This window comes from Peromyscus eremicus, chromosome X (assembly GCF_949786415.1).
Source record: "Peromyscus eremicus chromosome X, PerEre_H2_v1, whole genome shotgun sequence".
Taxonomy (NCBI): Eukaryota; Metazoa; Chordata; class Mammalia; order Rodentia; family Cricetidae; genus Peromyscus; species Peromyscus eremicus.
Genome location: NC_081439.1, coordinates 75,245,949 through 75,318,037, shown reverse-complemented (window position 1 = coordinate 75,318,037; position 72,089 = coordinate 75,245,949). Strand labels below are relative to the sequence as shown.

Sequence of the window (72,089 nt, the reverse complement as noted above, 5' to 3'; positions counted from 1 at the left end):
GCTAAGATCCATACAAATAAGTTTACAGTAGTCAGGATGGCTCTTAAGCCAAAAATCAGCTTATAGCCTCAGACAGGTCTTCCAAAAGGATCAGTTTATTAGTCTGCCTCATGGCAGATCTTCCAAAAGCTGTCCTTAAGCCAACAATCATCAGAGAAAAAAAATTCAGGACACAGAGTAAAATCCATCTCTTGTTCCCCAGACCTCCCAGAGTAAAACTAAAGCATCTGGAGAGCAAGGCTCCTGACCCCACAGGCAAAAGAGTCATCTGTGACATTTAAGGTGTGCCAGGGAAGAGATAAAAACCGGAAAACAAAATTGCCAAGTAATGGCACTTGCTGATTCTCAAAAGCTGTTGGGTCCCTGTTTTAAGTGAGAAAAAAGGCCACGGGCTAGCGAGTGCCCTGCCAGGCCATCAACAGCCTTGTTAAAAGTGCTGCCTAGAAAGACAAAGAGTCAGCTGACTGCCCCCAGGCACCAAGATGCATGGGTACATCAAGCTAAGACCTCCAGGAAACCTAGGCTTTGCTACAGACATGGCAGGGAACCCAGAACGCAGCAGGGAAGCGTTCCGTTTCTTTCCTTCTGGACACCAGAGCCACTGACTCAGTCCTGGGAGTTTTGGGATATGACCTCTCTTTTATTGTTGCGTACCGAGGACAGCCTTACCACCTCACCAGATTTAATTGCACTTTCAGAGTTACTTAATGAAAAAGATTTCCACCTAAAATAAGAGCTCATTGCTTCACTCCGGATCCACTGCCTGTGTTTCTCATGTGCATACAGACAGGGCCCTGATCTTTGCCTTGTCCCTAATTCCAAAAAATAAATTCTCATGCACCACAAGCTTTTCTTTTCCCTGTTCCCTGTTCTAACTCACTGTTCAGCTAATGGTACAGGACCACCACAGAACCGGAGTCCAGAGATCATCAAATAAGACTGTAACAGCTAAAAGGTATTTACACCCCCAGACCCAAAAGCGTCTGGGCGCTACAAAGACTTTAATGTAAACATCTATTACTCTGACATGCTTTTAACAATTGATCACCTGTCTCCTAGATGCTGAACTAGTAAAGGAAACGGGTGCTTTAAAATAATCTGTCTCTGATAAAGCTTAACATGTTTCAAAATCCATAGGGACAAGCCGGATCTACCTCAGATAAATGTCAACATGAAATAATAATGATTCTTTTATCTCTCTAAGTTTTTTTTTCTGTGTTACCAGCATCTTGTCAAACAGAAAGTTCCCAGCCACAGCCAAGAGGGATACATGTCTCCAGAGCAAAGGGATAACAGACAGCATCCCACAATGCCTGTCTACTTCAGAAAACTCCCCTTCTCCATTCCCCCCAGAGCCAACCAACGTCCAAAAGTCAGCTCAAAGCAGTTTTTGAGAGGAATGATGCCCCTGTTCCCATCTACTTGCTTTTTTATAATAAGTGAAAGTCTGGGATGTAAGGATTCTGTCCTTAATTACATCATCAGCCTGCGATGGCATCCCAGCCTAAAAAGCAGGTGGGCCCTCTGTGCATCCCTCTCTTTCCTTTCTGCTCCTTCCTTCTGTCTGTTCTCTCTCTCTCTCTCTCTCTCTCTCTCTCTCTCTCTCTCTCTCTCCCCCCCCCAATAAAGCATAAAGCTCTAAAAAGGTAACCATGGCTGTGATTCTTCCGATCAGCACTCTCCTCCACCAGCATGGCCGCAGTGGGCGGCGGCCAGCCATGAGCAGCACGCCATTTAACCAACACTAATCACAGGTGATTCCCATACTAATATCTTCAGGTGATTCTAATTTTTGTCCTTCTGTGAGAGAAACTTAAAGGCTTTAGTTTTTAAGTTTTTTAAAAGAGTTTTAGTTTGAGAGAGAAAGATTAAGGCTTTTTAGAGATATTTTTCCCCAAATTTTCAGTGTAAGAAAAAATTTTTTCCCAAGAGAGAAAGACCAACTTTTCCTATAACTTCTGAACTTTAAACTTTTTGGCTTTTTACACCCGAATTTTTGCCTCAGGGAGAAATCACTTTCTCCTACCACTTAGACTTAGCATTTTAGCTGTCCCTAAGTCAAAAGCTTCCATAGGAAACTTTATTTCTGCCTGATAAGCTCAAAGAAGAGCTTTTTTACTACCCATAAAGCTCAAAGAAAGATTTTTTTCCTCAGATTGTGTTAATAGCCCCCAAAGTTAGAAATACGAAGAGTATTTCATTTTTCTGTCTAGTTGCCTAACTTAAGTCTTTTCTACACGATCTTATACTTCTAAGTTTTTCTTACACTATATTACTACACTATACCTTATACTTATTTTTCACAGATAGAAATTAAGAAAGAGATAGAAGATAAAAAATTTTGATAGAAAAGACTTTTGCACTGCAGCATTGGACATACTTCCAGTTCATTTTTTCCTTTTCTCTTGAGGATAAAACCCCCTGCCCTTATTAATATTCATATTCCATTACAACACCAGACATGTTCCTTTTTTCCACTGGCAGATCTAGACTCAACACTTTCACCAAAAACTCTGTAATAAAACTATTATTTTCCTTTATCTTTAGTCCCTATTACTTTGTCTTTAGTCCCTGTTTGTCTTTAGTCCCTCCCTTTTTTTCCTTTATTCCTGTTCATGGTGCCATTCTGCAGGGTGTTTACTCACCAACCCCACAGTTCCCCAGAGTTTTCTTGAGTGAAAGAAGCAGGAAATATTAGATAGGATTTAGATTGTGGAGATAAACAGATAGAAAATAAAGGATAGCCTTGAGGGGGCCTGGAACCTATTCCAATGGGCCCTGATTGTCTCTGCCCTGGGGTATTTATAGAGATACCAAGAGGTGGGGCAAAAGATTCCTCCCAGCACAGCCAAGTGCAGACCATCTCAGATACCTGCACTCAGGTCCATGGTCTTAATCATCCTCTCTATGCAGACCTGCTGGGTAAAGCCACTAGGAACCTGAAAACGGTCCTGAATAGCATACCATGTTTGTCTTTCTGGGTCTGGTTTACCTCACAAAGGATGACTTTGTCTAGTTCCATCCATTTCCCTTCAAATTTCCTGATGTCATTATTTTTGACAGCTGAGCAATAGTGTAAATATACTATGTTTTCTTTATCCATTCTTCATTTGAAGGGTATGTAGGTTGTTTCCAGGTTCTGGATATTACAAATGAAATGAGCATGAACATAGTTGAGCAAGTATTCTTGTGGTATGATTAAGCAGCCTTTGGGTATATGCCTAGGAGCGGTATAGCTGGGTCAATTAAGGTAGATTGATTCACAATTTTCTGAGAAACTGCCATATTGATTTCCAAAGTAGATGTACAAGTTTGCACTTCCATTAGCAATTGAGGAGTGTTCCCCTTGCTCCACATCCTCTCCAGCATAAGCTGTCATTTGTGGCTTTGATCTTAGCCATTCTGACAGATATAAGATGAAATCTCAGAGTTGTTTTGATTTGCATTTCTATAATGGCTAAGAACAATGTTCATTTTTTCAAGTCTTTCTCTGCCATTTGAAAATTTTCTGTTGAGAATATGAGAATTCTCTTGATTTAAGTTGAAGTTTAGCATCAATTTGTGTTAAACTTTGAACTTTTAGTATCATATCTATTGTCTTTAAAGATCATCTTTTACATGCCTTAAATATCTTACTCAGATTCTCACAACTTACATATTTTTCTTTTCTATTCTGGAGACATCTGACCATCTTAGCTTTCATACATATTTTTTTTACTAAAAATATTTATATCCTTATATTCTTTTAACTTTTTTCTTTACTTGCAATTATTTCATCTTAATACCACAAGACATGGGTATATGATTCTTGAAAGCTGTCACTGAAAAAGTAAATCTATTTTATTATCAGGCTAAAAAATGTACCAAAAAACAATCCTTGAGTCAGCAACTATAGTATGGTACTTTCCAGTTTCTTTTCCCACTGAAACTTGATGGTGAATTTAGCTATCTCAGCAGGAGTACTTCAAGTACTAGGAAAATACATGAATCAACTTTTTTAATTATCTGAAATGGAGCACTAAGGGCTATTATTTAAATTTGAGCTTTTTATCTTGCTAGTACCCTATTTTGGTGTACTTTTATCTTATCAGCAATATAATAAAAGTTAACTGTAATTATGGGATGAACAGGTTTTCAGTAGTAAGAATTAGTATTTTCATAAGTCAATGTAAGAAATAAGGAAGTAGCAATCTCATCATCATCATTACTATTATTTCCAACTTGTTGTATATGACTTACAAAGTCCATTAAGGGCTTTGTGGGACTTTATGTGACACAGGATAGTTATTTTAAGATCAGGAACCTCTTACAACTTTATTAATTTTTTTGTACAATATATTTTGATCATATTTTCAAAATTCCTCCCAAATAGTACCTATTGCTCTACCCACCTAACTTTATATTTTCTCTCTCATGAAGTAAAAACAAAAATCAAAACAAACAAACCAGTAAGACCAAAAAAAGGAATAAGAGATAGTTTATTTTGGTGTCATTTTGAGTGAGCATGGCTCAGGAACACATATTTAGGTGACCCAAAATTCCATGTTCCAACACAGAAGCCGTTTTTTATAGTTTTATGCTGTGGCTATTGCTCTGTAAAAATAAAATGATGATTGGCAGTAGCCAGGCAAGAAGTATAGGTGGGATGAACAGAGAAGAATTCTGGGAAGTGGAAGGCTGAGTCAGAGAGACCCTGCCAGTTGCTGCCATGACAAGCAAGATAAAAGGTACCAGTAAGCCACGGGCCACATGGCAACTCATAGACTAATAGAAATGGATTAATTTAAGATATAAGAACAGCTAGCAAGAAGCCTGCCACGGCCATACAGTTTATAAGTAATACAAGTCTCTGTGTGTTTACTTGGTTAGGTGTGAGCAGCTGCAGGACTGGTGGGTGTGAGAGATTTGTCCTGAATGTGGGCCAGGCAGGACCAGGAAAACTCCACTTACGAATGGTGCCCAATGGCTCGAGTTTCCACCTTAAGCCTGAAAATATTTAATAAGCAATTCTAAATGGATCCAAAACCAGGTTTCTGCTTCATGGCTCATACAGACAGCTAGAAGCTGCAATATGCGGGTTTGAGCTACTCTATGGTGGATTTGTGGTGTGCAGGCTTGACCTAAGCTATGTTACAGAGGTGTCTCCAAGCTGTGCACTATGCTGTGTGTTGGATATAGTTTTTGCTAGTTTTTTTTTAAAAGAGGTTTCTGGGCTACATGCTGCTTTGATAGAAGCATAGACCCACTGTTTCTAAGAGTTGATAGCTCCCAGAGCTGGCGTAAATGTATCACTGCCATGTTGGGAAGCTGAGGTGGGTGGAGCCAGCAGCCACAGTGCCATTTCAGTCTTAGGATGCTGCAGTTTTAAAGCAATAGGTTCACAATAAGACAGATTCAGATAGAATAGTTTGCAATGTGTGTAAAATATACATAGGCTTGAAAGAGACAAAAAAAGTGATATATACAGTTATATAAAGAAATACATAGTTTTTATAAATAAAATCTTTAAAGAGACAGTAAAGATAGTATAAAAAATAAGCCACATAAAGATGGATATCACACAGAGAACCTGGATTATGTTGTCTTTGATATTCTTAACTGCAGAAAGACATTTGATTGTAAAGGGTGCTAAATTAAGCCAATATGTATATTTTAAAGGTAACTTGACTTTAAGGGCTAACAGTGTGGACTGATCACTCTCTGGACATATCTTGTAGCTGGAGAATTTTTCTCCAGCTCCCTCTAAGTCCTGCCAGTCCCGGAGCCCACTTATAAAATAAACACACAGACTCTTACATTATTTAAATGTAATATAGATAAAATAGGATGAAAGGGTAGATTATTGAACCTACTTTTTTATTATTTATTTATTTATTTATTTATTTATTTATTTATTTATTTTGTTTGTTTGTTTGTTTCTTTTGAGACAGGGTTTCTCTGTGTAGCTTTGCACCTTTTCCTGGATCTTGCTCTGTAGACCAGGCGGGCCTCGGACTCACAAAGATCCACCTGCCTCTGCGTCCCGAGTGCTGGGATTAAAGGTGTGCGCCACCACTGCTCGGCTGTGTTGAACCTACTTTTAAAGAGCAACTTGTTTAGTTAATGTTTTACATTGCTATAGATTTTATTTTATTGATACAAGTTTAAACTTAATTTTGTTATACAGTATATATATATTTCTACTCTTGTTTGAGCTATTACGTTTATGTAACTCATTTATATTGTAATGGATAATTAAGAAATACAAATTAATAGTCTTCTATGATTATTAAACTTGTAACATGTTAGTTAAGTTTTCTAGGTATACATAGATATATTTCAGACAGATAGGTAATCTTCAAACACTTCAAAGACCTACAGAATATGACATTTAAAATGTTTTAAAAATTTAGACTTTCTGGACAATGAGACATGTCTGCTCCTGGTAGCACCGGATTTACTTCAGAGAGGAAGATGGGACTTGAAGACACTCCATATGGAGTTTATCTTCACCATGGCAAAAATAGCCATTTGGATAAGAAACTGTTCTTGCCTGGACTGTTTGAAAAAAATGTATCGACTGGACATGCAATGCTGTGGGCCACAGGAATATATCATAAGAACTCAGCTGGTTATGGCAAAGTCACTACCTGGAAGGATCAAGGATTTTCTCCAGAGGAAGCCAAATTACAAGGAGCTTTTGGTGTTACTTGGCTTGTTATATATCAGCTGTCTTCTGTTATGAAAATCGTGTGTGCCTTCATAGTTTTCCCAGTTTATTTTTCCCTAAGAAGGGCTAACAGTGTGGACTGATCACTCTCTGGATATACGTTGTAGCTGGAGAATTTTTTTCCAGCTCCCTCTAAGTCCCACCAGTCCCAGAGCCCACTTATAAAATAAACACACAGACTCTTACATTATTTAAACTGCTTGGCCATCAGCTCAGGCTTATCATTGTTTAGCTCTTACTCTTATATTTAGCCCATTTCTATTAATCTTTACTTTGCCACGTGGCTCATGGCTTACCAACACTTTACATCTTCCTTGTCCTGGTGGCGGCTCCAGGCGGTCCCTCCTACCTTCCTGTTTCCTCTTTTCTCCTCTCTGTTAGTCCCGCCTATACTTCCTGCCTGGCCACTGGCCAATCAGTGTTAATTTATACAGAGTGATATCCACAGCAATACATATTCCAGGTATTTGGAGAACAGCCTCAGGAAAGACTTTCTCTGGAATCAGATATCTCCCTTGGCCACTTTCAAGGACTAGCAGTAATAACAGTCCACAAGCAAGTCTCCTGATTTAAGATAAATTCCACAAGGAGACACTGCCTAGGTCAAGTGGATGTTAAATAATAGCTTTACAAAATTTAGCTCTGACCCTCCTTTCTTACAGCCTTACTAACTTTATAGACCTCTAACTCCTTACCTAACCACTTCTAGGAATATTTAGATAACTTTCTGTGCTGACAGCTATGCTTAGCCAGAACCCCAGTTCAAGCCTCCCTGTAATTATCATCATTGGCATCATCCAGCCAGGTCCATCCCCAGATGGAGGAAAGTACCTTATCAGAGATACCTCTGTAATCTCTAAGAACAGACTTAAGCATCCAGACTACCTGTTTGAGAAGGCCTGGCGGATGTGCCAATTAAGCTTAACTTCTTCCTTTCCCAAATCTTACCTCTAGTTCCAGATCTCCCCTTAACTATCACCAGAGGCATCTAGCTGTACACAGGTAGCCTAGCAACTGAGCACACTTTCCCCGACCCTGCAGAAAAATGGTAGATAGCTTGGACATACAGGAGCCACAGGAAAAAACAAGACAGTTTTATTTTCTCCCATTGACCTAGCAACTTATATATTCTTAGCATTTTCTACTAATCATGTTTAAGACTATAGTGGAGCACATAAGATCCCTCTTCTTAGATGTTACCTGAATTTAGCCTTTAGTTAATTCATTTCCCCATTGGTCACTTCCCTTTGGGGTTGCAAATGATAATTAATGATTATTGCCTCTCTATGTGATTCTTTTTTTTTTCTTTTCTTTTCTTTTCTTTTTTTTTTTAATTTTTATTTTGCAATACAATTCAGTTCTACACATCAGCCACAGATTCCCTTGTTCTCCCCCCTCCCCCCCTCACCTTCCCCCCAGCCCGCCCCCCATTCCCCAATCTCCTCCAGGGCAAAGCCTTCCCCACAGACTGAGATCAACCTGGTGGACTCAGTCCAGGTAGGTCCAGTCCCCTCCTCCCAGGCCGAGCCAAGGGACCCTGCATAGGCCCCAGGTTTCAAACAGCCGACTCATGCAGTGAGCACAGGACCCGGTGCCACTGCCTGGATGCCTCCCAAACAGATCAGTCCAATCAACTGTCTCACCCACTCAGAGGGCCTGATCCAGTTGGTGACCCCTCAGCCATTGGTTCATATTTCATGTGTTTCCGTGTGTTTGGCTATTTGTCTCTGTGCTTTATCCGACCTTGGTCTCAACAATTCTCACTCATATAAACCCTCCTCATTCTCGTTAATTGGACTCCCAGAGATCCACCTGGGGCCTAGTCATGGATCTCTGCATCCAGATCCCTATCACCCCTCTGTTTGACCCTGGAAGCCTGGCTTTACACTGCCAAGGGATTACTGCTTGTAAGTGTATATATACCAGGACTTCCAGGGCACTGGAGGACGGAGAGGAGAAAAGAGAATGGAAGAACTAGATGGGTAAGAACTTGAGAGGAACAAACTGAGATGGGAAAGAACTAGATTGAAGGGCTAGAAGAAAGTACTAGAGGAATGAGATGGAAGATGAGGAAGAACAAGCTAAGGAAAAACAAGATGAGAGAGAAGGAGATAGGAGAGGAGCTGATACGGGAAAGAACTAGATGGATGAGAACCAAGAAGGGGCAGAATTAAGATGAAGGAATTTAGATAGAACCTAGAGGGGACAACAGATAAATGTATAGAGAAATTGGGCAAGAAAGGAGCTTAAAATGAGAGCAAAGTATAAGCTTGTAGAGAGAGAACTGACAGGATACTAGAGTGTAGGAACTAAGGAATTTTGTGTACATAGATTCATTTCTTCTTATCAAAGATTAATTATCAGCTCATTGTAGATTCTTCCTGGACACTGGGAGGGGACTATTGAGGAGCTGGACCCCCATAGTCCTCGTTAATGCAGAACCAATAGGAAGGTGACCACTGAACTTTGCTTGGCAAAATGGTCTTTCAGGTTCCTAGTTCACAGAGCAAACTGCCAGACATTCTAAAGGACACAGAGGAAAGTGACTGAGAGACTTTAGGCCTGTGGGCTGAAGACAGATGCCCCAACTTTACAAGAGAACTTTGGATGAATGTCCAGGCTGCCAGCTGTCTCTGTCTACTCTCGCAAGACTCCCGAAAGTTGCTTGCATCCTCCTCCCATTTCTCAGGTAATATTATATCCTTCTGAGGTCTTTGATGTAGTTGAAGACTAGATAGTTATAATTTTCCTTAGTTATGATAAAAGATAAGTTAGATATGAAACCTTAGACTCACAAATATAAGTTAGATAGGATATCTCCTTTAATTGTGCCAAATACAAATAGACGAGATATTATAAATAGACTACATATTGTAATTGTAATTGTTTCTTGATAATTGTTTTGTTATATGTAATTTTACTATGTGAAAGTTAAAAGCTTCCTTTTTGAAAACAAAAAAAAAAAAAGAAAAGGGGAAGTGCTGTGAATATCGCTCTGTATAAATAAAATGCTGATTGGCCAGTAGCCAGGCAGGAAATATAGGCAGAACAAACAGAGAAGAATTCTGGGAAGTGGAAGACTGAGTCAGAGAGATGCTGCCAGCCGCCGCCATGACAAGTGAAATGTTAGGTATTTGTAAGCCATGAGCCACATGGCAACTTATAGACTAATAGAAATGGATTAATTTAAGGTATAAGAACAGCTAGCAAGAAGCCTGCCATGGCCTTACAGTTTATAAGTAATGTAAGTCTCTGTGTGTTTACTTGGTTGGGTCTGAGCAGCTGCAGGACTGGCTAGTGAGAGAGATTTGTCCTGACTGTGGGCCAGGCAGGACCAGGAAAACTATAGCTACAGTTTTGTAGAACAGAAAAAGTCAAGAGTCAAGGCAAGTTTAAAATACATTGGTGAGTATATCAGAGAGTCAGGTACAGAGAGATGGCAGAAACTTTTCTATAATCTCAAGATGCTATCTGATGGAATTCTTAGCTTTTGGATTGATAGAAGCTAGTTGTTTTTTTCTTTCTCTGCTTATTTTTTTATCTATTGTCACAAGATGTTATTTTTGAACCAGAGGGAAGCAAGGAATGACTCTTCTAGAGGTCCAGAACTTAGCCTCAATAAGGTAATTAGCCTATGGACCGCACACAACATCCCAATCTCACCACATTACTGAACCCTGATCAGCCAATCATTCTCTTCAGGCACAGATTTCTTTCAGGAGTTTTTATTCACAGTGAGATGTGGCTCCTTTTCAGAAGTTTTTGCTCAAAAAGTACACCAAAAACATGGAATCAATTTTGTATTGACCAACTACTTCTGTACATGGGACCTGACTTGAAGTGTAATTAATATATCCAGTGCCACTCCATTAGAGGAAACTGATTTTCCCTTTCCAAGCAGGTATCAGTTTCAAAGGGTACATGATTAGGAGTGGAACTTTGTGGCCACCTCCTCTTATCAGTATTGGGAATTTGTTTAGTTTGAACTTGTGTTGGTTCTATGTGTGCTGTCAAGTTTTCTATGAGTTCATATATGTATTAGCCCTGTTTTGTCTGCAAGAAGCCATTTTCTTGGGGTCATCCATCACCTCTGGCTCTTACAATCTTTCTACCTCTTCTTCCAAGTAGATTTCTGACTTTTAATTTATTTTCACTTATTTATTTAACTTTACGCCTTTCTGCCAGATTCTGCGAGCTTTTTGGGAGGCTCCACTGGTTTGTTTATTAACCATTTGAGGGCTAGTAGGTAAGCTAAGTACAGTCTAATAATTAAATTTTACAAGCTCTCAAACATGTATCATCAGAGAAACATCGTGCATAACCTTTGTTTCTAAAGTTGTTGCAAATCCAAGATGTTTTAAAGTTGAAGGCAAAGTTTTAGCTATGGATGGAACTGTCAGTCAGCCTTGGGGGAAGAACCAAAGGAGGACTGCTTACTGCCTTAGCAGCAGGTGGCCAGGCTGCTGAATTTGTCTGATGAATAGAGGGGTTGGGACAAGGAATCCCCAAAGGAATTGCACATGAAAGTTTACAAACTCATTTCAAAGATGTCTTAGTTCTAATTTATTTAAGCAGAGTTCATGGGATTTATCAGAGAAGAAGTTCTTCATAGTGAAATCAATTGTTACAAGGAAAGTTGTAATTTTCCCTTGTGATAGAAGTTGAATTAGGCTCAAACATTTGATAAATAATGAGAAATAAAAAAATAATGAGGAAATAAAAGAGCTGGCATTGGGAGGAAGCTTTCAGGGCATAGGATCCCTGTCCCCAACACCAACCTATTAGTTCTGTTAACCTGGGACTTAAATTTCCTTTTTCCCTGGGATTTCTCTAACACCGTAGGCAGGTAAGTTAGGAGCATTGGGGAAATTACCAGACTCCTGTCACATTTGGTAAATGCAATGTCCAAATTTCATGCCCAATTAGAGATCTTAGGGTAGGTACTCCTATAAGTTTTGGCTATCCTCCCATCACATTAGGTGCTCAAAAATATTACTAAGGCATTAAATGTCCCTCATATGGGGCACAAAATGTGCCAGCTTGAATGCATTTATAGGCCAAACGCACCAGTGTCACATTAAGGAAAAGAAATAAAGTCTCCTTTTCTTGAAGCAATTTTACAAATAGCAATACCAGATTTGGTATCTTTATTCTTTCTCCCCGTGTCTTCTCTTGTCTTCTCTCTGCAATCTAGCTATTGTTGGAGTCTGAATCTGTATCTTCCTGAATGCTGTCTTGTGAAATTACATTCCCCTGTGACTGTCACTGTGTTTGCTCCCAACAAAGGGTTTTTGGTTCCATATTTCTTGATAGCACAGAAAGCATCATTTAGGGAATAAATGGGTTAATTTATAGAAATCTTTAGAGTAATTTTTAATGGTGGTAAAACTTTACTGACATCAACTGACCCATGTAACAATTACTATCAAGTAGCATCCATATGTTACTTTCAAAATGTATGCAAATATATTTGTTTTACAAGGTTTCTTTTTAACCTATTTGTTGCTTTCAAGAGATGACTACCATATCATGTACACACACACATACACACACACACACACACACACACACACACACACACACACACACATCAATCTGTGGGCCAGGGCATGAGAAGTACACATGATAAGATTAAAACTACACAATAGCTTATATTGTAAAAGATGATTACCTGGGAATCCAAGGCAAGTACGTTTGACTCGTATATAATGTTACTTTCAATGTAGGCTAAACAAGAGGCTGAGGATTGAGTAGGATATCAGTCTGAGGTATTAAATGGCCTCAAAGTATATTATCTCTGCCTGTGATGGTGAGAAAATGTTCCAGTCTCTCAGCACTGAAGAGATAATTGCATCATACTATATTGCCACAAAGGACAACAACTCAAGTCTAGACATTGATATCTTTTGGTGAACAACATTGTACTTGGATCTATAGATTTTCATAGTGAAATGGATTATAGCTATTCCCCAATTTTGTACATCTCCTGAATATCTTTATGATTACTTCTTCAGAGGATAGAATTTTATAGTAAAAATGGAATATAACTCTGTGTCAACATATGTTATTATATCTGCCCTTGAGAGTTAACCTAGTTGGGTGAGTCTATGACATGCACAATGGACAATCCCTCACCTTTATCACCTTAAGGTGTTATAAAGAGATAGTTGAAATAATTACTTCTTTAATGAGATACCACAGTTTTCTTTCTCAAAATTCTCACCCCTTAGCACAATCCCTATAATCTATTCTGATGTTTGGAAGGATCTGCTCATCCCTCTGTGTCCTGACTCAGAAAAGGACATCTCCCCATTTTCTCTTGTTTATTTCATTGAAATGCTGGTCTGAATTTAAGTATACTTTTCTTGATACTTTCGGGCTTCCTTACCTTTTATTTAAATCTCCATCCCTGACTTGGTTGCCATGTCTAACCTCCATACCAGTTTAACTCCAATACCATATTTTGTTTCCTTCCACATTCTCTTCCTCTCAGCAGCTGCTGAGATTTACACCTTGCCTGCCTTTGGGTAAATCTCCACACATGTACCAGACTGACCTCTCCACGTTCAATGAATTGTACAGATGTCCTCCACAATGGGTCCCCATTGTCAGTTTTAGAAGAGCAACTATCTGTCCTACAATCTGTAGCAGGCTTTCTTTGGTCCACCAACCAGCTCCCAAACCATGACATGGAGACTTAATATTAATTATCAATGCTCAGCCTTAGCTTATTCTTGTCCCACTAACACTTAAAACTTAAATTAACCTGTTTATCTTCATCTACTTGCCTTGGTCTTTTTATCTTTCTTTCATTCTGTATGTCCTACTCCATGTCTGGTTTGCTGGTGGCTGCCTGGTTGGCTGAACTTGGGTGTCTGCCTCTTTCTCCCTTGTTCTCTTCTCTGTCTTCTCTGGAGCCTGTATTCCTCCTACTTATTCTCTCTGCCCACCAGCCCCACCTAATGCTCTACTGCCTAGCTATGGGCTGTTCAGCTTTTTGCTTAGATCAATCAGGTACCTTAGGCAAGCAAGGTAAAATGACAATATATCTTTACATAATAAAACAAATGCAGCATAGACAAAAGCAACACACCTTTACATAATTAAACAAATGCAGCACAAACAAATGTAACCCACCTTTACATAGTTAAATCAATATTACACAACAACCATCAGCTTGGGTTGTTTGGAAATCTCAACTGGACCCCCTTGGCCAACAGCTCAACTGGATGAAACCCAGGCCTGCTACCAGTAAACTTGCCTGGCTATAAGAGACGGCCAGTTGAGACTTCATATTCCCCATTACTAGGAATCATGATTAGGATCACCCTCATAGATATCAGGAAGTTTCTACTGCACCAGGTTTCCATATTGCCTTCCAAATGCCCCTCAATTCTAACCTTCTTTCGCCATACTCTCTCCTCCTATCCCATCTCCCTACTACCACGTACTCCCTCCTGCTCTGATGCCAAGCTACCCCTAGTCCACCTATAAAATATATTCTATTTCCCCTTTCCAGGGAGATCCATGCATACCCTCTAGAGCACTCTTCTTTACCTAACATCTCTGGGTCTGAAGATTGTACCTTGGTTATCATTTACTTAATGGTTAATATCTACTTATAAATGAATATATACCATATTTGTCTTTCTGACTCAGGATAATTTTTTTCTAGTTCCATCCATTTCCCTACGAATTTCCTGATGTCATTTGCTTTAAATATTTGAGTAATACTCCATTGTATAAATGTACCATACTTTCTTTATCCATTCTTCTGTTGAGGGACATCTAGGTTGTTTCTAGTTTCTGGATATTATCAATAAAGCCTCAATGAACATGGCTGAGCAAATGTCCTTGTGGTAGAATGGAGTGCCCCTTGAGTCCCAAGAGTGGTATAGCTGGGTCTTGAGGTAGATCAATTCTTAATTTAGTGAGAAATTGACATACTGATATGAATAGTGGCTGTAGACCTTTGCACTCCCACAAGATTTGGAGGAGAGTTCCTTTTGCTCCACATCCTCCCCAGAATAAGCTTTCACTTGTGTTATTTACTTTAGACACTCTGCCAAGTATAAGATAAAATATTAAATGAGTTTTAATTTGTATTTCCCTGATGGATAAGGATGTTGAACATTTCTTTGTTTCTTACCCATTTAATATTCTTCTATTGAGTATTCTTTGTTTAGATCTGTACCCCATTTTTTAAATTGGATTTTTTGGTAACTAATATCTAGTTTCTTGAGTTATTTTAATATATCTTGGATATTAGTCCTCTATAGAATGTAAATTTGGTAAAAAAAATATTGCTCATTATGTAGACTGTCTCTTTGTCCAATTTGTTCATGTCCTTTGCCTTACAGAAGCTTTTCAGTTTCATGAGGCCCCATTTATTAATTGTTGATTTCAGTACTTGCACCATTAATGTCCTGTTCAGAGAGTTGTCTCTGTGCCAAAGAGTTCAAAGCTGTTCCCTACTTTCTGTTCTATCAGATTCAGTGTATCAGGTTTTATGTTGAGGTCTTTGATCCACGTGGGGTTAGTTTTGTGAAGTGTGACAATTATGGATCTATTTGCATTCATCTACATGCACACATCTGGTTCGACTAGCAATGTTTGTTAAAGACGTTGGGTATTGCTTGTTTATTCCCATTGTGTATTTCTGGCATCTTTATCAAAAATCAGGGGTCCATAGGTATGTAAATTTATGTCTGGGTCATCAATTCCATTGAACAATGTGTCTGTTTTTATGCAAATACAATATGGTCTTTATTACTATAGTTCTGTAATGCAACTTGAAATCAGGAATTATCTCTAGCAGTTCTTTTAGTGTTCAGTATTTTTTTAGCTATCCTGTGTTTCCTGTTTTTCTATCTAAAGTTGAGAATTACCTTTCAAGGTACATGAAGAATTTTGATGGGGATTGCATTGAATCTGTAGATTGCTTTTCATGGGATGGCCAAATTCTACTCTCTTAATGGTACCCATCCATGAGCATGGGGGCCTTTCCATCTGCTGATGTTCACATGCCCAGATCTCATAATAAAAATACAAGCAATATAAAAGGTCAAAGCAGTATTCCCATTCAAAAAAAAAAACTAAAACAAAAATACTACTCCAGTCTTGTAGAAATGTTCACCAATGAGAATTACCCAGATGAATACAAAGAAATAGAATTTATGACAATAATAATAAACTTCTACCACAGAATTCAAGAAATTTAAAGACAGAAGAAACAGCTTAATGAGATTAAAGAGGATAAATGACTGAGTAAGACATAAAAAAATACACAAACATGAGGCTGATGGAAATGGTGAAGACAACTGAGGATTTGAAAACTGAATTCAATAAAGAGATAGAAACATTGAAGAGAACTCAAGATATAATGAAGATAAAATTGAAAACCCAATAATATAACTAGAAAATTTACAGGAAAATTCTAATTAAAGTGAAATTGAATAAAGTATAAGATATAACATACAGACTTGAAGATAAAATAAAGGATATAGAACAAAAAAGAAAAGAATATAAAATACATGGAAAGTACACAAAAATGAAAACACGTGGAAGGCACAGAAAATGTGGGGTGCCATGAAAAGATAAAACCTTAAATAATAGGAATATATGAGTGCAAAGAATCCCAGATCAGTGGCAAAGATCAGTTCTTCAATAAGATCATAGAATAAGAATTATTCAAACAAAAGTTATATGTATCTATATTGATTCAAGAAGTACACAGAATACTAAATAGACAAGATCAGAAAAGAAAATATACTTCTTATCATAGTTAAAACACTGTTTACAGAACAAAGAAAGAGTATTAAAAGATGCAAGAGAAAACATATAACAGACATATAAAGCAAAGCACATCACAGTCACAGTTGGTTTCACAACTGAAACTTTGAACACAAGAAGAGCCTGGAGCAATGTACTCCAAAACCTAAAAGACTATGACTGCTAACCTAGACTAATGTAACCAGCAAAACTATCTGTCATAGTCTAGTAATAAATATAAACTTCCCACGGCACAAACAGTTTAGAAGTTATATGCAGCAGACCAAAACAAAAACAAACAAACAAACAAACAAACAAACAAAAAACAGAATGCAATATTTCTGTCTGAAGAGGGAATAACCACAGCCAAGAGAGTCTAGAAGGAAATCAAAGGAAGTTGTAATTACTGAAACAAAAAAGTGACACTAAGGCACAAATAATAACATCTGAAATCACCAACACAGTGGCAATAATCAACACACATCTTTCAGTAATAATTTTAAATACTAATGGTCTCAATTCTCTAACCAAAAAGTCACAGACTAGGTGAAAATAAAAAGCAACAAAATTCATCTATCTGTTGTTTGCAAGAAACACTTCTTAGCTTTAAAGATAAGCACTATCTTAGAAGGAAAAGATGGACAAAATTATTCCAATCATATGGGACCAGGAAGCAAGCAGGCATGACATTCTGATGAGGAAGTATACTTCATTCTAATCAAGAGGAACAATTAACCAAGAAGATGCTACTTTCCTAAATATATACCCACAAAATTCTGGTGCATTAAATTTCATAAAAAGTACACTACTGAAATTAAAGATACAGATTAACATTAACTCATTGAGAGTAGGTGATTTTAGTACACTACTTTCTACAATAGACAAGTCATCTGAACAAATTAAACAGAGAAAAATCATATTTAAATGGCATAATACATCATAAACTTGCAGATATACAAAGACTATTCAACACAAACACCAAGAATATACTTTCTATTCAGCAGCTCATTGAAGTTTCACAAAATAGACCACATCTTGAGAGACAAAATAAATCTCTACTACATCAGAAAAACTGAAATAACTCTGTGTATCCTATTTGACCATAATGCAATAAAATTTAAATTTAACAGCAAGCAAATCTGTATCAAGTACACAAACTCATAGAGAATCATTATTTTGCTAAATGATGAATGGGTCAAAGAAGTATTCAAGACAGAAAGAAAGAAAAATTCCTGGAATTAAAGTAAAAACAATATAATAAAACCTCTGTGATATATTCATTTTAGTTATGATTTCTATTACTATGATGAGACACCATGACAATTCTTATAAGGAAAACATCTAATTGGAGATAGCCTACAATTCAGAGGTTTAGTCCATTATTGTCATGGTGGGAAGCATAATGACAAGTAGACAGACATGTTGCTGGGGAGGTACCTGAAAGTTCTGCATCTGGATTGGCAGGCAACAGGAAGAAAATGTGACACTAGGCCTGGCTTGAGCATCTGAAACTCCAAACAAAGCCCACTCTCAGTGACACACTTCCTCTGACAAGTCCATACCTGCTCCAACAAGGCCACACTTCCCAATAGTGCATGCCACTCCTAATTAGCCTATGGGGGCCATTTTCATTCAAACCACCACAATAGTAAATAGTCTTCATGGGAAATTTATAGCTTTCAGTGACAATATTAAAGAAATCAGAAAGAGATAAAATAACTTAATGAGACAAGTAAAAATGTAGGAAAGCAAGAACAACCCAAATACAAACGGAGCAGGTATATTATTTAGGGTTACCATTGCTGTGAAGAAATACCATGGTCAAAGCAACTTGAGGATGAAAGGGTTTATTTGTCTTACACTTATATATCACTGTTCATCATTGAAAGAGTCAGGACAGGAACTCAAGCAAGGAAGGAGCTGATGTAGAGGCCATGAAAGAATGCTGCTTACTGGCTTGCTCTCCTTGGCTTGTTCATCCTGCTTTCTTATAGAAACCAGGACAACCATCTCAGTGCTGACCCCACCTACAATAGATTTGGCCTGCCCAATATGATTAAGAAAATGCCTCAAAGGCTTGTCTGTTTGCAGCCTGATTTTCTGCAGGTATTTTATCTATGGAGCATCCTTCCTCTAAGATAACTATAGCTTGTGTCAAGTTAAGTAGCCAGCAGAGTAAGGTTCAAGAAATAACGAAAATGAGACAAGGAATTAATGAAATGGAAATAGTTAAAACAATACAAAGAGTTAATGGATCTAAGAGCTGGGTCTTGGTGAAGATAAATAAAATTGAAAGTTCCTTGATACAACTAACCAAAAGAAAGTGATGACCCTAATTAATATAATAAGAAATGAACAGGGAAAAATTATAACAGAAATCAAAGAAATTCAGAATATTATAAGGGAATACTTTTAAAATCTGTACTTCAGCAGGTTGGAAAGTCTAAAGTAAATGAGTGAATTTCTATTATTACCCAAACCACCAAAATTAAGTAAAAAATTAATATCAACAACTTTAAACAGACATATATTGAAGGAGGAGATTGAAACTATAAAAGGCCATTATCGTAGCTGCTGCTGAGGGCCTTGTCTGGGTCCGTGGTCCAGTTGCAGCTAGGGTCTGTGTTGATGTCTGTCCTGTGTCACCTCAGGGGGCCATATGAAACTTACATTAGGAAGTTAGAGGGTCATACTGAGTCAGCCCTGCCTTCACTGACCCCAGGAAAGTTAAGCTCTGCCCCCTCACTGAATAGTTCAGCAAGAGAGCTATTCCTGACTCTCAGTGGGGAGCTTGCCCCTGTACTCCTGAGAGATGACCCCACCCCTCCCCACAGGTAAGTGTGAACTGACCCTAATGGCATGGTATACAAGAGCTGGCTTCACCCCTTTACCTAAGGCAGGCAGCCCCAATGGTCCAGATTGACAAGCTCAGCTACCACCCAGGCACACAGCCGTGACTTAGGTTGGTCCACCCTAAAGTCTACCCCATCTAGGAACTGTTGGAGCTCCTGAAGGGACTGGTTCTGTGGAAAGATACCAACATGATCTCCATGGCAGCTGTGGGATATCCCAGAGGAGTTTCAGTGAGGATCCCGTGATGATGGTGTACCAGAAACTAGAAGCCTCGAAGGAGACTAATGACTCATTGCAATGAACATTTGCTGGTAAGGCTGATTGGACAAAAGGGTATACTATGTGACACATCAATCCCAATGACACCAGGACAAATGAAGAGGTGTGAGAGAGGCAGGAAAGATGGAGAAGCAAAGAGGTTTTATTTGTTTTGTTCTTTTCTTGTTTTATTTTGTTTTAAATTTTTTGGGGGTTGCTGCAGGGGTGAGGGAAGGATAGGTGGGGACTGGAAGGTGAGTGGAATTGGGGTGCATGATGTGAAATTCACAAAGAATCAGTAAAGAAATTACGTTAAAAATAAATGAATGGATAAATAAAACATTATTGGCTTTGAGAGAGAGAGAGAGAGAGAGAGAGAGAGAGAGAGAGAGAGAGAGAGAGAGAAAGAAAGAAAGAAAGAAAGAAAGAAAGAAAGAAAGAAAGAAAGAAAGGTCATTAGAGTAAAAGAAATCCAGGCCTGAACAGACCCATAGAAGAATTCTACCAGACTTTCAAAGATTTACACCCAATCCTTAAGTTACTTTAAAAAATATAAATAGAAGGAACACTAACATACTCCTTCTATGAAGTCAATAGTAGAAGTCAATAGTACTTTAAAATGAAAACTATGTAAGTACATAACAAAAAAGAAAACTACAAGCCAATATCCCTAATTAACATACATAAGTCATTAATGTGAACTGAATATAGATATACATCAAAATAATTAACCTAAATAACTAAGGTTGCCTTTATCCCTGAGATGCAGAGGTTCAACATATGCAAGTCAATAAATGAAATAAACCATATATATGGATTCAAAGACAAAATTTGGCATGATTATATCACTATATGGAGAAAAATATCTTGATAAAATTGAACATTTCTTTATGATAAAAATCCTAAGAATGTATGACTAGAGGAAACATATCTCAACATAGATCTTATAGGAGAATATACAGCTGCCATTTTACAAGACGAGCATAATTCACAGAGACTAAAGTGGCAATCACAGATCCTGCATAGGTCTGCACTAGATTCTCTGCAAATATGTTATGGTTGTTAGTTTGGTGTTTTTGTGGAACTGCTAATGGTGCAAGTGGAGGTGTCTGTGTCTCTTTTGCCTGCTCTTAGGAACTTTTTTCTTAGGAACTTTTTTCTCCCATTGGGTTGCCTCACCCAGCCCTGATATGAAGATTTGTGCCTAGTCTTATTGTAACTTATTATGCCATGTTCAGTTGATATCTCAGAGAGGCCTTTTCTTTTCTGAAGGGAAACATAGGAGGAGTGGATCTGGGGGAGAGGTAAGGAGGAGAAAGGGACTGGTAGAGTGGAGGGAGGGGAAAATGTGGTTGAGATGTGTCTAGAAGAACTAAAAAAAATGAAAATGAAAAAGAATTACAGGTAACTAAAGAATGCTGGAATTCGGACAAATAATCTTCCCTAGGGAAGGGCCCCTGACTTAGTTATCCAATACTAAAATCATTAGCCCTATAGTCATAGACATACAAGCCACATTATATGGATTGAGCAGGTTATATTTATATATTTATGTGTCATATGTATATATATATATATGCAACAATAAAGAAAAAGATGGCATAAATTGAGAGACTGCATGTATGGGGACATGGGAGGGGTTGGAGTGAGGAAAATGTTGGGGGAAATGTGATTATATTTTATTTTCACAAAAATTATTTACGAAAGGGAAAGAAAATCACTCAGAGGAGTGCCCAGCAGCTTGGCTTTTAGTTAAATCTGGATTTAGTCAACTTGACAGGATGAGCCATCATATTAGTTGGTATTCACAATAGCCAAGAAATGGAAACAGACTAGATATGTATCAATTGATAAATCAATATTGAAAAACATGATAGACTGATACAATAGAATATTTATTCAGCTTTAAAAAACTTTTTATTGATTATTGTGGATTTCACATCATGTATACCGATCCCACTCATTTTCCAGTCCACTTCCCTCTGCCCTCTGCCCTTGTGACATCCCCCAAATAAAACAAAATTTAAAATTATAGCCACAATATAAAAAAAATCTCAGCATGGACACTGTAGTGTGGCCCAGTGAGTCACACATTATACTCCTTGGTACATAAACTGTTACTTGTAAGTGTTCTTTGTAATGGATCACTTATTAGTCTGGCTTGTGGTCTCCAGCTTCTGTTACCCTATTGACAGTGGGCCCTCACTGGGACTCCTTCCTTTTTTCTAAGTTGTTCTATTTACCAATAAAGATTTGGGAGACAGATATTGGGGTGAAAACTTGCTAGAGCAGAGAAACTTATACTGACCCAGTGAGAAGGTGTCTCTCTTACTCTCCCAAACCAAAAAGGCCCATGAATCTCTAACTCCCTCCTTTCTACTTCCTGCCAATCTCTCTATCCATCTTCCCAGGTCCTCTGTACTCTCTATGACTAATTCTTGTCAACTAGTCCCTGGCTCTACCCCTTGATCCAAGGTTAATTTTATTAACACAGTCTCAGAGTATCACAGTGCCTTCAAATATTATGTAACATTTTCCCCTATTTATCTAAATAAAAAAGTAAAGGTTTTAACTCTAACACAGTAAAAGTATATAAAATAAGAACAATTATCTGGTAAGAATTACATTCACAATGTCCAGTCATGAGTATTTGGCAAACTTGAGGAAAATACTCTATTATCTATCCTATCTTGGTGAATTCAAAGTTTTATACCTATGCCACTTTCTCTCATAACTTGTATTATCATCCTAATAATATGTTAATAGAACATAAAACATTTTCTTAGATAAAAACTTAAGCTTTTATGTCTCTTCATCTTATGAAATTCACATCTCTTTTCTAAGTTTCTTTTCTGAATTTGGTAACAAAGAAAATGGTATAACTATCTACTCTTCAACTCCTATCAGAGACCCAAGAAGGATAAAATATTCCCTGAGTAAACAGGAAGCACAGAGCAAGCAACTTTTAAAACTACAGAAATGACAGAGACAGCTGGCTGCCTGGATAGTCACCAAAGGTTCCTCTGAAACTTTGAGGAACTCATCTTCATCCTACAGGCCTAGAATATCTGACAGACTTTTCTGTGAAGCAGGAATTTTGAAGGACTTGCCTACCTTGTCTTGGAAAATTTTGGCAGCCATCTTCCTTTGTGTCCTGCTTGTTTAATTTGGACAGCTTACTGTCAGCAGTTGAGGCAGGTGAAGTTTCTTACCCAATGGCTAGCTTTGCCATGTTGAAAGCAAAACTCCATATGGAAGATTTTTGATAACCATCGTCCTTTCTGAAGTAGATTGGTATAGCCAGGTACAGACGTATCTCACTGTTGTGAAAAGCCTTATGATATTAAAACATTTTAAATACCATATTCTGTAGATCTCTGAAATGTTTGAAGACCACCTATCTATCTAAAATAAATAAAGCTAAATAAATTTCATTTCTGTCTCCATCTAAACACTTACTACAAGTTTGTTATCTTAATTATCTTAAAAGTTTTTTAATAGTAGCTTTCAAGATTAGAACTCTAAATTACAATTTTAAATGAGTTACATAGGTACAATGCCTTACAGTATGTTGTAAGAAAAAATAATCTCAAATTTGTATCAATATACCAATGTCCATACAAATGTAAAATGTTTGAGACTAATAGTTGTCTTTTAGTCTAAATGCAGATTCAATAATCTATGCTTTTATCTAATCTTTCCTATACCCCCACCTTTTGTTTTCAGAAAGAGATCCCTGAATCTAATCTTCTTTGTTTGGTTTACTCCCTGACCATGGCCAATAATAACTTGCAACTAACCTCCTTAAACAATGACAAATATCCATAACCCACCAAACAACAAAAACCCACTCACAACAACTCTTGGAAATGTAGGTGATTTGTTCTTAAAATTGCTTCTTGTTGTCTGGGAATGACATCTTCAAGGTATTCTTAGAAAATTGGGAAATGTCAAGTCCTGGGAGAGCTAGCTCTATCATTTGTTGTCCAGTCTCTTTGTGACAGGAAATTGCAGGGCTTTTTTGAAGTACTGGTTAGAGTAGTCTATGAGGATGGACCATCTTAGCTATGAGGATGGACCATCTTAGCTAACCACTTTAAAGTTGCCCTGAGCAGTTTGAAGTTCAAAGCTGATCTTTGGGAGGTGTTTGTCCCCTTAGTGGCATTACCACAACCAGGCCCCATCATCTTCTTGGAGACCTCAATTGTCACTGCCAGGAATTGTCATGGTACACTGCAGAAAACAAATATTTTCAGTGTCATATGTAGTATATCTCCAAGAGGTTAAAGGACCACAATCTGTTGAATACATTCAGGGTACACAAACTTAATTCCTAGTAACCTGCTTCAAATTCAAACCCAAAATCAATTAGGTGAATCTTATTTCTAAAATTCATACACTGTATGATTATATATATATATATATATATATATATATATAATAGATTTACTATATATTACTAACATATATATTATAGATTTTGAGATAATATTTATACATTAAAAAAAGTTTTGAAGAGAGAAAATAAAACCAAAGGGACAAGTGTTTAATTCTGGAAGGAAAGTTACCCTGTCAGAAGTCAGGCTATACCTGCAAGTGTTCAGCTCTAGAGGGAAAGACACCCTGACTGTCTGAAATCAGACAATACCTACAGCTGTGAAAGGAAAGTATCCTGGATGCCTGCAGCTGTGAGGAGAAAGGTATCCTGACTTGTGGGGAAGTCAGGCTATACCTAAAGCTGTGAAGGGAAGGTATCCTGGATATCTACAGCTATGAGGAGAAAGGTATACTGACTATTGGAAATCAGGCAATTCCTACAGCTGTGAAGGTAAGGTATCCTGGATACCTATAGCTGTGAGAAGAAAGATATTCTGACTTTTTGGGAAGTCAGTCTATACCTGAAGCTGGGTTCTAGTGGGGGATGGTCTCCCCGCAGGATGTGGCAATCCTGCTCTGCTCCCCTAAGAGAGTTTCAGCTGTTCCTTGCTTCTCTGCTCAACTCCATTAGGGAGTTTCCCAGCAGAGATGTCCTTTTCTTCTCATCTCTGGCCCACATTTGTTATTTCTCTGCTTCTCTTTGCTAAGCAGGAAATGTTGCAGAATTGTAGCAATCTGCTCCAGCTACGGAAGAAAAATTGTTACTTCTGCTTTGCTCCTCTAAGGGAGTTTCCCAGCAGAGATGTCCACTGCTTCTCTGCTCCACTCTGCAGTTTCACAGCAGATATTCTGCTCCACTCTGGCAAAAGAAGGGCTTCACCCAAAACTCTTTCAAGAGATTTATTTGGGATGGAGGAATCCAACAGAGTGGCTGCCTCTGCCAAGTTGGAAAAGGGCAGCTGCCAACTGAGCAGGCACAGGGCTTATCTAGGGTTTCTTAGAGGCAGAGTTTTTCTAAGCAGAAGATTTTCAGAATGAGAATTAGTCAGATTTTAATCGCCTGAGCTAGACAAACTCAGAGATTAGTTAAATTTCATGCTCACAGATTGGTTGTTTTCATGCTGAATGATTGTTTTTCCTGCTCAGGGATTGGTTGGTTTCATGCTCAGTTGGTCAGGGACAGAGTATGTTTCTTTAGCTCTGGTTTCAGAGCCAAAGTGTGTTTCTTTCACTGGCCCTTTTTTAAGCTTTTGACTCTAGTTTCAGGGCCAGAGTGTGTTTCTTTCACTGACTCTGGTTTCAGGGTCTGAGTAGGTTTCATTGGCTGGCCCTTTTACCCTACAAAAGATTATGAGAGTAGTGGAAAGAGAATACTCCCTTAATTTTGGTTTTCTTTTGTCCCAAATGAGGTGATTCTTTCTGACATGACACAGAGATTTTGTATTTTCCTTTAATAAGCGTGCTTGGGCTAGAGGAGAGAATCACAATTCAACACCAAAGCCAGCTTTGGTTTTTGATTGAATTGGGGCCAAAAAAAAGACTCTTTGCCTTTTATGTTTGTACAGATCAGTAAAAGCAAGCATTTGGGAAGATTTATGATATTCTACCCTGTTCGAGGTGTGCTATGCCTATATGCCAATTTATTCTTTTTTCATGGGACATTTTCTCTTGATAATTCCTTATTCTTTTTCAGATGTCTCATTTGTCCAATGGTCTTTAGATTCCTTAGTTGGATGCTTTTATTCTTCTGGAAAAAAAATAGACAAAACCCTAACTTTGGGGAGTTTCTTTTATGGCAGGTTATATCTTTGTTAAGACAAAATGTTTTTTCACAACAGAAAAAGCATTGTCTTTTAATAATAAATATATTTTTGATCAAATGAAAGGCACTTATTAGTCTTATAAGTTAGTTGGATTAAATAACCAAGTTGTTTGATGAACTATCACCTCTCCTAATCAAGAGGTCTCTCCTGTCCCATTCAAATCTTTATCAGTCTTGATGATAACCATAGCTTTTCTTCTCCTGTGGAAATAAAAGCAAAACCTCTTGCCCAATGTAACGTACATCCTGATATCCCCATAATGGCCATGACTTCTAGTAAATGTGTAATTGCAGAATCAGTCTTTTAAGAACTTAAAACAGTCACCCATTGCATAAGTATATATGGTATGGTGCACATATTTTAATTTTCTAAACTCTTCAAAATGAAACACAAACATTTGCCAAATTTCATTTCTTTGAGTACCTTTTTGGTTACTTCTGGCAGGTATGGAATTTGGTTATACTAAGAACATGTAGTTCTCCTTATTAATTTGGCTTGTTGCCAAGTAGTAGAAAACTCTTTCTTCAAACCTTTGCTGTTAACATTGTGTTTCTTATGAAATTATGAGGCTTTGAGCACATTTCCTACCAACAGCTGATAAATTTCATAATTACCTGGTAGACCCATGTGGGATCTCATACGTATTATATACAAGGGATGATTTCTATTTCTGATTATTTCTTGCAATTGAATAAACAAAATATTAATTCTGAAACATCTGGAATAATTTCACTGGTTTCAATATGTAAAACAACTTATTCTGTATATTGAGAGTCAGTAATTATATTAAGAGGTTTGAGAAATTCTACAATACCTGGAGAATAGCATATAATTGTAATTTTTAACTGACGCATAAGGGCTTTGAGCCACATCACTTATATTTCCTGACTTACCACCTACTTTTACTGATTTATTTGCATCAATAAAGAATTATAGGGGCTCCAGAAATTGGTGTTCCTCTTACTATTTGAGGGAGAATCCAATTAGTCCTTTTTATATACTGGAGTCTCTTGCTTTTGGGATATTTGTTGCTAATCTTTCCCAATAAATTACTACAAGCTTGTTGCCAGTGTTTGTTTTCTGCTCATAATGAATCAATTTCAGCATTAGTAAAAGGTACCACAATTTCTGCTGGATCTATTCATGTTAATTGATCGAGTGTCAATTTTCCTTCAGAATCAATTCAGTACCTTTATTTACAAAGGCTTATAATTTTTACTCTGTGTTGTAAAATTATTCATTTAAAATATTTTCTTTTCTCTGCATAAGAGTTACTATAGGAGAATGAGTAGAAGGTAGTATGACTTGTACATAATAAAGCTCTGGATCCAAGTGATCCACATGTGCACCCTTTTAATTTCTTTTCTACCAGAACCAATTTTCTTTCATCTTCAGCTGATAATTTTCTTAGACTATTTAATTTAAGTCTTTATCACCTTGTAAGAATTGGAATAAATTACTTAACTCTTGAGTTGTTAATCCAATTGTGGGCCTTAGCAAGTTAATATCTCCCTGCTCTTTTTGAAAATCTTTAAGAGTTTGTGGTTGATCTCTCCTGATTCGTACTTTCTGTGATTGAATTTTCTGTAAACCCATCTTGCAGCCTAGGGTATTAATAGATTCTCCACTTTGTATTATTTCAGGAGCAATTTTTAATCCTCAACAAGGCAAAATTCTCTTTACTACATCAAACATGTTTTCTAAAGCATCTGTATCTGAAACATCCAGTCAGATATCATAAATATTATGGTAAATTACAGATTGAGGAATTGTTTATGAATTATGTCTAATGGCTGTTATATAAAATATTGACATAAGATGGGGCTGTTTAACATTTATTGTGGAAGAATATTCCAATGTTACCTTCTAACAAGCTGGGAATTATTAAAAGTAGGTACTGTGAAGGCAATTTTTCTCTATCCTGTTCTTGTAAAGGTATAGTAAAATAGCAGTCTTTTATATCAACCATTATAATAGACAATTCTTTAGGTAATAAGGAAGATAAGGGAATTCCAGGCAGTAAAAATCTCATTGGCTGAATCACCTTATCAATATCTCTGGGATATGTTATCATTTTCAATTTTTAAGATTTCTTTTTAAATAATAAATATAAGATAACTCCAGGGGCTTGTCGATTCTTCAACACGTTGAGCATTTAATTGCTTCTGTACCAGCTGTTTCAGTGCTTGTAATTATTCTGATGTCAAAGGCCATTGTTCTACCCACACAGTTTTAGTTTCAGTTAACCATTTTAAAGGTAGGGCTGTTGGTACCTTTAAAAGTCCAACAGCTGTTGTGCCCTGCTTATTTGTAACTTTAAAGATGTATAACTTTCCTGACAATACCTTTTAATATTTCTCTCAGAAGCATTATTTATTTTGTGGTTTCTGTCTGAGATTGAAGGAATGTTGCTCTATGGCCCTAGCTTTTTCTTTTCACCATTCTCCATTGTAACTGAGGGCTATCTTCCTATATTGCTGTAGCTATATTTCTATTCTTGAGGGATAGTTCTGTTCTGAGTTGCCCATGAATTTAACATCTACTTCAAATAGGGTGAATACATAGCATACAAAATGACTGCTTCCTTAAATATCCTCAAATCTAATGTTTCTACAGGATTCCTTTTAACTCCTGTATAACCTTGGGTGTACCTATTGTATACCAGTTGTTCTTGTACAGTAACTGGATAAACAAAGGTTGGTTTTCTAATAACCTTGGGTCACACCTTTCAGATTTATTATGCAGTGGTGCAGTAGATTCTTTTCTAAATTCCTCTGAGTCTTTTTTCTTATTTTTATTAGTAGTTCTTTCTAAGGCTTGTATCTTATCTACAGTAAGTCTTTCTAAGGCTTGAACATATTCAGTCAATTTTTCATATAACATATATATGATATTTTCATAAAAACATCAGACCATGTTTTTAAAGATAAAATATAAATTACCAAACTGATAGTAATTATTATAGCTATTATGTCAATACCAACTAAGTCAGTTATTCCTTCATGATTTTTTCCATTCTCAAGCCATCTATTGTTGCTTTATACAGAGTCCTAACTTCCTGCATTGTGGTGTTTCCCATTCTTAACATGGAAAGATCTTTCTGAGGAATTCCCAGGTGTCTTACCAAATCTGTTGCAATGTCTGCAGTGGCCAGGCTGTGAGGCATTTGGGGCCAGGTTGAGTGGCAGCAGCAGCAGCAGTGGAAGAAGCCAGAGTGGCTGCTGTAGGATGAGCTGATGTGGCAGCAGGGCTGTGAGGCACAGGGTGTGGATGCAGAGGGACTGGTGGGAGAAGGCACCTGAGGAGTAGCTGTGGCAGCAGGGGGTGAGTGGGTTGAGGGATGATGGCTTCCATGAGATCTCATGCTACATGTTGGAAGCCAAATGTTTTTATTTGAGTTGTTCCATTTACCAAATAAAGACTCAGGAGTCAGATATTGAGATGGAAATCTGTTAGATCAAAAAAGCCAAGAAGCAACAAGCTGGCTTTCCTTTTTGGCTGAAGAGCTAGCAAGAAAGCATCTCTCTTATCATCCCAGTGAAAAATGCCTGTGAATCTCCAAGTCCTTCCTTAAACCTTTCTGTGCATCTCTCCATCTTCCCAGGTCTTCAGTACTCTCTATAGCTATTTCTAGTCAACTAGTAACTGGCTCCGCCCCCTAATCCAAGGTTAATTTTATTAACACAGTCTCAGAGTATCACAGTGTGATTATATATACCACAACACCTCTTAGATATCCTGTTGTCATCCTGTGTCATGGAGATCCTGTAGCTTTGGATCTGCCGATCCGGCCCCTTCACATCCTCCATCTGTTCATAGATGAGGTGGATATTATGGTGGACAAACCTATAGCCCTGGACTGGGCCTCTCTTGTAGCTGGGTTGGTCAGCCTTCCAGCATCCCCTCATTGTCACCACCAGGGTGAGTTCTCCAGCAGTGCCTCAACTATCAATGCATCAGGTAGCAAGAAGAAAGGCCAGCCAGTTCTTGTTCTCCCACACCGACACCACCAGGGCTAGCTCTACTATTTTGCCCAGGTGAGGTGTATGACCTACTCTCCTGATTGCTGCACTTGGTGAGGGATAGGGCTGGCTCTTTTAATCCTCATGCCCCTGAGGCCAACTCTCCCACCTGCCATAGGTGGCAAGGGGCAGGGGGGTCAACTGCATCTTTCTCTCACCTATGCAACCAAATGACTAAGTGGGATCAGTTCTTCTGCTTTCACACCCTCTGGTGGGCTCATCTGTGCTCCCGACAAGATGGTCAGCTCTACTGTGCTGCCCTGGTGAGGTTCAGTGCCAATTCTCCTACTCTCATGACCCCAGGGCCAGCTTTTCCACCCACCACAGGCAGTGAGGTGCAATACCATATGGCAGATATGGCTGGGGACAGATCTCCCACACACAAGGTGTGTTTCAGACCCTAACTGTAGCCAAGGACCATGACTTGGTTCATGGCTCTACTGTGGCTGGGGTCTATGTTGATGTCCATGGCTCAGGTTACCAGTGAAAGCAAAGTAGATGCCTGGCATCTGAGCTGCTGCAACCTAGGGACATGTTAGAATTTGAGAGCCATGTTGTCACTGGGGTCATGCTGATCTGAGTGATCTTCAATGCCAACTCCTGCCATGATGACATCCAGGCCTGGACTGTTTCCAAGGACCATGTCTGAGTCCATAGTCCTACTGCATCCTGAGTACATGTTGATGTCTGTGGCCTGTGTTGCCACCAAAGGCCACATGGAGTCCTAGAATCTGGGCTGCCACCTGTCCCCATGTTGGTGTCAGAGGACTGTGCCACTTCCAGGCCCATACAGACTTGAGTGAGATGTGCTATCAACTGGGGCCATGGCATTATATGGGTCCTAAGCTGTGGTTGGTGCTATGTCTGGGTCTGTGGCCATGCTACAGTCAGGGTCTGTGTTGATGTCTAAGGTTCCTATTGCCATCAAACACTATGTAGATGCCTGGGATTGGGAGCTGCCACCTTTGGCCAGGTGGGTATTCAAGAGCCATGCTGCTGCTATGTCCATGTCAATCTCAATGGCCTGTAATGCCAACTGGGGCCATAGTGGCATCTGAGTCTAGGCTGCTGCCAAGGACCATGTCTGGGTCCATGGACCAACTGCAGCTGAGGTATGTAGATATTTATGGTCTGTATTGTTACCAAAAGCAACACAGACGTCAGGGGCCTGGCCTGCTACCTAGGGCCATATTAGTACCCAAAGGCTGATCCTGTGCTGCACCACACAGATCTAAGTATTATTCAGCTTTTAAGAAAAATGAAATTACATGTAAATGTATTTAGCTGGAAATACTCTATGTGAGGTAACTAACACAGACTCAGATAGATAAGTCACATGTTCTCTACTATATGTGGATTCCAGATTTTAATCTTTAGATATATGTATTTAAATTGGAGTTTCAAAAGAATCTGGGAAGCCAGTAAGGAGCCATGGAGTTGGTGGGGCTTTTAAGATAAGGAAGATAGAATGCAGGTAATATGAAAGAGATAGGGAGCAACAGAGCACAAAAGGTTAAGTGGGGTAGGAGTTCAGGGTAAAAGAAGAGATATAAAGAGGGATAACTAATATAAAAGATTTTTAAAAAGTCAAAATAAAAAGCTACTACTGAAGACACTTCCTGAAGTATACATATACATTTTTGTTATCTTTTTTTTTTGTGAGACAGGGTCTCAGTATGTAGCTGTGGCTATCCTGGGACTTACTATGTAGACCAGGTTGACCTTGAACTCTCAGAGATATGCCTGCCTCCTCCCCCCAATTGTTGAGATTAAAGGCATGCACCACCACACCTTGCTTCCTCTACATTTATTAAAACAAGTTTAAACTGAGTTACTTTAAAACAAAAAGCTAATAATTCTTCTAGATAACAAAGGTTATCAAATAAAACTCTCAGTGCTAACTATGTTACCTCTTTTGGAGATGTTGGTCAGTGGTATCTCACGGATTCTATAGCATTGTAGCCTATTGGCATTGCTCTTATTTACCTTCTGGAATTGATTGTAAGACCCTGTTGCTGCAGACTCCACATAGAAGATGGAGAAATTATGTTGGTATTATTTGGAAAGATTCACACCTATTGAATGACTTTAATAGTGCTGGAAGGTCTTCCTCAGCTGTGAACCACATAACCCACAATAATTACTAGCCTGGCAAAATATTCCAACTGCCACAATAGTGACACAAATGATATAGAAATAACCAACCACTTTCTGATTAGATTTAAGGTCCACTACACAAGACAGAACTCATGCGTGGCACTTGTGATGGGGACAAGAACCCGAGATTAGGTAGATCATAGGTACTAGGGGAAATATCTAATACTCCTACAACTCCAGGATGGATCAGTAAGATTTTTAAGCACTAAAATCATTGGATGCTTACAGCAAACCTGTTTTGCAGAAAGAACAGGCAAGTTTCACATGAACTGAAAGAAGCTGAGACTGCATGCATGCAGGAGACAAAATGAAACCAGCTCTTTTTAGTCTTTTCTTCTAGCCCATCCCTATATCTTTTTGAGATCTGCAGAACCACAGACACATTTTCTACCTAGGACTACCAGTTACCACACTAGGCTTGGGACTCAGTAAGAAAATTGTGTTTTCCTTCCTGTCTTCCATTCTGCTTAGACTTACTCTTAGTCCTGTTGCAGTCTATCACTTGGAGACCCTCCTGCAGCACAACTTGACCCCCTAGGGAAAATGCCTCATGTAGTGGACCCATGGTTCTCCTAATTCTTTATAACTTCTCCCCCAGCCACCATACTTGGCTAAGATCCAGAGTCGACAACAATAATCAAAGAATGGAACACAAATACAATAAAGACAATACCAGAAAAAAGACAATACCAGATATATAGTCCAAGTAATGCTTTAAACATCGCAATAATGGATGCTATTGCAAAAACAATCATAGACAGCTAAGACAATACTGTTTCTACAGAAGCCAACAATTTTATTGCAAACAGGCCCTAAGAAAAACAATTTAACTGAAACTCAATGCAAGGACTTCAAAATAGCAATTATGAGTATTTTCATGAAACTTAAGGGTGATGTAAATAAATGCACTAATGAAGACTGTAAAAACACAAACTGTTGAATGGAAGTAGAATTTAAGAAAAAAAAATACAATCACTACATACATAGAGGACCTAGTACCAACACCTGTAGGCCCTGTGCATGTTGCTTAAGTCTCTGAGTTCATAACAGCCTTTGCTCGTGTTGATTTAAGGGGCCTTGTTCTCCCGATGTACTCCATCCCCTTTGGATTTTACATTCTTTCTACATCTGCTTCTACCAGATTTCCTGATCTTTGAGGGGAGGAATTTGATGGAGACCTCTAATTTAGACTCTCTCTCAGGGTAATGTTTGGCTGCTGGTCTCTACTTCTGTTCCCATATACTACAGAAGGAAAATTATCTTACAATGCCTGAATAAGACACTGATCTATGAGTATAGCAGATTATCACTAGTTAGTGATACTTTTTTTTCTTTTTATATCAGTAGAGTTATGTTTTACCCTAGGTCTCTGTGCTATCTAGACTCTGGTTCTTTGCCACCCAAGCAGTGCCAGGTATGGGTTCTGTCTCATGGAGTGGGCCTTAAGTCAAATCAGTCATTGGTTGGATACTCCCACATGTTCTGTGCCACCTTTGCTCTAGCACATCTTGCAAACAGGATAGATTGTAAGTCAAAGTGTGAGTGTAAGAACAAGTGGGTCTCTGGTTCTTGTTCATGAGTTTATATGATAGTTTTTGCTTTATCTTATTATATTTTATCTTATCATGTTTGGTTGTTACCTCTTAGAAGCCTGTTTTTTTCTAATGAGAGACAAAAGGAATGGATCCAAAGTGGAAGGGAGGTGGGGGGGAACTTAGAAGGAAAAGAGGGAAAGGAAACTGCTGTGGGATGTCTTTTTGTATGCTGTGAATGTGTGTTACTCCCATTGGCTAAAAAAAAAAAAAAGCTGCATTGGCCTGTGGCAGGGAAGGATGGAGCCAGGCAGGAAAATTCAAGCGATATAGTGAAAAGAAAAAGAAGAGTAAGGGGAGATGCCAAATCACCATCCAAGGAGCAACATGTAATGGGACGCAGGTAAAGCCATGGAACACGTGGCAATATATGGATTAATAGTTATGGGTTGAGTTAAGTTGTAAGAGCTAGCTAGCAAGAAGCCTGAGCCAGTAGGCCATAGCATTTGCAATTAATATTAAGCCTCTGAGTGATTATTTTATAAGTGGCTGCAGGACTGCGGGGCTGTGCAGGATAGGAGAAACTGGGGACCCCAGGGCTGGGAGGACAGAGAAACTTCAGGCTACAAAACTATAATCAAGATTTATTGTATGAGAAAAACAACTTTCAATAAAAAGAAAGATAAAAAAATATCAGTTCTTCCAATGAATGAACATGAAAGACATCCCTATTTTTATAGAGGTCTTTTCATGTCTTGGTTAAATGCATTCCTAGGTATCTTTATAACTTCTGTGAATGGTGTTTTTTCATGATTTCTTTCCCAGTAATTCCATTATTGATATATGAAATGCTGATATATGTTCTTCTTGCATCTTGCATCTTAATTTATTTATCAGTTCTAATAATTTTGGTAGAGGTTTGTTTTCTTTCAATGAAGTCATATAATCTGAAATCTGAAAAAAATACAGATTCACTAAAGAAAATTTAACTGAAATAAAACTGGAAATGGAAAACTTATGATGTCAAGCAAAAACCTCAGAGGTAAGTCTCACGAAAAATTGAAAGTCACAGAAGAATTTCCAGTCTTAAAGACAAAGTAGAAGAAAAAGATAGCCTAGTCAAATAAAATGAAAAAAATCTAGCACAAAACATCTGCAAAAACTGAGGCTCTATGAAAAGACCAAACCTACAAATGATAGGTGTAAAAGAAGAGGGAAAACCCAGGTCAAAGGCACAGAAAGTAATTTTAACAAAATCAGAAAAGAATATCTCCAATCTAAACAAAGAGATGCCGATAAACTTACAAGAATCACACAGAACACCAGATAGACAGGACCAAAAATGAAATCCCCCATAACACATAATAATCAAAACATTAAATGTACGAAAAAAAAAAGTATATTAAGACCTTTAAGGGAAAAACATAGACTTACATGTAAAGACAGGCCTATTAGAATAACACATGACTTCTCAATGGAGACTCTGAAATGCAGAGGAGCCCTTGCAATGGATATTCTACAAGGTTTGAGAGACTACAGGTGCCAACCCAGACTACTATACAATGTATAAATATCAATTTCAATAAATAAAGAAAAACATTCATGATAAAACCAGATTTAAGCAATTTGTATTCACCAATCTAGTTCTACAACAAGCACTAGAAAAAACAAAAATAAAAAGTTCAGTCTGAAGAAATTAACTACACACAAGAATACACAAGGAATAAATAATTCCAGAAGAGTAAATAAAAGAGGGGGAAAATCCACACCTCACCAACAAAATAACAGGAGTCAATAAACACTACTCATTGATAACTCTTTAACATTAAAGATCTCAATTTTCCAATAGACAGTGACTAATATATTGATTAGAAATCAGCATGCATCTCTCTGCTGCATCTAAGAAATACACTTCATCATTGAGGACAGGCATTTCCTCAGGGGGAAAAAATAGAAAAATTTATTTCAAGCAAATGGAACAAAGAAGCAAGCTGGTATAACTACTTTAATATCTTATGAAATAGACTTCAAATCAAAACTCATCATTAGAGATAGTGAAGTATATTAGATATTTACTGAAGGAAAAATTAATCATGAGGATTTTAAAATTCTAAATATTTATGCACCAAACAAAAAAGCACTCAAGTTCATAAAAAAAGCACTACTGTAGTTAAAAGCACATATAAACCATCACTTCATCATAGTTGATGACTTCAAAACTCAACTCACACAAATAGTCAGATCTTCCAGACAAAAATGAAGCAGAGAAATGCTAGAGTTAAATAATGATATAAAATAAATAGCCCTAGCAAACATTTACAGAACATTCCACCCAAATACAACAGAATACAATGACTTCTCAGCACCTCCTTTTCTTTAAAGTTGACAACACAAAGAAAGTCTTGACAGAAGAAAACTGAATAATACCCTGCATTTTTTATGACCACTAAAGATTAAAGCTGGACATCAATAACAACAGAAATAGCAGGAGTGGACAACAGTCTTATTGCCCATCTAGTAATGAATAGATAATGAAAATGTAGTATATTCATACAATGGAATGTTATTCAGCTGTTAAGAAAAATTAAATTATGAAATTTGCACGTAAATTTATGGAAACAGAAAAAAATTATTCCCAAGTGAGGTAACACAGATCCATAAAGACAAATATTTTATGCATTCTTTTCTACATGAATTTTAGCTTTTAAGCTTTAGGTATATGTACTGCAATCCAAATAACTACAGCCGTTAGGTAGCTAGTAAGGTCCTAGGAGGGAGAGGAGGATCCTCCAAGAAAGAGAAGTAGAATATAGTGTTATGGTGAAGTAAAGATGAAACAAGAATAGCAAGATTAAGTGGGAAGGAAGATGGGATATAGGGGTATAGCAACAAATATAGAAAGGGACAATTAACATTGTTAGGATGAAAGACCTTACAAAAAGCCATCTGGAGATATACTACTGTAAAAACTTCTGTATGTATATGTATTTGTGTATTTGAAAGGAATTTAAATGAAATAACTGTATAAAGCGGGAGACAGTGCCTCAAATAGACATCTTATGCCACCAAGTAAAACCTCCAGTTCTGGGAATAAGTTATTTCTTATTAAATCATTGGACACAGGATTCCAATGGAACACCCACCCACTGACCACCAAACATTGCAGGCTGTTGCCAAGGCTATTGGATTCTCTCTACAACCTAAGGGTATGATCATATTGCTTACTTATGTCACTGAACCTTGAGAATTCAAGCTGTTGATCAACTAGAAACTTCACCCCCTACTGAATAGAATTCATTGGGCTGTAAGATATTCTGCATACTCTGTGCCCTACAGTAGTGACCTGCCTACAAGATATACTGGTAAAATAGAGACACACATTTTATGGTGGTAACCAACTACTTTTTATTTGTTTGAAGGCTCACTCCATGAGATGGAACTCATACCTTAAACTAATAATTATGGCCAAGAACCTGAGTCTAGATGGGTCATAGTACTAGGGGAAGACCTACTACAATTTTCTGCTAAAAGAACATAGCATTAAAATGATTTCTAATGATATATTGCTATACCCATAGTTCAATGCCTCACTCAACTCTCAACAGAGAAGCTTTTTGCAGTAGTTGGGAATTAACAAAAAGACTCACAAATGTACAATGTTCAGAGAGTGAGAGACATTGGAGCACTCAGTCCTAAAGGGGATATCTTTATCAAACTCCTTCCTTCAAGGCTCAGTGTTCTACAAGGAAGAAAGAGTGCAAAGTTTTTAAGAGATAAAAGAAATGGATGACTTCAAAGCAACAGTTTCTTCTAGACACTCTAGGACTTATGCATGTTTGAACTCAAACAGACTGTGGTTGCAAGCACAAGACTCTCATGGATTCAATCCAATTTGTCCTAGCACTAAGAAAAAAAGACAGGAGGACCCACCTCTGAAAAGCTATTTGAAATTGATACCTGCTGGCAGAGGGAGAATCAATTTTCTCCAATGAAGTGTCCCTGGTTTTATAAACCACATTCCATGACAGCTTCCACGCCCAGGAGTAGTAGGCCAGCACAAAACAGCTCCAGGATTTTATATGTGTGTGTGTCATACACACACACACACACACACACGCACACATACACACACATATATAGTGTCTGAATTTTATTTAGATTGAATTCATTTTTGTCTTAATTTTTATTGTTTTGAGTTTCATTTTTGTATTTTTAAAGAGAGGAGAGAGAATGTAAAGTTAAGTGGGTTAACATCTGAGAGGAATTGCGAGAGATGAAAAAAGTCATTACTGGGCATTCAAGATGTCGAAGTGAAGACGTAGTGGGTCCTCCAGAGCGAAATTCTGGATTTCCCTGGGTCTTCCAGTAGGAGCTGTGATCATGTGTGCTGACAATACAGGAGCCAAAAATTTGTATATCATCTCTGTTAAGGGAATCAAGGGACTTCCTGCTGCAGGTGTGAGCAACATGGTGATGGCCACAGTTAAGAAAGGCAAACCAGAACTAAGAAAAAAGGTCCATCTAGCAGTGGTAATTCAACAATGAAAGTCATATCAAAGACTTCTCTCCAGGTCCCACCAAGCCCCGCAGTCCTGCAACCCACGTATAAAATAATCACTCAGATGCTTATATTACTTATAGACTGTATGGCCATGGCAGGCTTCTTGCTAACTGTTCTTATATCTTAAATTAACCCATTTCTATAAATCTATACCTTGCCATGTGGCTCATGGCTTACTGGCGTCTTTACATGTTGCTTGTCCTGCTGGTGGCTGGTAGTGTCTCACACTCCTTCTTCCTGTTCTCTCAATTCTCCTCTCTGTAGTCCCGCCTATACTTCCTGCCTGGCCACTGGCCAATCAGTGTTTACTTATACAGAACGATATCCACAGCACTGGGGTGTTTCTTTATTTTGAAGACAATACAGGAGTCATAGTAAATAATAAAGGCGAGATAAAAGGTTCTGCTATCACAGGTCCAGTTGCAAAGCAATGTGCAGACATGTGGACCAGGATTATATCCAATGCAAGCAGGATTGTATGATTCTTCAGTGTATTTGTAAAATATATTCATTAAAAAGTCTTTGCTCCCCAAAAAAAAATCAAAATATACTGGATGAAAAAAACATTTAAGGGAAAAAAATAAAACATTTATACCATACAAAAATCTCAGCATAATAGGGATAAACATCAGAAAATCTCAACCCTAGCTGAAGAGTTGTTGGCAATTGATGGCTGTTGGGAAAGAAATTCAGTTTTCTTCAGGAATGCATCCCATAAGAGGCTACCTATGTACACATTGGCTACATTAAATGGAGATTATAGGTTTCAAAAAAAAGACAAATTAAAAAAAAAGAAAAAAACATGAAATTGTGAAGTCATAGTGATGGTAAAAACAGGGAGGAATTAGAGGAGAGAAAATTAAGGGGTGTAGTGTGCACAACACATTATGTTCACTTATAAAATTCTTAATCAATAAAAAATATTTTAAGTCAACTTAGTCTCTACAAATTTGCTTTAACTAGGTATTATCCATTCATCTTTATTTCAATTTGTTTTAGAGTTGCTACTATTCTATGCTGTATACAATCAAATAAAATGTTAATAATACTGATATTGCCTAGTTTCTTTTAATTTATAGTTAGTTTTGTTATTGTTAGTAACTCACTATCATGCCTAAATAAGTGCTCATTACTTTGTGAAATTCTGCTACACACAAATATTTCACACAATACAAATCATTCATTCATCTACTCTACATAAATATTTTAGCAAATGATTAAGACAATGGCTTTGTCTTAGGTGATTCTGGAACTGAAGTAGGATCAGCCTCCTCGCTGCCTCCACACTCAAGGAGATAATAATTGTAGCCACCAGAGTGACTAGTTTGGAAAATAAGGTCTTGGTCTTCCACCTCTCCCATCTCAGGTCATTCATACTATTACTAGTCTATAACTTACCCTTTCCTTTGAGGTGACCTCTGCAAAATTTGTCACACTATAAACTGAAAACTGTATTTCTGGGTCTTCTTCTCTTATTATTTCTTGATTTGTTTTTCCAACAATGTCCTCAGTGCCAATCTTTACTATGTCATTAGAACCTAGCTCTTGGGTTGACAACTCATAATAGTAAATTTTCCTAGAATGCAGAACATCCAGCAGGATATGTATTACAACAAAATACATCAAATTCCAGTTCACCACTCACATTTGTCTCTGAGGTTTCTCATTCCTCAAGTGATATCTGCTCATCTTTATGGGTAGAGGCATTGAAAATACACATGTACTAAATAGCGTCTGTGACTGAAAATGAAAACAACAACAGGATTCAACACTATGAAGAATGTGACCTTGATCATCAGAAACAGCTCCCAGTTCATGCACAACTCTGGTGTTATCATGTGATGGGGACACATAATGGGTTTCTTCAGTAGGGGAGTCTAAAGATGAAATGGTATACCTTATAAAGAATTTTGCCACTGTCAGAGCAATGTAGGAGCTTCCCATCCAGCTGCTTACAGATGCCCAGGTGTTTCCTGTGGAGGTAGTGTGGCAATGATGCAATGTGCCTGAAGATCAGCTCACTTACCATGCAGGAGTAGCAGCTGTTCAGCAGCTTGCACCGTGAGGCAGAGCTCTGTGATTCCAGGCAGGAATACTGCCACCAGCATCCCTTAGACTTCCATCATCCATGAAGCAGCAAGTAGTTAGGTTAGGGATGTTACCTTTCTCAGTTTTGTTTAAAGTTTAGCTTTATCCACAAATATAGGAAATTTTATTAGAGTTTTATCATTCCTCTATTAGTATTCCAGTAGGTGGGAGGAATATCAATTACATCTTCTTGAATCTTTTTTTTTCCAATTGGAATTATAGTGATCTAATTTTCAGTAACTTTCACATCTGTCAATTAATTTAATGTCTCTAAATAGTTTCTTTGTCATCCCCTTTCTCATAATATGTTTTGAATTTTAATAATAATAAATAATCTAATTTATTTTGGATTTGTAATTTCATCTTTAAATTTATATCAATTTATGTTTTTAATATCTATGTTCTAGACTTTGTGGTACTTGTATGCAGATGAGGTGGCCATTTTGGTTGCTGGAATGTAAACTCAGAGATGCCTTAGAATTCTGTTGTCATAGTAACTTTCAGGTCTCAATAAGGCCTAGCTTAGGCTGGTCTGATAAATTATCCTTTTCTGGTTATATGTTATTTAGACTTCTATAGTTTTTTTTTAATTTGAAAGTAACATTTACATGACTTAAAAGTTCCAGGACGTTGTGATTTTGAGGTAATTTTTCATTTCTTCTAAAATAATTTCCTTCTTTTTCTCTACTGTAATTATAATGATCTTTTGTCAGTTCTCCTTTCTGTACTTTTCATTCTATCATTGCTCTTTGAAACCATTCTTCCTTATTTCGTTAATCTTGGGGCAATTAAGACATAGTTATGAAAACAAATTCTCTTCAGTTTGTGTTAAACTTTACTATCCTAGTCATGAGTCATCATAGAACTAGATTATGAATAACTTGGTTGGCTTTTTCATTGTGAAATGAGAAATTCCCTCAAAATTTAAGTTTTTTCTGCTTACCTCCCTGGGAACAGAGCATCAATGATGTCTGAGACTACTCTGCTAAGTCCATTTCCTTATTGTTCCTCTTTGGGGATCTGTATTTACTTTGTCATTGGCATATTTATTTTACACATGTATTCTGATATGACAAAAGTATATACTGAGTTGCATCTAGTTGCAATGAATTTTTTTAATTTAGGTTTTTTAAATAACAATCTTATTTAGCTGTCTCTACTTTGAAAGTATTAACTTTATCTTGATAATCAGTTTATCTTTTATGTTCTGTTGTCTCTATTCTCCTTTCTATTATTGATTTTTAAAAATTCATATTCTTGAGTAATTCTTCTCTATCTTGAAGTCTAGTCCTTTGCTTGTACTGTAAGTGTGTTGAATGGTCAGCAGCCATTGACACTATAAATTCAAGTCACCTGTCATACTGGAATATTAGTATTTAAGACAAATCAGAAGTATGTCTAATCATCACAAGCTTACATTTTCCTTATTATTCTATTTGTATGGAAAATATAAACCTGGAATTTATACTTGAATTTTATTCTAGTTTGATTCTCTGTTGCTGCTGTAAACACCAGGACCAAACGTTTCATGGACTACAAAAGGGTTTATGTCAGTTTGCACTTTCAGGTAATAGTCACAGGCTCACATTCAGCTACCTTCATTTTTTGCTTTTTTAAAAAGGCTTTGAGTATTTGATACAGTATATTTCAATCATATTTAATCTCTGAATCATTCATGCTAGATACATCTTCCCATCCATATCCACACAAGGTTGTGTCCTCCCTTTAAAGTACTTCAATACCAATTTTTGCTGCCCAAATATTTCTTGATATGTGGTCTTTTCCTGGAGATTAGTCAACTTACACTCTTAATGAAAACTTTCTCCTTCTTCCAGCAGCTAATAATTGCCAATAGATAAGGATAGAGGTGGGACTGTTTGCTCAACTCCCCTCTCAATGCTGACATTTGGTCTGGCTTGAGCTTGTTCAGGCTTTGTGCATGCTGTCACAAATCCTGTGAATTCACATGTGAAGTTACCCTGCTGTGTCCAGAAGATAATGTTTCTGCATATTCATCCATCACCTTGGATCTCATATTCTTTACCCCTTTCTTCCACAATAATTCCAGGGCTGTTGGAGGATGTGGTGTAATAAATATATATTCCATTTAGGGCTGAGAATTCTGCATTCTCTTTTTTGCTGCATATTGGTCACTATGAGTCTTTGTATTAATCAGCATCTGCAAATAGAAGATCTTTAGATGAGACCTAAGACATTCATTGATCTATGGGTACAACAAGAAGTCATTAATATGTGGCTTAATACTATCTACTTTTAATCAAATAGTAGTAATCCCTTTCCCCTATGTCCTATAAGCTTTTTAGTTTCTTGGCACAAAATGGTGCCAGGTATGGGTTTCATCTTTTGAGGTAGAATTTTAATGACATAAAAATGTGGTTGGTTACTCCAGTGATGCTCATGCCACTGTTAACCAGTGAACATATTTTGTCAGGACAGTTATTATTGTAGCTTGCAAGATTCACAGCAAAGTATGATCAAAGACTATATTCCTCCTCCTGTACCTTGCCTAGCACTTTCCAGCACTATGGATATTAGGCAATAGGGATGAATTTTACAAGCCAATGCCATCTTAATTTCTCCATGTTCTATCACTCTCTTGTGTGACTCTTAGTACCAATTCTGAAGGGTAACCAAGAGCAATGGCAATAGCCTGTTATGTTGGAGGAAACATAGGAATTCACTGACCAACAACCCCAAAGTGTTGACCAGTTCCTTGTGCTATGTTTTCCATTTGATAGCATAATGTATCTAGGAGAGTCATTGTCTTCTCATTGTAGGGTAACTCCATTTAAAGTCATATCTCTATCTCTATCTATCTATCTATCTATCTACACACAGTTTAGGGAGCTTCTAAAATAGTAAGTTTCCATTAGGCATTTTTCTCAATTTCTAGCAGTGAAACATAAGTATAAGGTATAGTGTAGTAATATATTGTAGGAAAAACTTAGAAGTGTAAGATCATGTAGAAAAAAATCTATTCAAGATAAGTAAGGCAACTAGACAGAAAAACTCTTCAATTTTCTAACTTTGGGGGCTATGAACACAAACTTGGGAAAAAATCTTTCTTTGAACTTTATGGGTAGTAAAAAAGCTCTTTGAGCTTATGGGGAAGAAAAAGTTTCCTATGGAAGCTTTTGGCCTAGGGACTGCTGAAATGCTAAATCCAAGCAGCAGGAGAAAGTGATTTCTCCCTGAGGCAAAAATGAGGGTGTAAGAAGCCAAAAAGTTTAAAGTTCAGAAGTTTTGGGAAAAGTTGGTCTTTCTCCCCCTTGGGAAAAAAATCTTAAACTAAAAAGCTTTTCTTAAAAAACTTGGGAACTTTCTCTCTCAAACTAAAAGCTCTGAAAAACTTAAAAACTTAAACCTTTCAAAACTGTCTCTCTCAGAAGGACAAAAATTAGAATCACCTGAAGATATTAGTATGGGAATCACCTGTGATGAGCTAAGGGAAAACAACAAATCTCTTAAGACAGCAAAACCTAAGTTCTGCCTTTAAAGCTTTAAAAATCCTCCCTGCAATGCAGGAGGCAGGGACAAGTTCCTAAAAACCTCTTCTAAGCTCTGTCTCTTAAAGCTAGTAAAAGACAGTGGGTCAGAAGCTGAGGGAAATGCTTGGGAGAGTGTAGGTGAAAAGCCATAAAGAGTCAGCCCAATAGGGCAGGAAACTCTTTACCTGGGAAAAGCAAAAAAGCCAAGCTTTTCAGCTACAGCTGAGCTTGAGGCATCAAGGGTTTTGTTTCCGAGTGAGCACCCATGAAAGGGTGCTCCTAATCGTCCTAAGGCAAAGATCTCCTGAAGCAATGCAAACTCTGTTAAGCATTGTATCCTTGCTTCTAACCAACAACTGAGAAGCAACTAGCCAGCAACTCCGAGTTGGTGTACATTTGGGTATCCCAGGCTTCCTGCAGTTGTAAACAACTTCTGGAGCACAGAATTGAGGCAGGCAGGTGCAGGACCCAGGGGAAAACTGCTAATGAACAAAGCTAAAGCGGTGAGAACGGCACAGTTGTCCCCTTTCCTGCAAGTCCTGCTGAGTGTATAGGTGAGACTATGCCGTGTCCACAGGTGTAAAAAGAAACCTGAGAAAAGCTTTCCTATCAGAGAAAAGACCTTTCCGGGAAAGCAATAAAGATGAACTGCATCTGCCAAGTCAGGAACACTGTGGAGGAGCCCAGCCAGGGCAGAAGGGAGAACTAAAAAGGACTAAAGTTCTTTTCTATCAGAAAGCATCTTTATGAGAAAAGCTTTGTTTCAACTGACTTCTGGTGAGATGAGGGAGTGTAGCCCTAAGGGGTCATTGCCTCTGGCATAAGCCATCCTTGAGCACCAGGACAAGCAAATGTAACCCACTGGGGGACTGCGTCAGGTGAACTCCTGATAAGGGAAAAACACTTGTCCTAAATGCGAGCTCAGGGGGAACAAAAACCTCCTTTGTTAAAAAAGCAGAAGCTTGATTTTTAGTCTGTACGCAAACCACACAGACCCTGAAAATAGAGACAGATTGAGCCCCTACCTTCAGAAGCAGAAAAGCTGCCACTGTGGCATTGGGAAAACTTTCTGGGGCAGAGGGGATAAATTGAAACCAAAATGAGAACTGTCAGGGAGAAAGACTCTCTGAAGAAAGGGAGAAAGGACAGATTCCACCCCAGAAAATGCATGACCTGAGAAAAGCTGCTGGAGTTTGAGGCAGAGTCGAGGGGCAGAGGGGAGAAGGGTGGGGAAAGCCCCTATCTCCTAAAGCAGCTAGCAGAGGAGCAGAGCCGCAGCCTGAGATCTGAAGCTCTGCATCTGGTGGGGAGAAAAAAGAAAAGAGAAATGACATAAAGATCTATCAGTGGGAGAAAAATCTCTCTGAAGGAGCTATCAAAAAGCTCTGTTGTAAATGCTTTTGTTTTTTAAGGACTGGCTAAGGCAAACACAAGCCCCCGAGGAAAGTTGCTATCAGGAATGCCAGCCTCAATGCGTGGTAATGAGGCAGGTGCAGTTTTGACCCCGGGCCAGTATCAAATGAAGGAGAGACACTTGTTAAAGCCAGCTGAGGAGAGAAGAGAAATCTCCCAATGTCCCATAATTGAAAACTTAAAACGCTTGGTTCAAATCTCTTGTTGCAAAAGCAAAAACTTCATAAGCAAGTGTAGAAGGAATCTTAAAGGTACTTACTAATAAAAACAAACCTGAGGCAAGTTATTGGGGTGAATACTGGAAGATCAGAGAAGCAGAACAAGCCACAGCTACCTCACCTTGCCAATTCCTCAGCTGATCCTGTTTCCTCAGACTGGATGTTTCTGAGTCCTCATCCAGAATGAATCTCAGCTGAACTGCTGCCCCAAAGTCTGAAACCTTAACCAGCCAAATGCTTCTAGTTCCTGGTCTTCACGCCTTATATATCTTTCTGGTTTTGCCATAGCTCCCTGGGATTAAAGGCTCACTTCTTGGGATTAAAGGCATGTGTTACCATGCCTGGCTGTTTCCAATGTGGCCTTGAACTCACAGAGATACAGAGGGATTTCTAGCCTTAGCGGCTGTTCTGTCTCTGACCCCAGATGAGTTTATTAGGGTGCACAATATTTTGGGAAACACAATACCACCACGAGCAAGTCTGGTAAAAGTAGCAGAAGTTGACTCCCAGGCCCCCCAAAAAATATGGGAAATGGAGTCCATAAGCTAGCTTGTAACAGGGAACTAATATCGAGAAACGCATTCTGGGACAGGTAGTTCTTCTGCTAAAGATGGCGAACTTGCCCAGAAAGACTTTTGTCAGCTAGAAAATACGTTCATGGTAAACTTAAAATACAGCTTTTAAAAGAATAAAAACAAGGAAAATCATCTACAGTTTGTTGAATGTCAGTTCCAATGACAAATTGAAAGGATTTGGAACTCGGAGATTCAGCAGTTTTGGGCACCTTTGCGGAAAATACGTTACTTTCCCTAATAGCTGTGTAAAACATTTTGCTAGGAGCTTTATAGTAGTTCAATGGGAATTTCACTCTCACCCTGAAGTGATGAATTTGAGTAAAGGAACAGCCTCTAACTAGAAACCGTTTGTCAATAAGCCATTTTAAAATCCTTAACAAGGGAAAGCAGTCCATATACTGAACATTGTTTTAGAAGAAACGTATGGGGAATTTAAAAAGTTCTTTGCCTTGAACAGACAGCCTGCAATGAGTGATTCCTTTGCAAATCTAATAAGGAGACAAGGAAACAGGCATTCAAAAAGAAATGACTGCTTTTTAGATGGGAAAAACTTCAGAAAATACATCTGTCTTATAAAGTGGAATTGCTTCACCTGAAATTTCCTTATAAGAAATCAATGCTAAATATCACAGCTGATAATAATAACATCAGGAGTTAAAGCTAATGAAGTGAAACACTAAATCCTGAAAATGCTTTTTCTCAGAGTAAGCTAATGAAGGATATTTTTCATGAAAGAACACCCGTGTTCTTAACTCCTTTGAATAGTAGTAGTTTTGGTGAAAATATTGGGCTAATAAAAATCTATCAGAAACATCATCATTGTTAAAGAACTCAAGGCAAATACAGCTTAAAAAATTAAGAAGGGGGAAATTGTATCAGAGTTTGAGTATGAAAAGCAGGTAAATCAATTTTCCTGATATTAAGGTTCCATCTTCAGTCTGGGGATAGTAAGAGTATAAAGAGGCTTCCAGACTGCTGAGGAGTTTGAGACAATTGTAACTAAGTTTCACCAATGTTTTCAGACCTGCTGAAAGCTTCAGGTTGGGAACCCGACACCAATTTAGACAACTATCTTCTCCTGTTGGAAAACTGACTGAGTTGCCAGCTAAGCAATTCAGAAACAGAATATTCCTTACAAGGCTTTTCTTCTCTTCTCTTTTCTTTCTTTTGGGTTTGCTGTAAACTGAGATAGATCTTAATAGAGTTGTTATAAAAGATCTGAAACGCATAAAGTATTGTTTAGCAACAGAACTTACTAAATCCCAGAGTTAAGAAAGCCATTAAAGAAAGACTCTTGTCTCAAAAGAACTCTCAGAAATATCAAAGCTGTCTGTAAGCTCTAAACTTTAGAAATGATTTGCGTACTTCCTGTCTACATAAGAGAATCTTTCTATTAGAGATAGTGCTAATAATTAAGAGTAAGAAGTAGAAAATTATTCTGTCTCATTAGAAAATATTAAATCTAAGTGTTAAGAAATCTTTAGGTGTTTGCCAAGTTAGATATATGCTAAGAAATAAAGATCTAAGTTAAAATAAGAAGTAATTATATAAGCTTGCAACAAGTATAAGTAAAAGATGCTAGTTGTAAATCTAAGGTAGTCTTAAGACATGTAGTAATAAGCTTGTAAGAAGTAAAGATGCTAGTTGTAAAAGATGAATATAAGTAAATAAGAAATATATTTGAAAAAATATATTTGCTAAAGTAGTTTTATAGTTTCCTTAAGGAGTATAAATAACTAGATGTTAATATGTTATATGTGAGTTTGTAAAAAGGTATAAATGTTGAATATGAGTCTAAATGCTTTGCAAGATATGTTATATGTGAGTTTGTAAAGTATAAATGTTAAGTATTAGTCTATTCTTAATGTATATGGTGAAAGAACCTGAGACACAGAAGATAATGTCATAGTAGACTGCCAAGCAGGAAGTCTGAGCTGTTTTCAAAAGCTCCAGAAGCCACTAAGAAACTAAGAATGGCAGATGCCAGAACCAGCATAAGGTCTCCACAGCTGAGATCCATGGAAAATCAAGGAAACACAAAAGAACCTGAGCTAACAGCAAAAATGGTGCAGTTTAAAATGTTACTATAACTAAAAATGTCTCCAGCTTAAGAATGAAAGTTGCAGAGACACTTGTTTGAACTAAAATTGGTAACTGCAAAAAGTTTTGGTTATAAAGTGCTTCTTCATATTTGGAAGTGAAAGTCTGATACCAGAATTTACTTCTTTTTGAACTTTTTGAACTTAAAGAAAATGAGATAAAACTACAAAAAGATTTTTGTTATGGATTACTTCATATTTTCAAGGCTCATACCAGAACTTATTATTTGAATTTTGGGACTTAAGAAATGACATGAAAAATAGTGATTTTTTTGCAATGGGACAACTTTGAATTTACTTACATCATCCTAGTGATGACCTAGGAACAGTTTTCTGGAATTATTTGTGTTAAAAATGGAACTGTTTAAATGAAGAAATTTATTGTTTCTACCTAGAGTCAAGATGCAGTTTTGTGTATGCATATATGCTTTATTAACTGGTTATTCGTGAACTGTTTTATGGAACTGTTTATGTAAATATGAAGTTACTTATGGAACTGGTTTTGTGTTACAAATGGTACTTTTTAAATGGAAAAGTTTGAATTTTCTAACTAGGCTTGAGATTTTTTTAAAAAACATTATATAGAAAAGGGAGAGTTAATATTCCTTAGTCTATTTAATTAAAAAATATTTTCTTGTTGTTTGAGTAGATTAATGTCATGTTTTGTTAGTAAGAAATGTAAATGGGATATACTAAGAGACTGCTTTTAAAGTGTAAAGACTTTTTATTAAGAAACTGCTTTTGGGTATTTTGCTAAAACTTTTCAAAGTGTTAATGGTTAGATTGAGAATATTGCTTTTCAATATGGGATTGTAGGAATTGTCTAAGTTTGGGTTCTCCTAACTAGGTTTGAGATTGTTTAAAAATTATAAAGAAAAGGAGGAGTTACAAGTGAATTAAGGTTGAATGTATGTTTGCAGAAATTATGTTTAACCTATTGATATTAATGCACCCGGGTTTGTGGAGTTAAGGAAATATTTAAGTTTGATGTGTATACATCAGAAGTTTTTCCTATGTTCTGTTAGCAAGAAAATTCAAATGATTCTATTAAGAGTTAAAGTTGTAAGACTGAGAAAATTGTTAACTATATGCAGCACTATTTATGTTAATTCAAATGGTTCTGTTAAGAGTTTGCTTTGAGTTGTAAGATTGAGAAAATTGTAACTATGTATAGCAATATTTAAGTTAACCTGTTACTGGTAATGATGACATACGGGATTCTTTAAGTTTGCAATTGCATTAAGTTTTTGGTTTAGAAAGGGCTTGAGGCAGCTAAGACTGCTGTAATCACTTTGGACTTAATCCAAAAGAGAAATGCCATCTTTATCATCCTCTACTCCTATACTGGGAGGTATAACAGCTATGGAGATTGCTGTAAGCTATTAATAATAGCTATTTTTATATATTAAGAAAGGAGGACCTGTGGGAACCTGTTTTCAGGTTCCTCGTGGCTTTACCCAGCAGGTCTACTTAGAGGATGATTAGGACCACAGGCCTGAGTGCAGGTGTCTGAGATGGTCTGCACTTGGCTGTGCTGGGAGGAGGTCTTTTGCTCCACCCCTTGGTGTCTCTATAAATACCCTGGGGCAGAGACAGTCAGGGCCTTTGGAATAGGTTCCAGGCCCTCTTGAGGCTATCCTTTATTTTCTATCTGTTTATCTCCACAATCTAAATCCTTATAGCTAATATTTCCTGCTGCTTGAACTCTGGGGAACTGTGGGGTTGGTGGATAAACGCCTGCATCTGCATCTGGGATAACTCACTCAGAATGATTGTTTCCACCTCCATCCATTTACCTGTAAATGTCATTTAATTTTCCTTAATGTTTGAATATCATCCTTTTGTGTAAATATATTATAATTTTATCCATTTATTAGTTGATAGACATCTAGGCTGTCTCCATTTTCTGGCTATTGTGAATAAAGCAGCAATGAATATGAATGAATCGGTATCTCTAGAATTTGGGTATATACCTAGTAGTGATATGGCTGGATCGTATAGTAGATCTCCATTTAGATTTTTGAGTATTTTCCACACTGATTTCTATAGTGACTGTACCAGTTTGCCATCCCATCAGCAGTGAATTATTGTCCCCTTTCTAAAAACCATTCTTAGCATTTGTTATGAGTTGTTTTCTTGATGAAGTAAAGATTGGTTTTCATTATTCTACTAGTAGCTGTTCAGTTTGGCCAAAACAATTTGAAGATGTTGTATCTCCCAAAATATATTGTTGGATATGTTGTAAAAAATAAGGCAGTTTGAAGAGTGTGCATCTTAAATTCTATTCTACGTATATTTAATTTGTATATTTAAATAATATATTTAATTGGTGAGTTTGTTTTTATGACAGGTCCTTGTTAGTTTTATCATTATAACATTGTAATATAACTTTAAGCCTGGGATGGATAATGATACCTCCATCAATACGTTTGTTGTTAAGGATTGTTTTGTTTATCAGAAGCTTTTGTATTTCAATATAAAGTTTAATATCTTTTCAATTCATATGAACAATTGCATTGGAATTTTTCTGAAGATTGTGAGGTATCTATAGTTTAATTATTTTTTAGGATGACTGTTTTCACAATATTATTTCTGTTAATTGATGCTCAGGGAAGGTCTTTTTGTTTTCTGTTATTTTCTTAGATTTATTTTTTGAATGTCTTAAAATTTCCACTGTAGAAGTCTTTCACTTCTCTTGTTAGGATTGTTTTAAGATTTTTAAATATCAATTGCTAATAGTATTTTTTTTATTTCTTTCTTTGTGCATTTGGCATTTGAATTTTATATATTAATTTTGTATCCAGCTACTTTGCTGATGTATTTATTAGCAATTGGAGTTTTCAGGTAGAATATTTAAGACTCTTTATGTATATATCATCCATAAATAAAGTTAATGTGGTTTCTTCCTTTCCTATTGGTATCTCTTTGTCTTTTTCACTTCTCTTATTGTTCTAGCTAAGACTTTAAGCACTATATTGAAGAGGAGTGGAGAAAGTAGACATCTTTGTCTTGTTCTTGACTTTAGAGTAAATACTTTGAGTGGATTTCCATATAGCAAGGTGTTGGTTGTGGGCTTGCTGTACACTGATTTGGTTATGTTGAAGTTATGCCCCTTGCACCTTTAGGTTCTCTAAGCCATTATCATGAACAGATGTTGAATTTTGTCAAAAACCTTTCATGCATATAAAGAAATGATCATGTGGTTTATGTCCTCTAGCATGTTTACATATGGTGGATTATACTTATTGATATGTGCAAGTTATCATATAATAATTACAAACATAAAAGAAAATACTACCATGGAAAACACTTAGTTCTCCACAAATGAATACTAAAAAATCAAGAAAGGCTATTGTACTCATCACATTTATTTTTGTACCCATGTAAACAGATGATTAGAAAAAAACTTGAAATTGTATGATAATTTAGTTTATGAATTTTAGAAAAGATATTTTACACACACATATACAAGGCTATGATTATCAATAAGATAATGATAGTGAAATTTAAGACAGCATGCAGGTCACTGTCTTTTTTATATGGAAGTATTTACCATATTAAATCAACGTCAAACATTCCCAACAAACATTTAACTTTCAATAGGGATATTATATGTCAGACTACAAGGTTTTAAATTATTTTTCACGCTTTATAGGAGTTGTGGTGTGTGCATATCCTTTATTAGTCTGAAGCACATCAAGAAAAAAACAAAGTGCTGTTTCTATAGGTTAAATTAAAATAAATTTTTGAGTATTGTGATGAACTTGATATCAAATAGGCCCTTCTTTATACAATTTAAATAACTTCTACCATAAAATTCGATGTACATTAGTTTCCACACTGTATAATACTGTAATTTTTTATCCTGTGAGGATCCTTGTGTTCTTAAAGTCATACTTACCTTCTTTCAGCAAACTTTTTACATTTTTATGGAAGTAATGTTATGTGTAAAATATTAATATCTAAATTTCTAATGTATTCTGAACTTTGGTTGAGAGACATGCCTTCTTATTTACTCTAAAACCCATGTAAATAAAGACATTCCAATGTCTGTCTATTTCAGTGTTGGTATTTGTTTGATGTAAGTAAGCATTACAACGGAAATATAAAATCTCCCTAAAATTCAATTAACAGATAATTAATATTTTATTTTTCAGCATTGTAATGCATATTGAGATGAATCAGCAGTTCTCTGAAGTTTCCATTCTTATTTTGGAGCCTCTTGAGCTAGTCCTGTGTTCTCAGATTTATCATCAAACACACGCTGCTAACTAGACCACAAGATAAGATAAACTATAACATATCAATCATCTTCAAGGACAGCTATTTCCAGTGGTTTGTCACACTTACCAGCTCTAGCTAAACCTCTTCTTGCCAATGTCAAAACAAGCATTGCAGATAACACCACTTTCATGTTATCAAGCTTAAGGGAAAGTGACTTGAGTCTATGGGGAATGCTGTAGCTGATGTAGCCTATCACTAGATTTGAAGATGAGTATATTTGAAGAGGCTTCTGAGCCAGTAACAGCTGAAATTGTGAACTTTGTTTTACTTACTGAGGATACAGACAGGAACCTCATTCTTTGCCTTCAGAATGAAGCTGGTGAAATGGAAAACCCTACTGAACCTCAGAATAAGAGGCCTTGTTTGTCCACAGAGGATGATTCGACAGCGACTCCTTACATGCCAGCTGCTGCATTCCCACTACCAGAAATGGAGCAGAGCTTTGATTTGTTCACAACTACAGCCACAGAGGTGGCAGGTGAAGAGGTTTTTGAGGGAACTATGACGCAGTTCCAGATTTTACAGGATGACAAACCAGATGAAGCATTCCCCTTGGCTAGTGCACAAGAGTCAGTCATTAGCCAAGCATGGTTAAGAGGTAGAGAAGATAAAGATAAGCTAACCAAACAAGGACATAAATGGAAGCAGGGGATGTGGTCCAAGGAAGAAACAGATATTTTGATGAACAACATTGAACGTTATATGAAGGAACATGGAATAGAGAATGCTGCAGAAATCATTTTTAAGATGTCAAAAGGTAAAAGAAAAGATTTCTACAGAACTATATCTTTGGGTCTGAATCGGCCTTTGTTTTCAGTTTATAGGAGAGTGGTCCGAATGTATGATGAGAGAAACTATGTGGGAAAGTACACCCCTGCAGAAATTCAGAAGCTCAAGGAGCTCTGGCAACAGCATGGCAATGACTGGATAACAATAGGTGCCGCCATGGGAAGAAGTCCATCTTCTGTCAAAGACCGGTGCCGCCTGTTGAAGGATAGTTGTAACACGGGGAAATGGACCGAAGAAGAAGAACGGATTCTCGGAGATGTGGTTCATGAATTGACACACACTGAGGTGAATGAGAAGGTCACACATGGTGTGTGTTGGGCAACAGTGGCTCAGAGAGTAGGTACTCGCTCAGCAAAGCAGTGTCGTGCTAAATGGCTCAACTACCTGAACTGGAAACAGACTGGAGGGATTGAGTGGACCAGGAAAGATGAAGTCACTCTCATCCACATGCTAGCAGAGCTTGATGTGGCTGATGAAAATGAAATTCACTGGGATGACTTAGCTAAAGGATGGAAAAGTGTTCGTTCACCACAATGGCTGCATAGTAAATGGTGGGCCATCAAAAGACAAATTACAAACCATAAAGACTTTGCATTCCCAGTCCTAGTGAAATGTCTTCAACAAGTATATGAGAGCCAAAATGCCAGTCTCGTGTTTGGGGAGAATAAATCAGAGTCTGAAGTGTCAGATAGTAACCCTTTTAACAGTGTTCAACAAATCCCCCTCAGAGTCACAGGTGTAGAAGATAATAGTACATTCATCTATCCAGACCCTGTGACAGGATTGCAAATTACACTACAAATTGCCCCTGGCAGCTCAACAGATTACCCTGTGGCTATTGTTAACTCTGAAACAATAACCCTGCTCAGTGGACCACAATAGATATTTGATATTCTTCCTTATTTCCATTTATGTTCCATTCTCTCACCTTGTACCAACTTCCTTCAAACAAGCTCAACTCAAGGACTTCCCTTAACTCTGACAACTAGTCCCACAGTAAGCCTGATAGCTGCTTCACCTGCTTCTCTTAACTTATCACATTTTTTTCTTTTATCCCCAGAACATCTACTGAGCACTCCAATAAATGACATGTGGAGTGTCATACATCAAGAATCATCACTGAAACTGTTGCAGAAAATAATATTGCTCTTTCTACTTCCCAAGCAGAATTGGCAGTCAATAGTGATATTTATTGTTCTGATTTTCATGATCTTGCAAGTTTATTCAAAGCAAACAAATTTCCTGAGAGAATTCTTCAGCTAAGATAGTTCTGCAGCCATCATTTAATTATGCACTTGTTTCTCAATTCAGAGAACCAAACAGCACAGAGCTAATGAGCTGTGCTATGATTACAGCAGAAGAAAATTTCTGTGACACCAAGCATAAGAATAAGAAATTCACTCTGATTTATCCAGTGCTTGAGTTACTGAGATACCATAGTAGAGCAAGAGCATTACACAAGTGATAACAAAACTACGCTTTGTGCCCCTTCACTACCTGGTTTTATCAAGGCATGGGATTTTACAAGTACTCAACCTGTCTTGCCTTTCACAACACTGATAGGTCTTATAATCCCAAAACAGCAAGGATCAAATACCATGGGATTCTTTTTGGAGAGCCCCACTTCTATAGACTTCAAGGATATTGGACTTGCTAAAACATTACTAGCCTATCCTTAAAAACAAGCAAAGTGCCAAAAAAACATTATTGTATCTACAGAGGAACAGGAGCCATTTCCAAGGGATCTTACTTTCTAATCTCCTGACTCATACAGCTACAGTGAGTTAGCTATGAAGATTAAGACATTGACTTCTCTTTACTATTTTCAATACACCTGAGGTCTAGTTTTATGACGGTGTGTTTGTGTGGACAGTGAAAAGTTTAATTGAACATAACCCTGTGTTGAATGTTATCAAGAGGTAAATATTTTTCCTTCATCTACTGGAAAGTTTCAAATCACCAAAGGTTAACTGCAGTAATGTTCATGTCTATAGCTCAGACATGGTACTCAATCAAATCTCCAGAGGGTCATTTATATTTCAAACAAGTCCTATCAATACAGTCCAGTGCTTATTGGTTACAAATACAGAGACTTTGCAGGTAACTTTCTGTTAATTATTCTTGGTTAACCCATTGTTGGCAGATGGAGCCCACTTAGACAGTAGAAAGTGAGTAAAGAAAATTCACTACAATTTTACTGTTCTTAAAGGGAATATGAATTAGTAATCAAATCTACTAGTAGGGAAGAAGTTTCCACCCACTTATCTTATTACCACATTTTACTTTATAGTTTGCACACTGAATTGAAAGTAAATGAGGAAAGATATACAGTCCCTGCACTTGATAACCAGGACATTTTATTACATGTTGTACTATATCAAATACACAGAAATCAGAGAGAGAGCTTGTATTGTACCCTTACCAACCAATATGCTACACAAATGGAAGCTTTAAAGACAAAGTTTGCATATGTAATAAAAAAACAGATCAATTGCCATTCCTACTGGTTATGCCTAAACTGGCTTCTAGATTCTAACTGATGTGTTTGCTATAAAAATTCACCAAAAGTATAGTAACATAACTTGGTTGTGAAGATATAATTCTGAGCATAATTGACTATTTCATATTAGCAAACCATAAACAGAATAAGAAATGTGGGCTAATTAAGGAACAATGTGTGTGTGTTCAGTTTAAGAATAAAATTGTCTTACAATTCAAAAGTTTGAGATACTTTTTTGTGTGTTTGCTGAGGATTTCTGCATGAAGGGATGTTTAGAACAATCAAGTAGATTTCATGTAGAGTAACTCAAACATGGAGCTCTTTCACAAAGTTAAACAAAATTGAAGTCAGCACTGTTTTGCCACTGACACACCTGTAACTCATTGAGTTGGTCCTTTGTCATGAGAAAATGTTCAGCATTTGAAAGCACAGTGTCTGTTAAGGAAGATGAAGCACATGGAGCAGCCTCCCCTTCTATACTCTACAAATAATGTATTGCCTAAAAAACCACTGTTAAATACCATAAATTAACTTAGAGTAGGGCATACCATGATCTCAATAAAATTACTGTTCATTTCTGTAGATGTAATTCTAGACAGTCTTATTAAATAAGAAACACAGAGCCAAATGCAGAGTTAAAAGCCCAGAGATCAGAGAGCAGTAGCCAAGAGCTAAGACCACCCACTGCCACTGCCGTCCTTCCCCTGAGAAAAAGACCTACTTCCTGTGTGTCTGTATTTTATTGCCTTTCTGTTCTGCCTTCTCATTGGCTCTAAACCCAACCGCATGACTTCTTCGTCACTGCCTATCTATACAGACCTCCAGGTCTCTATGGTTGGTACTTGGATTAAAGGTGTGTGTCACCATGCTGGCTGTGTCCTTAAACACACAGACTCTGCCTGCCATGTGATCAGATTAAGGGCATGTGTGACCACTGCCAGACTTCTGCTTAATGGCTATAACCTCTGATCCCCAGGCAACTTTATTTATTAACATACAAATAAAATCACATTTCAGCACAAATAAAATATCACCATACCTTTCAAAATACTAAAATACTTTTAGTTGTGTATATCCCTGAGACTCTTCTGTTTACCTTAGTATCTTGCCTAAGGCAAATGCCCATTATTTTTTTCCACCCTTATTTACTGATATTACTACTCATACCACACAACAGAGTCAATGTATTTGTATATCTCTCTTTTCTCTCTATAGGTACATATATAATATAAAGTGTACGTGTGTGTGTGTGTGTGTATGTGTGTGCATATGTGTGTGTGTGCACGCATTACAAAATAAATGCAGGTTAAAGTGGCTGCAACAGATTAAAGATGCTTCAGAATTGATCTAAACCATGTCATTATATATAGTCAATGAACATGACCAGTGAAGAAGGAGCAGTTAGTAGAAATTGTTGGTGTCAGGTTTAAGTTTGAAGCTGTAGAATGCAAAGTAAAATGTCTGAGCAAGAAATGGGTCACATGCAAGTCTAAACATGCAAACTGGACAGGTAGGCAGTTGAGTAGGTTGTATCAACACCAAGGAATAGATCTGTTGTGGAGTCCCCAGTACTTGACACTCATACCAGATATCAAATGCTAGATTGATGTACATCCATGATATCACAGTGTTACATGTCCATCACTTCATGGTCTGGGTGAGAAATTATACCCTTTCCTCAATCTGGTGGGTCCAGTATGTTCTTGGGCTGAGTTTTCTTGATATGATTACAATATGCCTATGTACTCCCACAGTTCTAAGTCTCCACAATAGTCATATAAGGTGGCTCTCTTTCTACTCATAGGAATAAGTCTTTAATGAGTCTTTGCTGAATGAGTGGGGCCAGAGAAGTGGTACAGTTTCTGGATCTACTATTGTGCTTCAGTCATAATTTCCTCTCAATACAGAGAGGACAATGCACAGACTGAAAAGGCACTATTTTATGCAATATGGAGTAACAGAGTAGGGCAGTGCATGATCTCATCAAAAATTTCTGTGTATTAAAAGGCCTGTGATATCTATAACTGGGGACGTATTGTGAATAAAAATAGAATGTTTATTGTTAGATTGATGTCATCTAGGACTACAGGAATAATAATGGGTTCATTTTCTTTGCTAATTAAATAATTAAAGAGAAAGAACCAAGTGTTACTTGACATTTTAGGATGGCTTGGAAAGGCCATCATATGACACTTGAGAAATTGTAGTCACCTTTTAGGTTTACTAGTCTTACTACATAAAGTTATTTCAAAGAAGGACTCACAAGGACCAAGGACAGACTCAAATAGAATTTGAGGAGAATTTATTGGTGAAGAAAAATACCAGAGAGACAAGCTGTAAATCTCACCGAACTGAATTTATAGGAGGAGAATGAATGTGGTAAACTGGCATGGAGGTCAGTCAAACAGCAGCTGGCAGCCAGAAGTTGACAGGGAGGGAAGCATTAGAAAAAGAGGACAGATGCTCAGAGTTAGTTATGGAGCATAAAGCATATTTAGGTTTTGTCTAGCATCTAAAGAAAAAGACAGAAGAAAATGAATAATTCTGACTTTCCCAGTAAGAATTCAGAAAGTTACCAGACCCAGGCAAACCCTCTGGTGGCTCATAAGGATTTCCCTAGGACCCAGGAAACTGTGGAGGGAAAGCATATCATCTTTAGGTGAACCCACATTCCCAGGAGTGGTCATCTAGTCCAGTCTAGTACTTTCTCTTTGCAGAAACCCTTTATGGAGGATATAGGACATGTCTCTAACTAGAGGTCGATTCCATTCTTTACAAGATTACCAAGTGTCATTCTTGTTAAATAATTTGTTACATGAAACATTCTAAAACTCCAAATCTGGAAGGGGGAAATAATGTAACCTGTACACTAACCACTCCATGCTGTATGCTGGTATAGTGTGAGTCTTCTAAAGTTATCATAGAAGTGGCTCTATTGTTTCTCTCAGTGTCTGTGCTACTGGTGTTCTATTTAGAAAGTGGTCTCCTATGCCAATGTGTTCAAGACTACTTCCTACTTTCTCTTCTAGCAGGTTCAGAGTAGCTGGATTTATGTTGAGGTCCTTGATCCACTTGGACTTAAGTTTTGTGCACGGTGATAGATATGGATCTATTTGCAGCCTTCTACATGTTGATATCCAGTTTTGCCAGCACCATTTGTTGAAGATGCTTTCTTTTTTCCATTGTGCACTTTTGGCTTCTTTGTCAAAAATTATTTGTTCATAGGTGTGCGGATTAATATCAGGGTCTTCAATTCGATTCCATTGGTCCACATGTCGGTTTTTATGCCAGTACCAAGCTGTTTTTATTACTGTAGCTCTATAGTACAGCTTGAAGTCAGGGATCGTGATGCCTCCAGAGGTTGTTTTATTGTACAGGATTCTTTTGGCTATCCTGGGTTTTTTGTTTTTCCATATGAAGTTGAGTATTATTCTTTCCAGGTCTGTGAAGAATTGTGTTGGTATTTTGATGGGGATTGCATTGAATCTGTAGATTGCTTTTGGTAAGATTGCCATTTTTACTATGTTAGTTCTGCCTATCCATGAGCATGGGAGATCTTTCCATTTTCTGACATCTTCTTCAATTTCTTTTTTCAGGGACTTAAAGTTCTTGTCATATAGGTCCTTCACTTGCTTGGTTAGTATTACCCCAAGGTATTTTATGTCATTTGTGGCTATAGTAAAGGGTGATGTATCTCTGATTTCCTTCTCCGCTTTTTTGTCCATTGTATATAGGAGGGCTACTGATTTTTTGGAGTTGATCTTGTATCCTGCTATGTTGCTGAAGGTGTTTATAAGCTGTATCAGTTCCTTGGTGGAATCTTTGGGGTTGCTCAAGTATACTATCATGTCATCTGCAAATAGGGAAAGCTTGACTTCTTCCTTTCCAATTTGTATCCCCTTAATCTCCTTATGTTGTCTTATTGCTCTGGCTAGAACTTCAAGTACTATATTGAATAAGTATGGGGAGAGCGGACAGCCTTGCCTCGTTCCTGATTTTAGTGGAATTGCTTTGAGTTTCTCTCCATTTAATTTGATGTTGGCTGTTGGCTTGCTGTAAATTGCCTTTATTATGTTTAGGAACCTGCTAGAAGAGAAAGTAGGAAGTAGTCTTGAACACATTGGCATAGGAGACCACTTTCTAAATAGAACACCAGTAGCACAGACACTGAGAGAAACAATCAATCAGTGGGACCTCTTGAAACTGAGAAGCTTTTGTAGGGCAAAGGAAACGGTCAACAAAGCAAAGCGACAGCCTACAGAATGGGAAAAGATCTTCACCAATCCCACATCTGACAGAGGACTGATATCCAGAATATATAAGGAACTCAAGAAATTAGACATCAAAATGCCCAACAGTCCAATTAAGAAATGGGCTATAGAACTAAACAGAGAATTCTCAACAGAGGAAACTCAAATGGCTGAAAGACATTTAAGGAATTGCTCAACATCCCTAATCATCAGGGAAATGCAAATCAAAACAACTCTGAGATACCACCTTACGCCTGTCAGAATGGCTAAGATCAAAAACACTGAAGACACCTTATGCTGGAGAGGATGTGGAGCTAGGGGAACTCTCCTCCACTGCTGGTGGGAATGCAAGCTTGTACAACCACTTTGGAAATCAATATGGCGATTTCTTAGAAAATTGGGAATCCATCTCCCCCAAGATCCAGCTATACCACTCTTGGGCATATACCCAAGGAATGCTCAACCACACCACAAGAGCACTTGTTCAGCTATGTTCATATCAGCGTTGTTTGTAATAGCCAGAACATGGAAACAACCTAGATGCCCTTCAACTGAAGAATGGATAAACAAAATGTGGTACATATACACAATGGAATACTACTCAGCAGAGAAAAACAATGACATCATGAGGTTTGCAGACAAATGGATGGATCTAGAAAAAATCATCCTGAGTGAGGTATCCCAGACTCAGAAAGACAAACATGGTATGTACTCACTCATAACAGGATACTAGATGTGGAACAAGGATGACTGGACTGCTACTCACATCACCAGGCAGGCTACCTGGAAAACAGGACCCCAAGAAAGACACAGGGATCGCCCAACGACAGAGAAATGGAATGAGATCTACATGAACAGCCTGGACAGGAGTGGGGGTAGTGAAGGGCGAGGGTCGAGGGAAAGAGAGCTTGGGTGAGTGGGAGATCCCAGCTGGATCAAAAACAGAGAGGGAGAACAAGGAATAGGAGACCATGGTAAATGAAGACCACATGAGAATAGGAAGAAACAAAGTGCTAGAGAGGCCCACAGAAATCCACAAAGATACCCCCACAACAGACTGCTGGCAATGGTCGAGCGACAATCCGAACTGACCTACTCTGGTGATGGGATGGCCAAACACCCTAATTGTCGTGCTAGAAACCTCATCCAACTACTGATGGACCTGGAGGCAGAGATCCATGACTAGGCCCCAGGTGGATCTCTGGGAGTCCAATTAGCGAGAATGAGGAGGGTTTATATGAGAGAGAATTGTTGAGACCAAGGTCGGATAAAGCACAGAGACAAATAGCCAAACAAACAGAAACACATGAAATATGAACCAATGGCTGAGGGGTCACCAACTGGATCAGGCCCTCTGAGTGGGTGAGACAGTTGATTGGCCTGATCTGTTTGGGAGGCATCCAGGCAGTGGGACCAGGTCCTGTGCTCATTGCATGAGTTGGCTGTTTGAAACCTGGGGCCTATGCAGGGTCCCTTGGCTCAGCATGGGAGGAGGGGACTGGACCTACCTGGACTGAGTCCACCAGGTTGATCTCAGTCTGTGGGGAAGGCTTTGCCCTGGAGGAGATTGGAATGGGGGGCGGGCTGGGGGGAAGGTGAGGGGGGCGGGAGGGGGGAGAACAAGGGAATCTGTGGCTGATATGTAGAACTGAATTGTATTGCAAAATAAAAATTTAAAAAAAAAAAAAAAAAAAAAAAAGAAGTGGCTCTATTGTTCATTAAGATGATTTACTCCTTCATGCCTGAGCTCCATCCTGGGAAGATTGAGTGCACCTGCTCCTAAGGTTCCACCTGGCTCATGGGATAAGAATAAACAGAGAAATTTCCCTTCTGCCTTGGGAGACAAGGTTCACCAATGGAACAATATAGAAGATGTCTTGTAGCCATATTTGTGATGTCAATAACATAGTGTTTTCAAATGCAGAGCTTGAGAACCAGGCTTATGCTATTGTTAAACAAACAAAAACTAACAATAAGTCTTTTATTTGATATTATGCTTGTCAGTCTGTTGGTACAGCTTAAATTTAACTGTAAGTTCCATTATATTTTAATCTGAAGTTTTTACAGTCTACATTTAATACAACTGTAGTGTAATAAGTTGAAATGTGGACTGGAGATTTGGGTCAGAATTTGAGAACATTTGCTGCTCTTCTGAAGGACATAGGTTCAGTACTCAGAATCTACATGGTGGCTAAAAATTGACTCTAACTCCACTTATAGGAAATCTGATGCCCACTGCTGGCTTTACTGGGCACCAGGCATACACATATTGCACATGCAAGAAAAATAGTCATACACAAATTTTTTTAAAAGAATCATTTGTTATTTTCTCTCATTCTTTGCTGGCATGTTTGCCTCACTGTGTTTTGGCTGGGATTCCTGGGACATTAAGTCTATATTTTGGGCTGCATAAATTACAAAAATCAAGCTTACTAATTTATGTCTTGTCATATTCAGATGCACACATTTTAATTTTTCAAATATTGTAAAATGAAACACACCAATTTGCTGAATTTAGTTTATTTAAGTACCTTTTGGGTTACTTCCCAAAGTGGAAATGGAGTGTGATTATATGAAGAACAAGTAGGGCATTTCCTTATAATTTCCTGGCCTTGTTGCCAAGTGATAGAAGGATCTTTCTTCAAATTTTTGCAATTAACCTCTTGTTTCTTATGAAATTCTGAGGCTTCTAGCACATTTCCTACCAATAGCAATAAATTTTATCATCACCTCTTGCTAGAGGGCCTAGTAGACCCATATGGGATCAGATATGTGTTATATACAAGGGATGATTTTTATTTTTGATTATTTATTTTAATTGAATAAGTAATAAAGTTAATTTTGAATCACTTGGAATAAATTCACTAGTTGCAACATGGAACACAGCTCTTTCTGTACATTGTCAGTAACAATGTTAAGAGGTTCTGAAAAATCTAATAGTACCATGAGAATAATGTATAAGTGTGGTTCTTGAACTGAATCATAAGAGTTGTGAGTGACTTTACTTAAGTTTTCTAATTCATAACCTGTCTTTTCTGATTTATTTGTATCTGTATAGGATGTAGGGGCTATAGAAATTGGTGTTCCCTTTATATATGATGGAGAATCCAATTAGTTTTTTATAAACTAATGTCTCTTACTTTTGGGATATTTGTTGCTAATTTCTCCCAAAAAATTACTGCAAAGTCTTTGTCAATGTTGATTTTCTGCCCATAATGAGACAGTTTCAGCATTAGTAAAAGGTACCACAATTTATATTGTGTCTATTTCTGCTAATTGACAAAGTCTCAAATTTCCTTTCAGAATCACTTCAGAGGCCTTTTCTACATAGGTCTCTAATTTTTTATTTACTCTGTGTTTTAAAACTATCAATTCTAAGATATTATCTTCTATCTGCCTTAGAATTCCTGTAGTAAATTGTGCAGAAGGTAAAATAACCAGAATTCAATCAATCTCTGGATCCAAGTGATCCACACTTGCATCCTGTAATTTCATTTGTACCATAGCCAATTATATCTCAGCCTTAGCTGATAATTTTCTTGGACTATTTAAATCCTTGTCACCTTATAAGGTTTGAAATAAATTACACCTCTCTTGAGTTGTTAATCCAGTTGTGGGCTGTAACCAGTTAATATCTCCCAGCAATTTTTGAAAATCATTGTTTGTAATTGATCTCTCCTGATTCTTACTTTCTGTGGTTGAATTTTCTGTTACTATATCTTATATCCTAAATAATAATAGAATCTGCTCTCTGTATTTTTTTATGGAGCAAACTGTAATCCCCAAAATGGCAAAATTCTCTTTACTTCATCAAATATTTTTTTCTAAATCATCTGTGTCCGAATTAGCCAGTAAGATATCATACATATTATGTTAAATAATAGATTGATGAAACTGTTTATGATTTACTTCTAATGTCTGTTATACAAAATATTTTCCAAAGATGGGGCTGTTTAATATTCCTTGTGGAAGAATTTTCCGGTGGTAACTTTTTATCAAGCTGGGAATTATTATAAACAGGCACCATGAAGGCAAATATTTCTTTATCTTGTTCTTCTAAAGATATATTAAAAAAGCAGTCTTTTAAATCAGTCACTACAATAAACTATCCCTCAGGTTATAAGGAAGGCAAAAGAATCCAGACTGTAAAATGCCCATTGGCTGAATCACCTTATTTATGAACCTTATATCTGTTAACATTCTCCATTTTCCAGATTTCTTTTTAATGACAAATTTAGGAGAATTCCAAGGACTGTGGATTCTTCGATATTTTGAGCATCTAGCTGCCACATGGAACAGACTTAAAAGGAGAACAGCAGGCATTACAGGAACCTGTCCCAGGTACATGTGCAGGGCTGCACAGGGAAGGGGAAAAAGAGGCCTCAAAATTGCACACATGTGGAAAATGGAAAGGAATAGCCCTGGCAAATGCAGATGCATCATGGGAATGAATAAGGCTTCTTGAATGACAGCCAGTGATGAGCAGCTGACTCAGGAGGCTGTAGAGCTGGTGGATGGCTGCAACTGCATGTTTGGGGGTTGTAGTGCACAGTTATTACAGGGGGATAGCAGTGGGGAAAATCCACTGGTGGGAGAAGCTAGTTTTGCGTGGTGATGGGGAAGTGGTGGCCTTAAAAGACCCAATCTTGCCACATGTTGGATACCAGATAATGTGTTTACCTTAATTGTTATAGTGCTAATAAAAACTCAGGAGTAAGAAATTGATGTAAAAACCTGATATCTCCAAGGAACAGTGGAAGGATGATCAGCTAACCCTACTCTCCATGTTTTCCAGATCCAAAAGCCCATGAAATCTCCCCAATGTAATGAGAGCCTCAATGGTCTCTCTATATATCAATTTATTAAGGAGTTCTATGGGGAAAACAGGCTCACTGATACAAAATGAAGTGATGCTATTGCCTCATCATCACCCAGGGAAAGCTCCAGACCAGGCTGCCAAACCATGCACCAGGAAGCCTTTCATGTCCAAGAGAGAGCTTGAGACTCCTTCCCCATTCCCTTTTAAGAGGTCACATAGGCAGGCAAGTAGCACTGATTCTATAGGGCCAGCTAGCCCAAGGTCATGGGTGGAGTGAATACCCACTATACTTCCCCTTTTTGTCTAAATAAGAAGGTTCTAAACCTAATACAAAACAATATACAATAACAATGATTATCAAGTATTGTCATGAGAAAGAAAGGGTAATAACATAAACAAAAGTGGAACTACCACCAACAAGTACACCATCAAGTAAGAAACATACTAAATGTTCAGATCATATATAAATGGCAAATTATAGAGATTACTCCAAAAGATGTCCTATCTTGAAGAATATAAATCTAGTACCTAATATGCTCTTAGCTAACATATAAGAGGATTATTACTGTAACTATCTAGTCTTCAACCCCATCAGAGACCCGAGAAAGAAAATAATATTACCTGAGTAAACAGGAAGTATAAGCAAGCAACTTCCAAAGAAATGCAAGAAATGACAGAGAAAGCTGGCTGCCTGGACAGTCACCCAATGTTTCTCTGCAACACTGGGGCCTCCACTTTTGGCTATAAGCCTAGAATATTTGACAGACCATTTTCAGAGGCAGGATATTTTGAAAGACTGTCTTACCCTGTCTTGGTCAGGTTCAGCAGTTATTTTTCCTTGTGTCCTGTTTGTCCAGAATGTACAGTGTGCTTACTGTCAGAAGCCAAGGCAATGGCCGTCCTTTTCACAACAGGCCATTTTTTGCCAAGAAGAAGACAACCTCTATATTGAGTGTCTTTAATGCTCAACATCCTCTTGAGAGTAGATCAGTGCTGCCAGGAGCAATTGTGTCTCATATCAACAGAATTCTAAGTTATTAAAACATTTAAATGCCATACTTTCCAGGTCTATGAAGTGTTTGAAGATCACCTGTCCATCTGACATGTATTTCTGTATATCTAGGAAACCTAACTAGCATAACTATAAGTATGACAAGCATGGGTGACTATTAACCTATAATTATTATCAAGCTAAATAGCCTAAAGACTAAAGCTTCACATTATAAAAAATAAACAATCTTTAAACAGATGTACAGTATAGGGACAATGGCCTCATATTTGTGACAATATGCAAAAATATCTTAATCAGAGGTAGAAATGTATAGTGCAATATGACAATGATACACTTAATATGTATCAATATACAAAATATCTTAAACAGAGGTAGAATATACATGCAGTATGACAAATATATTTACATTTGTATCAGTATACAAAGTATTTCAAACAGGAGTAGGGACAAATGCATAATATAACAAATAGAGTTTTGTATTTGTCTCAATAAACAAATTATATTAAACATGAAGAGAAAAATAATTTTACATTTATATCAATATACAAGAATCCATACCAATGCAAATTATCTAAAGCTGATAGTTACTAATTTAGTTTACAAGTAGATACAATAATATACCTTTATTATCTTATATCTATTCCCCTTTTTTCTTTTCCAAAAGAGAGTCGTGAGCCTAAACTATTGTTCCACCTTCAATCCTATTACAACTTATAACCAACGCCTAACAGATGACAATTATCCATAATCCTGAGAAAACAAAACCTTTTGGGAGAGGAGGCATCATTTTCTTAAAATTGCTTCCTGCTGTCAAGGGGTTAATGGTATCTCTGTGGTATACTGTAAGAAAATTTAAAAAATGGGAAAGTTTCACAGGTACTAGCTGTGAGGTTTGTAGACAATCTCAAAGTAATGGTTAAAGCTTAACTGAAGTTCCGGCTAGAGGTGTAAGTTGATGGATTATCTTAGTTAGTCACCTATGAACTGTCTTGAACAGTTTGTAGACTAGAGTCGATCATTGAGTGGTGTTTATCAGCTCAATGGCATCATTTTGAACCACATAGAATCATGGTTGTGGGGCCCCATCTTCCTTCTGGAGACTTCAGAGATCGCTGTTAAGAAAATTTATTGTTCACTGTGGAAAACTTAAACATTATTAATATCAAAATGGAAAGTTTAAATTTTAGGATAGCACCATGTCTAAAGAAAGGTTCCAAAGAGTCAAGAATAAATATGATATGGTGAGAAAAAGAATTTTGACAGAAATAGTCCCTAGATTTTTGGATTTATTTTGTCCCACACCAGGTGGCTCTTCTGCTGTTCGACAGAGACTCTTAATAATTTTCATTTAACAACATGCCTGGACTTACAGAAGGAGAGAGCCACACTCTAACTCCAAAGCCAGCTTTGATTATAATTGAATTGTGACTACAACTTTTCTTAGAAGTAAAGAGATACAGATGTTTAGGTAGTGAAATTTCACCCTGTAGATAATATAGGTACCATTAGGTCAGATTTTTCATTGCTTGGTAATTTTTTCTGGAAGTTTTCCCTTCCTCTTTAGATGTCTAGATGTTCAAGGTCTTTTGATTTCTTGAAGATGAGTATTTCTATTTTTCTGTAATGACAAAACAAACAAAAAAACAAAAAACAAAAAACAAACCCTACCCTGACCCTTGTTTGATGAGTTTTCCTTACAAGTTGTAGAATTGTCCCATTGGTGGATGAGCTTTCACTACTCCTTATCAAGAGGTTTTTCCAGTTCTAACTGAATTTTTATTAATTTTGATGGTATCCATAGCTTTTCTTCTACTATAGAAACAAAAGCAAAACCCCTTCCCCAAAGTAGCATATATCTTGGTTTCCATTCTGAGGTCAACAAATCTTTGAAGCACACAAGTTGATTTAGCTAATTAGTTTTTTCTATAGTCCAGTGTCTCTCTGCAGCGGTTGTTTCTTTCTCATTATTATTAAGAAAATTCAAGGTTAATAAGGCATTATGTAATCTAACTTTGCGGGTTTTATCTCCCTCTTTCTGTTTATTAAGCATCTCTTTTAAGGTGCAATTAAATCTTTCAACAACTGCTTGTCCTGTAGGATTGTGTGGTATGCCTGAGTGAGGTAACCCAGACTCAGAAAGACCAACATGGTATGTACTCACTCATAAGTGGATACTAGATGTAAAGCAAAGGATAACCAGACTACAGCTCACAAATCCAGGGAGGCTACCTAGTAAAGAGGACCCTAAGAAAGATACAGGGATTGCCCAGTGACAGAGAAATGGATGAGATCTACATGAGCAAACTGGGGGTGAGGGGGTAATGGAGGGCAAGGGTCAGGGGAAAGTGAGCTTAAGGGAGTGGGAGCTCCCACCTGGATCAGGAACAGAGTGGGAGAACAAGGAAAGAGACACCATGATAAATGAAGACCCCATGGGAATAGGAAGAAGCAGAGTGCTAGAGAGGTCCCCAGAAACCCAAAAAGATACCCCCACTATAGACTAGTGGCAATGGTCAAGAGAGTGTCTGAGCTGACCTACTCTGGTGATCAGATGGCTGAACACCCTAACTATCATGATAGAACTCTCATCCAGTGACTGGTGGAAGCAGATGCAGAGAGATCCACGGCCAAACCCCAGGTGGAGCTCCTGGAGTCCAATCGGCGAGAGAGAGGAGGGATTATATGAGCAAGAGATATGGAGACTATGATTGGAAAAAGCACAGGGACAAATAGCCAAAATAATGAAAACACATGAACTGTGAACCAATAGCTGAGGAGCCCCCATGGAACCGGAATAGGTCCTCTGGATAAGTGAGACAGTTGATTAGCATGAACTGTTTAGGGGGCCCCCAGGTAGTGGGACCGGTACCTGTCCTTGGTGCATGAGCTGGCTTTTTGTAACCTAGGGCCTATGCTGAGACACTTTGCTCAGCCTTGTTGCAGGGAAGAGTGGACTGGACCTACCTCAACTGAATCTACCAAGCTGGACTGAACCCCCAGGGGAGAAATTGCCTTGGAGGAGGTGGGAATGGGCATGGATTGAGGGGGAAGGCCGGGGGGGGGGTGGGAGGAGGACAGGGAAATCCGTGGCTGATATGTAAAATTAAATTAACTATAAAATAAAATATTTATTAAAAAACAAAAAACCAAAATATATTGTAAGAAAAAATTAATAAAAAATAAATTACAAACAAACAAAAAGATACAATTCAGCAAGGGGACATGCATGATTTTAGATGATGTGGATGCTTCCTTTGTAAGTATTTAATAGAGGAATTACAAATTCCTTGGTGTTCAGAAACCAAAGATTTTTTTGAAGCTAGTAGAGATCCATTCAATTACTTCAGAAGAAATTCTAATCTTCAGTGTAGTGTATTCAGATATATCTTGGAAATATGACCAGTGCACAAAACTTCTTCAAACCTCTGGAATATTGAACTGGGTGTCCACTTTGGCTGTAACCTTGATTCTTTGACTCTCTTGTTTAGTTCTTTCTTATCAGTATCTTAACTTGTTTTCTACCTCAGAAGTAACTTGGTATGGCCCTCTTTCCCATGTATCTATATTTTAGTTTTATCATGACAGTAAACACTTTTTGACATTAAAAAGATTTATATTATAATATGCTAAAAAACTGTTTCATTTTACTGGAGACATAGTAGAGCGTTGCCAGTCTTAATCTGTACAGGTATACCCATTATGGCCATGACCTCTAACAGTTGTGTAAATAAAGAATCAGCCTTTTTAGAACTCAAAGCAGTTGCTCATTCAAATATTGAAAACATATCTATTGTATGGTGTACATATTATAATTTTCTAAATTCTGCAAAATGAAACACATTCATCTGCCAAAATTCATGTATCTGTATACCTTTAGGATTACTTCCTGCAGGTAATGGAGTTTGGCTATGGAAGGAACAAGTAGGATATTTTTTTTCATTATTTCCTTAGCTTGTTGCCAAGTGATAGAGAAATCACTTTTTAAACCTTTGCTATTGACATGATGTTTTCTTCATGAAATTCTGAGGCCTCTACCACACTTCCTATTAATAATATATCAATTTCATCATTGCAGTGTGCTAGAGGACCTGACAGACCCATATAGGATCTGATGTGTTATATATATATATATATATATATATATATATATATATATATATATATATATATATATATATATATATAGAGAGAGAGAGAGAGAGAGAGAGAGAGAGAGGGGGAGAGAGACATAGAGAGACAGAGACAGAGAGACAATAATTCCTATTCCTGATTATTTCTGGTAATTGTATAAATAGTGAAGTTAATTCTGTTTTTTTCAGGAATAAATTTACCAGTTTCAATAAGTAAAACAAGTCTTTCTGCATATTGAGAGCCAGTAACTATATTCAGAGGTTCTGTAATGTCCATTAGTACCATAAGAATGGCATACAATTCTAAATTTTATAGAGAATTATACGGGCTTTGAGCCACTTTACTTGAGTCTTCTGATTTATATCTTGCCTTCCCTGATTTATTTGAATCCATATAGAATGTAGGGACTCCAGAGATTCCTCACTCTGTGCAATGTGAAGAAGGATCTAACTGGTTCTTTTTATGAATTCGATTTTCTCGCTTTGGGGATAACTATTGTTAATCTCTCCCAAAAATTACTGTAGGTTCTTTGCCAATATTCATTATCCTTCCATAAAGAGGAAATTTCCTTATTAGTTGAAGGTACTACAATTTCTGCTGGATCTGTAACATGAATTGCTAAATGATCTTATTAATGAAAAACCCAGTGCCAGATATTGGGGTGAAAGCTGAAGATCAGAGAGACAGAACAAGCCAGCTACAAGTTCCTAAAGCTAGGAAATCTTCAGCCCAAGAGAGATAATTCCCATATACTCTTGCCTTATATACCTTTCTGTGTTCTGCCATCTTACTTCCTCTCTCTGCCCAGCTACATCACTTCCTCTTTCTGCCCAGCTCTATCACTTCCTGTCTGTCTGTACAGACCTCCAGACCTCTATGGTTAACTAGTGATGGGATTAAATGGGTATGCCACCATGCCTGGCTCTGTTCCCAATATGGCCTTGTACTCACAGAAACCTGAATGAATCTCTGCCTATCAAATGCTAGGATTAAAGGCATGAGCTGCCACTGCCTGACTGCTATGTTTAATATAGTGGTTGGCTTTTTCCTCTGATCACCAGGCAAGCTTTATTTGTTATAGCACAAATAAAATATAACCACATTTTCCCTTTTTTGTCTAAAATAAAAAAATTATAAATAACATGAGAAAAACTATATATAATAAGTACAATAACGATATACAATATATACAAGCAATAAATACATCAACAATGTGTAGTCCATTTGCATTTGACAAATTCAGTGAAAATATTCCATTATCTATCTTATTCTGGTGAGTCCAAAATGTACCTAATTCACTTTCTATCCTAACTTGTATTACCAACCAAAAATTATCTTTTGATGTCTTTCAAACTTATACCCTTTAAACCTCTCAGTGGGTTTCTTTTCTGAATTTGTTAACAAGGAAAATTATGACTATCTAATCTTCAACTCCTTCAGTGACCCAAGAAGGAAATAATATTACCTAGTTAAACAGGAAGTACAAACAAGTGAATTCCAAAACAATGTGAGGAATGACAGAAACAGTTGGCTGCCTGGACAATCACCTAAGGATTCTCTGCAAAGTTGGAGAATTCATCTTTGGCCTAGAATATCTGACAGACTCATCTGTGAAGCAGTATTTCTAAAGAGCTTTCCTACCTTACCTTGGCAATGATCATCAGTCCTTTCTTTTGTGTCTTCCTTGTCCATTTTGGACAGCATACTGTTAGCAGTTGAAGCAAGGACATTTTCTTGCCCAGTGGCTAACATTTGCCACAATGAAAGTAAACTCCATGTGGAGTTTCTTCAATACCCATCATCTTTTCTAAAGTGTAATGTTGCTGCCACAAGCAGACATGTCTCATTGTCATAAAAAAAGAAAAAAATCTGTGTTTTTAAAACATCTTAAATGCCGTATTCTATAGATTTCTGAAGTGTTTGAAGATGACCTGTATATCTAAAATATATTTCTGCATGACCTTGAAAACATGCTTAATATAACTACAAGCTCAACTATAATGACTAACTACTAACCTGCATTTCTTTATTATCCTAAATAGTTAGTAATAACTTTCAAGGACTAGAAAATTGCATTAAATTTTTAAATGAACTGTATAGGTACAATATCTTGAACAAGATTAGAAATATATGTACACTATTTCCTAACATAATCAATCTCATATTTGTATCAATATACATAACTGTAGCTAAAGTTTTCCTGCCTTGCCCACAGTCAGGACAAATCTTTGTCACCCACCAGTCCCACAGCCACTCAGACCCAACCAAGTAAACACAGACACTTATATTGCTTACAAACTATATGGCCGTGGCAGGCTTCTTGCTAACTGTTCTTATAG

At 37.4% G+C, this 72,089-nt stretch overlaps 1 protein-coding gene and 1 pseudogene across 1 annotated transcript; both read left to right on the top strand.

Annotated features, from left to right (window-relative positions):
* The first annotated feature begins 37,804 nt into the window (after positions 1-37,804).
* Positions 37,805-38,545, top strand: LOC131900082 (large ribosomal subunit protein uL14-like; annotated as a pseudogene).
* A 2,118-nt stretch (positions 38,546-40,663) lies between these two features.
* LOC131898995 (cyclin-D-binding Myb-like transcription factor 1) lies at positions 40,664-54,463 on the top strand. The gene is made up of 2 exons (XM_059250320.1): positions 40,664-40,794; positions 52,123-54,463. Exon 2 carries the CDS (start codon positions 52,457-52,459, stop codon positions 53,918-53,920), a length of 1,464 nt encoding a protein of 487 aa, XP_059106303.1. The 5' UTR covers positions 40,664-40,794; positions 52,123-52,456; the 3' UTR covers positions 53,921-54,463.
* Positions 54,464-72,089: the final 17,626 nt, after the last annotated feature.

Bases quoted from the DNA above. Each gene is read 5' to 3' on its own strand.
- LOC131898995 (XM_059250320.1), top strand. From the start codon at position 52,457: ATGAGTATATTTGAAGAGGCTTCTGAGCCAGTAACAGCTGAAATTGTG.